Source organism: Patiria miniata, unplaced genomic scaffold (genome assembly GCF_015706575.1).
Source record: "Patiria miniata isolate m_02_andy unplaced genomic scaffold, ASM1570657v1 HiC_scaffold_12, whole genome shotgun sequence".
Lineage (NCBI taxonomy): Eukaryota > Metazoa > Echinodermata > Asteroidea > Valvatida > Asterinidae > Patiria > Patiria miniata.
The window spans coordinates 2,444,395-2,516,483 of record NW_024037050.1 but is presented as its reverse complement, the minus strand read 5'-3'; the positions used below and the strand labels follow the sequence as shown (position 1 = coordinate 2,516,483).

The window sequence follows — 72,089 nt, the reverse complement described above, 5'->3', positions numbered from 1 at the left end:
TTACATTGCAACATCAATTGTGAGATTGACTTGGGTCATGTGGCCGGTCCGTTTTTGTCTGAGCCCTTCCCAATTTCACGTTGTTCACTGGTGGGTCTGGTACAGGTACCTACGCAACTGATTTCGGTTGATTCTTAATTTGTCCCCAATACCACTAGTTCAGTGAACGGCTTCGTTGACCCATCTATCACTGCCGTCATTTACACGAGTTTGATGATGTATAACTCGGATTTCTAGTTTCGTTAAGCTAGGATGCACTTTAATACGATCGGATTTGACATTAGCTTTTCGCCTTTTACCTGTTCATCCGGATGATTTTGATTTGCTGGGGTTTTTATGGCCATTTTTATTACGATAAATGTATGCCCATGGTATGCGCTATTTCATGTGTCATGTTTGAACGGTTTAGTACTTTCCTTGAGTACTCTTGTACTCGCAAGGTTGCTTCTCTCAAAAACATTTTGGAGTTTTTCTGTAATTTCCTTTGCATGGGTGCTAGTCGCTCTAATGAGTGCGCCCGTTACCTTCAATCTTTCAAGTAGTTTGGGTGCGCATTTGCCCCCACGTTTCGGAGAAAAATTCGGGACAACGAACCTTACTTTTTTGGGTTTAGCATTTTCCATGGTTTCGCAGCAGTTACTATTTGCAAAACAGTCAACAATAGCACCAGTACAGTTACAAAGAACCACGTGTTTTTCGAAATTTCTCACGAAAACACCAAATGGTCAACACATGTTAAGGTGAAGTTCCTTTCTATCGCTTGTATGGAGTTGTTTCCATTTGTGCTTGCATGGCAACATTGACCAGGGATTTTTTGACCAAGGTGTTGTAGCTCCATGGTTTGATCATCAATAGACTTTCGTCCAAGCGTCATTAGTTTCCAAAACGCCATTGCCCCGGCCCCTCGCACTAGCCTTTTATATTGGAGGGCTTGACATCTTTTCAGTTCCGTGCACGCCAGGAATTTGATGCCGAACGTTGTCCCTCCATGCTGCAGCTTGTTAAGTTCATTTTATTGTCGGTATCTAGTTATGCCCCTGCTTCGATTACTTCATACCTTCGATTTTTCTTCAAAAGTATAGTAGCTGAGTTTTCCTCATGAAAGTAACAAAGCAGTTTGTAGTAAAACGATGATAGACGACGCTCCATCACTTTGGTATCTTATGCCGCATTGTGTCGGTATATAGAGGCCGTTTGCATGCACGAATCACTTTGATGCTCGCCTTTATATCGAGTTGCCTTTTTTTTTAATTACATTTTACGGGCTTATTTGCATTTTACTGCCCTTGTCCTGCAGTTCGCCTTCCCCGCTATGTCACTCCGTTGTCACTGTTGTGATTGTTACGCCATTTAGGTTTGAGCTGGAGCTGTGTATTTCCAAAAACTGACCAGTTTATGGTTACGTTATTTCCTTCCCAGCCTTGCAAACTCGTCATGCCATGCCATGCTTTGCCATGCAGTGCAGGTGGCTATAACATTGCTGGTTCCACATTACCACTTGCTTCACATATTGTTCGTCTCATTTCAATGGGAGCGCGGTCACACACGTCTTCAGTTTGCAGTCCTTCGTCGTGCCCTTGTGTTTGCCGGCCGGGCCTCACAATGACAGGTTTATCACATTTAGGCTATTTCGTATTTATTTACCGTCGTTACACTCGTATTTCGCCCAGTATTTTCAAACAAGATCTATATCCCCAGTATTAATGGAGTTTTCAACTTTTCCTTTTCTGTTTTCATGAGATTCGCCACCTGACAGGCCGATTGGAGAAGTTGGCGCATGGAGCTATGAAAAGGAGCATGTAGCTGTAAAAAGGATCTCCATGGTTGGAGCATGGAGACGCTTTCCTGAACTGGTTTTGCGCGGGTGGTGGGGTCATCGCCCTTGAGAGAGAGCCTCCATTGCAACAGCTGGCACACAATGCGGATGACCGAGTACATTGAATTTTTATGGATGCACTAGGCATGGTCTGCGGCTTCGTCATTGCCTGCCTTCATGGTGTAGTGTTACAGGTCGGCTCCATTGACTTCGGCTTCGTAAACACAAGCAACTCTGGAAACTCACGGCGGGATAGCGTTTCTATGACAACAGGCAAGACGCACGGTGACACTTTCCTATTTCATTATTTTCTTTTCCGAAATTCTGCAAAGCATCACCTACATAACAGTGTACCGAAATACGCTTGTAGGCAATCCGCCGTTAGACTTTCGCTCATTACGCATATATTTCCCTGTTCTGGAATGCATATAGGGAGTCATTAATTTTTGGCTGCCTCCAATTCGTCGTTGGATGATCAGACAGATTTTAATATTAACAATGTTAATACCAGAGTCTTATATAGCCAGGTATCTACCAACATTAAGGTATACTCAAGGCGCTGGACATTATGTCAGTTATTACAGGAAGGTAATTAAAGTTTATGAGAAATATAAGACCCATTGTGTAGCACCTTTCAGGGTTTACAAGGTGATGCAGCGCATATTGCAGCCACTGACAGAAACACCGGGAAAAACCCCTTCTCTTAGTAACCGAGTCTTAGCGATAGGTGTTACTGGTTTCTTTAATGTGCGTTGCACAACACACGGAACCTACGGCTTACGTCCCTTCCGAAAGGCGAAGCGGTAACGGTAACGTGCCTTGCTTAAGAGCACAAGCACCGTGTTCCCACCGTCAGGATTCGAACCCATGTACCACGGCACACGAGTCGAACACCGTAATATTTGGACCACTCCGCAGCACCTCACAGTTGAGGTTCACCTGACCGATGAAGGTTGCTCGTTTATTTTGGGTTACCGATGCTAAACACAATTTGCGTATTGCTTTACATGATTATGTCTTTTTATCCTCGGTTGCATACGACCTGAGCCTATTTGGCGGCGGTCATGTTGCGAAACTCCGTCCCGCAGCATGTCCGTTTGGCGGGAATTGCATTCCAAGACCGCAAATAGGCCTCAGATATTGGCAACTTTATTCATTATTTATGATGCTTCTGGGATTTGGGGGGCAAAGCCCTTGACCCCTGCCTTTGTTGGTAATTCAGGCACAAGATGTTTAAGGGATTAATCGCAAAAGGCATGCAGTCTGTATTCTCTTACCTATTTTGCTGATTGATATATTCATAAGTTACACTTGAAGTTTATCTGTCATTATTATGTTGCTCATGGCTAATTGCAGAGTTCCGCGTCACCAGCTTTGGACCGGAACTAACAGTGTCAGTACTGTTTTGCTTATAATTGCGGTTTTGCTATCAAGCTTTGGAGGGGAGCAGACTTTGACAAGATTGTTTTAACTATACTTGCTAAGTATAATTGCAGTTCTGCGCTATCAGCTTCGGGCGGGAACAATCTGTGATAATATATTGCTTATCAATCTGTGATATTATTGCTAATTGCTGTTCTGCGCTATCAGCTTCGGGCGGGAACAAACTGTGAGAATAATGCTAAACAATCTGTGGTATTGTTGCTATGTATACATGTATTTGCTGTTCTGCGCTATCAGCTTCGGGCGGGAACAATCTGTGAGAATAATGCTGAACAATCTGTGGTATTGTTGCTATGTATACATGTAATTGCTGTTCTGCGCTATCAGCTTCGGGCGGGAACAATCTGTGAGAATAATGCTGAACAATCTGTGGTATTGTTGCTATGTATACATGTAATTGCAGTTCTGCGCTATCAGCTTCGGGCGGGAACAACCTTCTACGTTATTGCCAAATATATTTGCAGTTCTGCGCTATCAGCTTCGGGCGGGAACATGATGTTTGGCATATTGAATAAACGGCTGCTCAGGCCACAGGTAACAAAGAATGCTGAGTGTGCAGCCTCTGATTCCGGTCTCTTGTGTCTTCGGTAGCATGCGGGGATAATCGATTTGAGGCAAATGGAATTGAAGCTTCAAATAATTTGTCACCGCTGGACTGTTGACAGGGCTGGTTGGAAGGTTAGCCATTCCAGGTCACTACCCTTGTGGCCACAATGATTTAAGTGCATGAACTAGTTCACTGTAATTGGACTGTTACTGAAAGTTCGAGCACACGGTCACTTTTGCTTGAGCAGCCACGCAGTTAGGTCCGGCAAGAAAGTTTTGTCTTGCTGAAAAAAATCCCTCCTCCTCCCCGTTCGTAGCCACCTAATTGCACATATTCCGCATAAACATTGCCATGGTAAAAATTGATGTTTTCGTATTGCACGATATGTTTGAGTGATAATTTGCCGATTCTAGAGTGTTTGACGCAGTGATCATGAACTTGCAGTACTCGGTTGCCATTTATTAGCGGAGCCAGGAAGGAATTTTCCCCCTTTTTTTCCCTCTGTGGTTTTTGAGGGGGTTTTCGCCTTTCTTAGAATCGGCAATATCACCGACGGAGTAAAGTTTGGCGGGAATTGCATTCCAAGACCGCAAATAGGCCTCAGATATTGGCAACTTTATTCATTATTTATGATGCTTCTGGGATTTGGGGGGCAAAGCCCTTGACCCCTGCCTTTGTTGGTAATTCAGGCACAAGATGTTTAAGGGATTAATCGCAAAAGGCATGCAGTCTGTATTCTCTTACCTATTTTGCTGATTGATATATTCATAAGTTACACTTGAAGTTTATCTGTCATTATTATGTTGCTCATGGCTAATTGCAGAGTTCCGCGTCACCAGCTTTGGACCGGAACTAACAGTGTCAGTACTGTTTTGCTTATAATTGCGGTTTTGCTATCAAGCTTTGGAGGGGAGCAGACTTTGACAAGATTGTTTTAACTATACTTGCTAAGTATAATTGCAGTTCTGCGCTATCAGCTTCGGGCGGGAACAATCTGTGATAATATATTGCTTATCAATCTGTGATATTATTGCTAATTGCTGTTCTGCGCTATCAGCTTCGGGCGGGAACAAACTGTGAGAATAATGCTAAACAATCTGTGGTATTGTTGCTATGTATACATGTATTTGCTGTTCTGCGCTATCAGCTTCGGGCGGGAACAATCTGTGAGAATAATGCTGAACAATCTGTGGTATTGTTGCTATGTATACATGTAATTGCTGTTCTGCGCTATCAGCTTCGGGCGGGAACAATCTGTGAGAATAATGCTGAACAATCTGTGGTATTGTTGCTATGTATACATGTAATTGCAGTTCTGCGCTATCAGCTTCGGGCGGGAACAACCTTCTACGTTATTGCCAAATATATTTGCAGTTCTGCGCTATCAGCTTCGGGCGGGAACATGATGTTTGGCATATTGAATAAACGGCTGCTCAGGCCACAGGTAACAAAGAATGCTGAGTGTGCAGCCTCTGATTCCGGTCTCTTGTGTCTTCGGTAGCATGCGGGGATAATATAATGCAAGGTTCACCCCTTACAATTTGAGATTTTTCATAAAAATCTCATTTTGCCCAATTTTGCTTAAAATGCAAGGTTAACACCTTTCAATCTGCAATTTTCCAGAAACATCTGATTTTGCCCTAATTGGGCAAAGGTTAACCTCTTACAATTTTTGATTTTGCATACAAATCTGATTTTTCCCAATTTTGCTAAAAATGCAAGGTGAACCCCTTACAATCTGACATTTTTCATAAACACCTGATTTCGCCCTATTTTGCTAAAAAATGCAAGGTTCACCCCTTACAATTTGAGATTGTTCATAAACATTTAAATTTACCCAATTTTACTAAAAAGCAAGGTTAACCCCTTACAATTGAAATTTTTCATTCACATCTTATTTTGCCAAATATCACTAAAAAAGCAAGGTTAACCCCTTAAAATCTGAAATTTTTCAGAAAGATCTGATTTTGCCCAATTTCGCAAAAAAAATGCAAGGTTCACCCCTTACAATTTGAAATGTTTCATAAACATCTAAATTTTACTAAAAATGCAAGGTTAACCCTTACAAGCTGCAATTTTCCAGAAACATCTGATTTTTCCCAATTTTGCTAAAATGTAAGGTTAACCCCTTGCAAACTGTTAAATCAATACATGAAGTGTCCCATTTGACTTTTTTAAAACAAATTATTTTTTCAGTTTTTAGGGTAAAGGAATTTTCTCTTTTTCCTTTCTCTTTTGTTGTTGCTATATTGTGCGAATTAACTCATTCGTATGGAATGCTCTTAGTCAATCACAGAATATTTCACACATAGGGGCCTAAATTATATTTTTTAAATTTAATAGAGACGCATTGATCGTGCCATCATATACCATTCTATTACTATTGCGAATTACTGTATTGTTTGGAATGCTCACAATTAAAGACACGTTATTTGAAAGATGTATAAATAATATTTATATTACAATGTACATCTTTATTCTTTCCCGGTATAATTTATGGCGTTTCTTACGTCAATTGGCAATCGCGTCATTATATAATGATAGTCAAATTGATCAAACGAAACTCCGTTTTGATAGTATGAAATATTCATTGATTTATGACATACACCTTTGTTTCAATTTTGATACTACCCGTAGACCTGCCAAGCAGCTGTAGATATCAAAATAAACCAAAGTATAAAAGATAGAGGGTAAAAAAAAATCAAAAAGTTATGTGCTAGTCAAGCTTTCAGGGATCGGTCTGAGCCATAACAATGCCCCAGCCGATCCCTTAGTTCTCTTCCGGGGTCTCGGCGTCCCCGACCAAAACACACTTCCTTCCCTATCCATCCATATAACCCCGGAGGGCCAGGCACCATGTAAAAGCAAAGAGCTAAGGGAGGAACAGGGCGGCCCCTAAGCCCTGATCCTCCGAGTGGACCACATGCCCTGAACCTGTACGAAGGCGCCAACCTGGAACTCGCGGACAGTACCAGCAGCAGTGCTTACCGATTAAGCTAAGGTACTGTTGGTACTTTACGACGGGAAATTAAATCTCTTATAGTAAATGATTGAACTCATACGTTAAAAACCAAAAAGACACCAGCGGGATTCGAACCCGGGACCCCGCTAACCGTGGACGACGAATCGTAACCACTCGGCCATTTCGTTACCTTAGAATTGTCCTTAAACTGAGAAAAGTTGTCTTTATAGGTGAGCAAACGCGCCAGGAAGATTACTGGGTCCATTTGCTTTACCTTAATGGGTAAAAACAAGTCGATATAATGAGCCCAGTGTGTTTGGTTTGTTAGGGAAGCTGCATAACACAGCCTAATGTGCAAAACAGTCGTGTGCTAGGCGGATCATTACGCAACAATGAACACCGCAATTGTGTATTTTCAAAAGGCAGACGCGTAGATTTCTACTCTTTGTATCTGGGCACATATAGATTCTCACCTCCCTCTTCAGCTATTTCGACTTTCTTAAAATGAAAAATAGAGACTGTCAGCGAATCTCCGGGAGTTGAAATAAGGATCGTCCCCTCGATAGACCTCAGACTCAGTAAAGTTCAACACTGGGCTCTTTTTCAACAGCTGTTTTTGCGGAAACTTTACATCTGGATTTTTTTAGAAGCATCTGATTTTGCCCAATTTTAGTAAAATATGCTCCAAATTTTGCTAAAAAAGCAAGGTTAACCCCTTACCATTTTAGATTTTTCATACAAATCTGATTTTGCCAAATTTTACTAAATATACAAGGTACACCTCTTACAATTTAACATTTTTCATAAACATTTCTTTTTGCCGAATTTTGCTAGAAATACAAGGTTAAGCCCTAACAATCTGCAATTTTCCAGAATCATCTGATTGTGTCCTATTTTGCTTTAAAAAAAAATGCAAGGTTAACCCCTTACAATTTGAATTTTTTTCATGAACATCTAATATTTCCCAATCTTATTCAAAAAGCAAGGTTAACCCCTTACAATCTGCAATTTTCCAGAAACATTTGATTTTTTCTCATTTTTGCTTTTAAAAAATGCGAGGTTAACCCCTTTCAATTTGAAATTTTTCGTAACATCTAACTTTGCAAAATTTCACTAAAAAAGCAAGGTTAATCCCTTACATCTGAATTTTTTCGGAAACATCTGATTTTGCCCAATTTCGCTAAAATATGCAATGTTCACCCCTTACAATTTGAAATGTTTCATAAACATCTAACCCCATACAATCTGCAATTTTCCAGAAACATCTGATTTTTCCTGATTTTGCTAAAAGAAAATGCAAGGTTAACCCCTTACAATTTGATTTTTTTTCATAAACATCTAATTTTGCCCAATTTTACATCAGCTTATGCTCACAAATTATCAGGTAACTGGATCATTAAACGGGACAGGTGCACATCGGCCTTGGAGCTCAGACCATGTTTCATGCACTCCTCAATGCATAGATGATGCACATAACACTATGGGTAGTACAGGCACAGCTGGGGGTACTGCCCAAACAATGATGAACGCATTGCGTATGCTTAAAGAATTACCCACAATTCCGGTTTTTACCGTTTAGGTCTGGCTCTAATCACTTTACGCGATCCCCTGACGTCTCATACACTGACTTTAGGCAAAATAGTAAGACTTTTGCGGTCTAGTAACCAGACTTTGACTCTTAACGAAACATCGAATGAAAAGGGAAACATCAAATGCATATTGCAAAAGATCGAATGCAAATATACCGATGAAACATCGAATACAAATAGCTCGAAATGTCAAACATATGTGTAAAACATTGCTCACATATTTGAGAATATCGCAAATATATTGTAAAACAACACACACAATTGTATCGAAAAACATCGCACATTTAATGCAAAAAATCGAACATAATATTGAAAACATCGCACATATAATTATATCGTCAAAAACATCGCACATATAAATTGAAAATCGCATATAAATGTAAAACATCGCACACATATATTGAACATCGCACAAATATATTAAACATCGCGCAAATAATGAAAAACATCGCACACTTATATTGAACATCGCACATAAATGTAAAAGATAACAAACACATATTGAACATCCAACATATATATTGCAAAATATTGAATATTGCAACGTTTGACACGCCATAAAGAACAACCTCGTTTCCGATGAACTACTCAAGAAATACAAAATGGATTAAATTGAAATTTCGTGCAATTAGTTTTCACGATGTGTAGCATCAGTAGTTTGAATGGCGTGAGAAACCGTAGAGCTAATAATACAATATGATCGTAACAATCTAGTGTTTTAAACGTTAAAAATCCATGTTGACTTCCATTAGGATTGTATTTGTTGCAATTTAAATCCTGTATTGTTACTTTGATAATAACTTGATAATTTGACGTTTTTATTATGAAATGAAAATATTTAATTTGGTCTAATAGATGATATGTGAACACAACGTTTCGATTTGGAGTACGGTGAAATCTATCGCGATTCTACCGCGATAGGTCAATACAGCGGCGATGTATGGCGATGGCCCTCGTCTCATTGATACAACGCCTACTTGGATTGGTCTGTGTTGCCATCATAGCGCATGACGACATTTCCTATTGGATGAATTTCCATTGTAGAGGGAGATGCATATGTACACATGTGATAATCACTGCCACATATCTTGCAGCATGTACTGGCGCGCGTGACACGCTGCTGCTCTCAGTATAGTCGTGTTCCCTAACGTGGCGCACTTCGAAGCTTACCCAACTTACCTCGTGTAGTGTTGCCAAACCTCTTTGTTGATAAACCTCAAATTCATGCAGTGAAAATACTGGTACTTTTACCTTTTTAATGCTTGCTATTTTAACCTCTGTGAACAATTTCGGTTTCATAAAATTTAATCCGAAATGCAAAAACGGTCGCGTCCGGAAATTGGGCACAAAGTGGCGGAGTGTTCTCTATCGCGTGGCGCGCTTGAATAAATCTCAGAAAATTCCAAATTAACATTTAAGAATTTCTGTAAACTTGATAAATTCTGATAAATCATTATTATCTCTACTTACATACCCAGCCAGATGTTTGTCAGAAAATTATTTTCTTATTTTTCGGGGCATTTTCAAAGGGTTCACTTTGCACTTGAATATAAAATCGGAAAATCACGCCAAAATAATTTTTTCTTTTAACTTTGTAACGGGTAAATAAACTCGCGATTTATGAACGGGAGTGTTTAGAACTTGATGAAATTTCACTTTCTGTGAAATTTCAGTTAAAACTTTTGCTCTAGCTAGGCGCTACAGGATACCCTTAGTGCGCCACGTTAGGGGCCGCGCCACGTTAGGGTACATCAACAATATATACTGCATAGGGACACATTTACCAGGGGGACACTTTCACCGTTGGGCAGGGGGACAATTTTACCAGGAGGGGGACAAATCTACCTAGGTAAAAGTGTCCCCCCCGGACACATTTACCGGGTCACAAGCCGGTAAATGTGTCCGGGGGGACACATTTACCAGGGGGCGAGAATTACCTGTCACACCGGGAAGTGAATACGCGGATACGGGGATACGGGGTGGACTTTAGCGGAGGAAAATATTTTTAAAAACGAGGCATCCATACCCATGTTGGAAAATAACGAAGGCAGAGACAACGTGAGTTGAATGGGGAGCAGGGGAAAATGTATAAGTCCAAAGTAGGTGCCGGGAAGTGGATACGCGGATACGGAGAGACGGGGTGGCGTACGCGTGTGGTTTTGGTTGAGCATCCAAGCGTGACTCCGTATCCGCGTATCCATTGGTTGAGCATCCAAGCGTGACTCCGTATCCGCGTATCCGGATACGAGGTGGGATAGGTGAGTGCCGCGTATCCGGATACGAGGTGGGATAGGTGAGTGGCGGGGTATTCTGCAATTGTGCCCAGCAGAGCTGATTCAATGACTTCAAACTCGAAAATGATGAAAAACGGTGATCTTAAAAACAAAATGGGAAAGTGGTCAGAAATTGCCTCAGATCGCATCACAGAGCATCTAGAATCCATTGTTTCCCAGGGGGCCTAAAGCACATAGGCCTATGTACACACATTATGCAACTTTGTCGTGCGACATTCGTGGCACGTTTTTATGCACAAATCAATGAGTGCTTTTACATTTATGCGACAAAGTTGTGCAACATTTTGTTCACAGAAGTTTTTAAAAATCAAATTCCAAGTGATTTTATTGCGTAACACAAAATGTCACATGTATTCAATTCACCTGAAACCTGTAGCTAAACTGTTTTTCCTTGCGAGCAAATTATCAAAAATGGTGCACCATATCACGTACTTGTGGATACGTGCGTCTGCGACATTGCATGCCGCAGACAAGCGTCTATACATACTTATCCTCCCTTTTATCTAAATTGCAACTTGTTCCTAAACTAAAATACTGAAATCAAGGGTAAAACATACTTTGAATAGAGGTACAATTTGGAACGTTTTTGGTACTACTTTGTCTAGTACAAATTGATGTCAGGTCTAGGTTGAGTTTACCCCGTGGCAACTCAGTTTCACATGCCACTTTCCACTATGAAATGACAATAGAGCCAGAAAGTACTTGTAAAGGGTCATGCGGCAGGCTTCCGGAACTCTTGCGCCTGCCCGCCTATGGGCATTTTACACTATGTTGCCCCTTCTCTTTCTATACTTGTTAGCAGAATGATTTCTAACCGTACCCACCCAAAGAGACACTCATGTTGGGATATTATCTTAGTATTCTTCAAGCAAATTGAGGGGAAAACTCACAGGTGAGTTTTCCCCTCAATTTGCAGGTCTGCAGATGGGTTAAAACGAATTTCATTTAATATGATCTTTCACATCTGGCACTGTCGTTCCTAGGTCTCCTTGCTCTGTGCACGTTTGTTTTCACATCATCGGCTCGCATGAGAAAGAAAATGTACAAAGTTGCCAAGATTTAGCTACCTACAGCATGGGTTCTAGATTTAGTGGGGTTGGCTTGAGCAGATCATGGGTTGGTTGGTTAGTTGCATTTCCACCATGACTGACAGCTCGCAACCTCTGTGATGACATGCCACTGGTTCCGGTCTTGTACAATAGGCCATCAGCCTGGGGGTTTGGTCAGTATCAAATCAGGGCATAAATGATTATAGTGGGCATGCGCAAGGTACACCGCCCCTAGAGTGGTAACAAGCATTTTGATGGACAATTTGAAAAAAAAGGGGTGAAACACCCCAAAAGCTGCCACTGTTGCATTGCTATCACATATTTTCCAACTCTGGAGATGAAAACCTTGCCAAAAATCGCTATGACGATAATTCCCCTCATTTGATACCGGTGGCCAAAATTTTGGACTGAGGCTGATGGTCTACAAGCTTGTACACCTCTGATGGGGGGAGTTCAGTCAAGGCTTGAATTATGTCTATCCATCTTGCTTTTGGACGTCCAGGTTTGCGGGAGCCTTCGATTGTGCCTTGAAGTATGACTTTTTTTCAGGCAATCCTTTTAATGCCTGAGTGCTTGGCAATATGACCGAAGTAGCAGAGTGTTTGGCGGTTGATACAGCCAAGTAGCTGTCTCTTGCAAAACACTGGCATTGGCTCTTTTCTTGATCCAGGCTAAGGGTATCCTTAGCATTCTTTGCCAGCATTTGGTGAGGGACCAGGATTAGCAGGCATAGGCTGCAATTGGGAACACAAGTGCCCGCACTCGTTGTGTCTTATAGTAGCATGGTGACGTCCTTTTCTGCCCAGCTTATTGACAGCTTGGTCAGTACAGATCTTGCCAATGCAGTATGGCGCCTTATTTTGTCCTTGCATCCACCTTCCACAGTAATTAGCGAACCAAGGAAGTTAAATTGGGTGGTTCTCTCAACTCCTTGCCATGGACCCTGAGGGAAGCTGTAGATTCCTCCTCACCAATAATCATGATCTTGGTTTTGGCTACATTCAGACGTAGGCCCCGGGTTTCACTTTCAAGTTTCACTCTCTCCAATAACTCCTCCAATTCTTCCAAACTTGTTGCAAGAAGGGTGGTATCATCTGCATACCGCAAGTTGCTAAGTCGCCAGCCTCCAATTGAAGACCGCCCTCTCATCCATCAAGGGCGAGCCGCATGATATACTCTGCATACAGGTTGAAGAGAGTAGGGGCGAGACTGCAACCTTGTCTTACTCCTTGTACAAAACAAAACCAATCACTGTCTCCTTTGTCGATGCGGACACAGGCGAGTTGACCATCATATAAATTCCTAACCAATTGGATCGGATGACCTGGAACTCCAGGTGCCTTCAGAGCTTTCCATATAAAAGCACCATGTCTGATGCAATCAAAAGCTTTAGTCCATGAAACAAAGATATACCCTCCTCCTGTATTCTTTGCATTTTTCAACGATCTGTCTGTTGTTAGTGATTTGATCCCTGGTGCCACAGCCTCTACGAAATCCCGCTTGTTCTGGGGGAAGCTCTCTTTCTACATGAGACCTCAGCCTTGCATTTAGGATGTGCAGCAAATTTTACTTGATGGGGAATTAGAGCTATCGTTCTGTTGTTTTTACAGTGACTGATGTCGCCTTTTTGGGGGGAGGGCGAGGAAGATGGACTTTTTCCAGTCCACTGCCAAGATAATGGGTACAACCCTATGAACGGTCATTTCAGATTTTATATATTTTTTTCTTTCTTAAATCCTGAATCCTCTAAGTTTATTCACACAACCTGAAAACCTTAAAAGACATCTTGTTACTAGCAGATCTCCACTGGCTTCCAGTATCATACAGAATTAAATACAAACTTGGCCTATTCGTGTTCAAAATCCTCCACAACAATGCGCCGGAGTATCTCATCGACCTCATCCACCCGTACTCAACAGCACGCACCGGACTCCGCTCCAGTGAGCTCATGATGCTTCACGAGCCCAGGACCTCCACTCTATGGGGTGACAGATCCTTTACTGCAGCGTCAACCCGAGTGTGGAACCAACTCCCTCTGGCTATCAAATCATCTCCATTCATCACAACATTTAAGACAAACATAAATCTCACCTGTACAAACAAGCTTACTCTCACAACACACAATCCTAACTTGACTTTCTCCTCGAGCGCCATGAGCGCCTATTTTTGGCGGATACCGGCGCTTTACAAATGTTCTTTTATTATTATTATTCTATTACGCTTCCAGATTTCACTTTTAAGTTTTCACCTAATGACCACCACAAATTCCAGAAATTCTCATTTACGTACACTGACTTACATGTAAGGGTGTGCATCCGTAAGTTGCATTAATAGTCAACATGAATTTTAGATTTTTGGACGTTGAAGGTCAGTTTTTGGCACGGTATTTCTCTTTCGAGTTGGGTGATTTATCATTTTCCATAAATTATATACTAGTAACAATTTTGCAAAGACCTTTTTCTAGGGTGGTTCTCTTAAGAAGTCAATGAACTAAAAGAATTGCAAAATCTAGAAGTTTTACACATTAATTTTCTTATTCAAGGATCCCAGAAGCGCGCTACCAGGGGTCAACTTTCAGGTTCCATATGCCAGATTTTGTAGTTAACACCATATACAGTGTATTTCTATCCAGGCTTTAACAATTCAATATGTTTTGCAAACAATCCTGTGGCCTTAAGTGTGTGAAACTAGTTGAGAAAAAAATCCCAGCTTCAAAAGAATACATATGATATTACAGACATGGTTATTTTTTTTTCACACAAATTGTTTATTCAGAGTAAAAAGTTTAGGCTTTATAAATACAAGTGAGGATCCAATAAAACAATATTGTTGTGAAAAATGTATTTACAATTGAAGTACACTCTATACAGCAACTTGCAAGGTTTTCATTCCAGTTATTCAAACCTTAAAATTTGGACGGATTTTGTTTCTCTTTAATTTTTTTTTCTTTTTACAGAATTTTTCTAGAATTTTTGACATCTACATGAAGGCACTTGTATGTACATTGTATATTTTTCATGGAATAATTTTCTTTCCTGAGTTTCGTTGCATTATAAATATTGTACCGGTACCTAAACCTCTGATTACATAATCTTGTAGAAAGAGTTCTATTCATGGGCATCTTTACTAATTTTCCCTGTAGTGACCTATCAGCCATCAGAATGCGATTCGTCATGAAAAGTCAACTTTTTGGCAGGACAAATATTGAAGCATTTACTGAGCAAACACTTGGGATTTTTCAGACCAGTCTCATAGGGTTGTGCACAGGGTGTCAAGTGATGTACAAGTAAAGAATTCTTTCCAAGCTTGTTCACATAAACAAAATAATGTGTGACTTCTATGCCCTGTCAGATGATACATATCCATTGTTACTTTGTTGGACTTCAAAACCTTTAACAATTCTTTAAAGTTAATAAACACAGAACTGGCATTCGGTTGCAAAGGTAAACTCTGTTAATCTGTTGAGAAATCCTTGTTAAGTTTGATCAAATTATAATTGTTCATTAAATTTCTTTCAAAACACAAAACGGGTTTTTAAGGCAAATTTGTTATATCAGCAACTTTGTTTTGCTCGCTTTTTGGGGCGGGGGAGGAGGCACCATATTCCCATCTAGTCCATTAAATGATTAATTCACGATTTTGTTATTGATCTAAGTTTACATATTCTTTTTCATTTAAAACTTTCGAAATAAAAAAAACAGAAAAATATCTAAAATCCTAAAAAATGTTCAAATGTGTCCCTGAATTTGTCTGAAAATCTGGTCCGCAAAAATAAACTGAAGATATCACAATTCGGGCGATTCACAATGCAGTGCGCCACTAAGAGTTTGCCACGGAGAGTCCATTTTTCAAGTTTACGGTGGACAAAACATGGCCCTTTTGAATGAGTGTCGGTAGACAACTTGAGCTAACATGTCATAGATGGGCATAGTGTTCTGCCGCCTAACAAAAAAACCACCATATTGATAACAAGAAAAGAAATGGGCAAACAGATCCTCGAATCATACGCTTACGAAACCACTGACCGGAAAAACTAACAATTTCAAATGTCCCGCACTGCAAATTTGTCGACCATCTCCCACAATGCACTGGGAAAAATGAACTCTCTGTGGCAAACTCTTGGTGGCGCACTGCATTGTTATTGCCCGAATTCACAATTAGATCGCAAGTCATCCTGTCTCAAGTCACAAGCTATTAAAAAACAAACTGTGACCAAAGTATCTCCTTGTCAGTACTTCTTGTGACCCGACTTGCGATTTGACTTGTGATCTCAGTTAAGTTTGACTGAATTAACAGATCTAAAGTCTCCCCCATCCCATCTCCACAATCTGCTCTAGAGGAAAAAAAAGAAGAAAAGAAACGATGTGCGTGCAAGGCCCCAGCGCCAAATGTATGTACGTATCACCTGAAGTTTTCCTCTCTGACAAAAGACTGTCCCGGGATGAAGTATTTCTGGGCCGACTTGAGCGTCAGCAGGATGGGCTGGTGTAGCTGCTCGTAAGCGTCGATGGGGCTGGGGAATGGGTTCATGTACAGGGTCTTCATGGGAAGGTCGATCTTGGTGGTGAAGTTGTACAGACCATCCACGTCGAAGCGTCTTGCCGAGGCGATGGGCGGAAGACGCAGATCTGAAATGAGGGATGAAAAATGCTTGAAAGTCACCGACTCCTGCTAAGATTGCATCATTTTGTTTGGAAAAACCTCAGAAGTCCAGATGCAGCAAAGGGGAAACTTTAAAGACACATAGCATCAATTGCATTTATCCCAAAAGTAACCTACTGAATTTTATTAAAAAACCTTCCTTGGATTAAAGATTGCATGTACATGTAGGTGTTTTTCAACCAACGATCAGTCAATTGACTGATTTTTGCAATAAAGAGTGCAACTGACGAAATTGTGTTTCGTGATCAAACGATTGTACATGGTTTCTCACTGTTTACTTGAAAAGTGTAACATCCTCTAAGCAAAAATTTCAATGGGTTTGGTTGGAACATTCTTCTTTGAATTTTGTGTGATGTTATTATTGGAAACCCAACTTGATTACCTTTGTACAATATTTGTGAACAGACCCGTTTCTCCACAGGAGCTATGTTATTTGTGCCTTATTTTGTTGTGTTGAGTCACATTTACCATGTTTAGGATGCACCCGAATCAGCTGTCTATAGAGCTAGGTCTAGGTCTGCGCCCACTGCAAATACGCGGGAACACGCTCGCAACAGACGTAGCCGTAGCTCTGGAAGCCCCTTTCGGACACGGCCTATCTTCAGTCTGATTCCCTAATGAGGCCTGCTATGGGCCATATTTTTCAGTGAGTGAGGGCATTAAATGATGCCGTTTGCTGGTTTTAGACAGTAGAAATATTGCATCAACTGAACTTCTAAACTTTACCTCAATCTAAAAAAAAGTAATTGAGGAGTCTAGTTGCATCCATCACAAGCCCCTACAAGTCCATCACAAGTCCTCCAGCCCCAACTCAACTCACAAGCTATTCAAATCAGCTTTGACAAAGGCATTTCTTTGTTACTGTTCATCTAGTGTTTCTTGTCACTGGACTTATGATTTACTTGTGACTGGACTTGTGATTTACTTGTGATTGGACTTGTGAAGAACTCCACTATGTCCCTGGTGTCATTTTTCAACTTTAAATACAGCAACATGAAAACTGTACCCCGAATCACTATGACACTCTCGTTTGCTTAAAAAATATGGCCCATTGCAACAACTCATCAGCGAAGGGGACATTGTACTAGGAATGAACCTACCAGCCTCATACGTTGTCTCCCTGTGTGGCCGGCAATGACTGGTGTGGGTCTCTCCCAGACGAACAAGGCTTGGCTTACTGCAAGGACAAAATTCAGAACAAACAGGCAAAATTATTGCAGGGATGTTTATGTATGTATGCTGTTTGGTTTAAGATGGTTATGTTGAAGTTGCTTTCCACATGCTCTTCAACAAATTCAATTTTTTTTTCTGTTAATACGTTTTCAACTTGTATGTTTTCTTCCAACCCAAAGGCCTCCTTTGTTTTGTTGGACAGCTGCATCTCTCTGAAAAAAATGTTTTTGGTTTAGGCACAAACACAGTAGACTGGTTCCGGGTCCGTACATTATTGACACCGATTGTGAGGCAGGAACCAGCGTACCCCCGAGAATGAAATTATCGTCCGGAAGCAAATAATTTGAAGTTGTAAAGTGAAAATTAAATAACATGGGCCAATTTTGTTTCACTTGATGTCTCATTCAACTGCTAGAAAAATAGCAATTAAGAAAAGGAATCCATATTTTGGAATGAAACTAAAAAAAAAAAAAAACATGGAGAATGCAATTTTAATCCAAGGAAAGTGTTTTCCGGCTACATTCAGGTATCCAGCCAAGTTGCGCAGATCAGTGGAAAGTTGAAAATATACCAATTTTAACCAGTGGCCAAAAACTGACCCATGCATGCCCAAAGAAAGGGCAACAACTGACCATGTAAGCCAATTGTGACTTTGCAGGTAAAAATTCCTGAAACAGTCATGTTTCAAAATGGCAACGGGGAAAAATTGAGGATAAAAGTGACAATGGATTTTGGCCACACAGCTGATGATAGATGATACAGTTGAGCCAAGTTGAAAATCTATCACACATATGAAGGCCTGTTCTTGAGGCCTGTTAAAACGTTTCTCTGAAAGAGAAACATTTTTATGAGCATTCTACATTCAGAAGATAGCAGGTCTTTCCCTCCGTGCCTATGAAAAACACATACTAATTACACAGTTTTTTTAATAATAATTATAACAATGATGGGTACTCGTATAGTGCTTTTAACTAAGATCAAAGCGCTTTACATTATTATTACCCCTGATCATTGGGCCAATTAAACATTCCAAATACCATCTCAGCTCCTTGGGGAGTATACAGCTCGATGCTGCCTATTAGGTGCAAGGAAGCTAATTCAATTACATTAACCATCTCTGCCCTCACGGGTACCCATTTACTCCTGGGTGGAGAGAAGCAATGAGTGACAAAGTGCCTTGCCTAAGGGCACACACACCATAGCCCCAGGATGGACCCCAACCCACAACCTGCAGAATTACCCACAGGCCACAGGTTTAATGCTCCAGACCATGAGGCCATGACACTTTTTTCTGCAACAAAAGGGACTTTATGAACGCGGAAGGGGTTATTTTCAATTCAATCACATACGAGTGAATTTACCTTTTTCTGACTCTGGAACAGAATGCATGGCAAAATGAAAAGGGATAAAAAAAAATATAACAGACGGAAGTTAATAACGGTTAGCAATAATTCTCTCTTCTTGTATGCAATTACAGTAAGAGGAAAACATTACCAGTATTGAGTTTTTCAAAGAGCAAATCACAACCTCCATCCCTTCTCAAGATTTTTTTGTGAGAATCTGGACAGAGTAATGCCCAAAAGAAGTTGAAGGCAAATTTATACTCTTCCTGGCCAGTGTAGGCCTACATGTAAAAAACTATTGTCAGATGCGAAACAAGACACAAATGCGAAATAAACAAAACAACAAATGCTTGATGATTATTAAAACTGGCAGAAACACCCCTCCCCCTTCCAATTTTTACTTGCTTTAAAGGGAATGTACATCATTGGTTTTTGCTGTAAATTTCAGAAATGAACTATTTGAGGGGTTAGTATAATAGGTCAAATATTGTTACACTGACATGTTTGAAGTTTTGTGTTCTAAAATGCTGGAATAACCAAGCAAAACAAAATTGTTCAAGAAGTCTGGTTCCCTGACTCCACTAAAGATAAAATGGATCAATTTATAGATGCCGGAAAATTGTAAGGTAAGGGAACCAGTTTAGCTGGCCTGCACCCATTCACGAACATGTAACTAATAGCAACCACAAATTTGGACTGAAAAAAAGAGGTAAATTTGGAGCAGTAGTTGAAAAATAGTTAGGTTTTTCCAACGGTGGTCGGCCGACCACCGTTGGAAATGTATACAAAAATACAATTTTCTTGAAAGTGACTTCATACCAGGTGCCATAACTTTACAGGATGCTTAAAGCTATAGTCCATCATTTGCAGCCATCCGAAAAGTAACTGGCGTAATTATTGTTGAAAAACAAACTTGGTTGAAAGATATTCAGGGGACTAAACTCCCTGTGAAATTATTCTTTCTGGGAACTGTCACTTTGAAGTAATCAACGAAAGAAGGCATTTCCAACGGTGATTCTTAAGAAGCACCGTAGGAAAATTTAAATTAGTAGTTCGTTTTGTTATTCAGCGCAGCGCGCACAAGTATTGGAACGACGCACACGCGCGCGCGGTTGTTATAATTCGTCGGATCAGTGCGCGACGTCGCATATAGCTGCAATTCAAAACAATTCAAAACATGATTCAGTAACTTTTGATTTGAAATTGAGATCTTAGAATGCTGTTTTTCTCGGAATATACAGCTGAAGCTGAGCTGAAACTTCATCAGGTTAGTTGTTCAGTATCTTTCATTAGATTTTGAACACGTTTGTTGCTTCAAACGAACAAAATGCACTAATTACAAATGATGGACTATAGCTTTAAGACTGTCATTTACCAACATCCTAGTAAGGTATTTCGTAACAACCTTGTAGTTTTATTTTTCGATGTTTGCAAATGTTGTATATTCCCTTTAAAGCGCCATTTTTATATATAAAAAAAGAAAAAGATTTCTGAAGTAACATTTTCCCTAAGTTTCAGATTACCTCTCTGGTGTTCGTCTTTTCTTCTTCATCCTAAGTCAGCAGATATTTAATCAATAAATCAATAAATAATTAATTTAAAAAGTATCAAAATTACAAAATCTGTATATCAGTAACTGTTACATATTGTTAAACAATGATAATAAAGTATATTGTGAAACGATAACTTTCACAGTATGCAAAAGCTGTTTGACATATAACTATACAAATCTGGAAAGAAAAATTACCAGTCTCTTTCTACAATAGACTGATTTTGTTTTACAATAAAATTGGTTTCCAGTGATAAAACTTCTACAAGACTCTTATATTAATTTCAAAATAACATTTTTGTCTTCCAGATGTCGGGTTTTGTTTGTTTATAGCTTGTTACAAATGCTAAATAAATTACTTTAGATGAAATTTTTAACTTCTGAAATTAGCTGACTTTAAAATGAGTGAGAAATATGGCTGTATTAATTCTATACCTCTGCAATTCATCCCAAAGCTCGCTGAAATTGAAAGCAAGATAAGAAAGGAAATTTGAAACAAAAATAAAATAAAATAGATGTGGGTCAATGTTGGGAAAATGATTACCACCAATTTTTTTTTAGATAATAAGTTAAATTAAAATGGGCACAAATGCTACATGAAAAAAAGGATGGCTTATAATGTGATGATTATCTGAAAACTTAACGGACTGCATAAGTCTATGGAAGATAATTGCCTACATCAAAATACAAAAATGTAATTTGTGATTAATTTGATATTCAAGATAAGTGACATGTAATGTGAATTCTCGTTCAGATCATTGAGATGTAAATTACCTTGGTGTCTTGTGCTCCCCTGACAAGCTTGTTTGGGGAAAACAGTAAAATATTCGTAATCAAACATTTGCATATCTGTGCAAATAAACACGGTGAGTGCCAAGGCAGCTTTAGACAACACGTAGTAAGCACACGTGCATAGCAGACAAGACCAGATTCGAAACGAAGAGTTGAAAAAAGTAGTCTTAAAGTCCACAACATTTTAGAACTCTTAAGGATCTAATTCAGAAGGCTCAAATCAAGTTCTGACTTGAGTCCTGGGGCCGATTTCACGAAACTGGTCTTTTATGACTCATCTTAGGACTTGAGTCCGGCTCTAAGATCGATCTTAGCTAAGATGCGTCCCAAGATCAATTTCACTAAACCCATCCTACGCAAGATGCATCAAAACTATTGATTTGATGGCTGTTTCAGGATTGTTTTTATTTATTTATTTATTTATTGATTTCTTCTTTATACTGGGTGACCCATTCAGTCCTTTTGTCAGAAACTGATCTCCCGTGGGTCCCAGTAGGAGTAATAAAACAATAAAACATTATTTTAACATTAAAATGAAATAGATAAAATCATATACATGCGTGTCACCTACTTGACGAAACAGTTGTTGAAAAGAAACGCCCAAACCAACTTCCAGCGCGCCTGCATAGAACACAAACTTTCACCTGAAGAATTGCTCTACTCAATAAATTTTGCAATCAAGGTAGGTGTCTTCACAAGATATGTTGAAGTCATTCTTTCATCACTCTATTTCAAAAAGTCGACTAGGTGTTGGCGTATTTATAATTAAATTTTGTAAATAAGCTATTTTTATTGCAACTTTCCCATGTATTAGGAACCTTTTCAAATCTGTTTGTAAGGCAGTGTTCTTCCTCGAAACTATAACTCTAGGCTGACACTCGTCTTTGACGAGAAGACATTGCAATGATTTCCAGACGATATATAAATTAATGCACGCATTAATGAGATGACCCTCAGAGTCAGACCGATCTTATGACGAGTTCAGCTGCGTTGCTAAGGAAGTTAGGATGTGTTGAACGCTTCTTAAGTTTAGTGAAATCGATCCTAGGACGAGTTAATTAGAATCTTGAGTAACCCTTTTAAGTTGTGTTTCGTGAAATCTGCCCCAGCTGGCTTTCATGTAGACTTGATTCTGGATTCCTGAGTACCTTTTTTTTAATGCATGCTTTTCTTTAATGGTCTTGACCTTCAGCCTACAATTTGCAGGTCTGAAACATGAGTCTGAATGTGAGCCTCAGACCGTTTCTATGACTTGAAAAAAGTAGGCTGGAGTCAAGTCTGATATTTAGACTAAATTCTGTTCTTGGCTCGTGTACTTCAAGTGTACTGTTTTTGCTTTATTGCTAAGGATCAGATCGGACCTTGACCTTGACTGAAACAAGTCAGCTGAGTATTTTGTTGCCTGTTGGATGTCGACAGACTATCGCACATCAAATAAAACAGAACAAATCCATGTTAACCAAACAAACAATTCATACATATCAGTATGTTATCACAATCGACTGTTTCTTGCACATATTCTACATATTTGCAGACACAGGCAAGTGAAAGACTAGTCTTAGCCAAAGACGTCGGCGATTGATAGCAATGGCTGCATTGTTGTAGAGCGCCCTTGCACAACTGTTTTTTTTTTTAACTTTCTTGCACTAACGTCTTGGGAATCTTGCAGTAAGGGGGGGGGGGCCTAGCCATTTTATGTAAGTTTGACCATTGGTGTATTAATATTAATATCTTCGAACAAAACAGCGGCTTTTTGACACAGGAAGTCACTTGCGTGGGGCTACCACTGCGTTGCACATCTAATTAGCGATGCTTGCTCATGTCACTACACGTAGCGCGTATGTTTACAACCATCGCGCAAGCGCGTGCTAGTTTACAACTGTCACGCAAGCGCGTGCTAGTTTACAACTGTCGCGCAAGCGCGTGCGATGGACTATTAACCATTCCGCGATCGCGGATTGGTTCCCTAGGAAAGCCTAGGGAGAAAATCAAGAAAATGTTAAACAGCTACTACAGGATTCCCAAGACTTTAGTGTGAGCAGGTGCGCTGGTCTAATCATGCCGTTAGATATGCACGATCCACTGTCGATCACTAGCGTCTTGGGCCGAGACTAGTGAAAGACATGATCATACATGTATCTGAGCAAGTCGTTCAACAACAGGTGAGGCAAAAGCACAGCATAAAGCAGAAGTAGTTTTCTAAATCCAAAACTGGGTTAGTGACTTCAACATCTTTGATGTATAGTCAAATACTTTCAGGTGCACTTTCTGACATCACGGCACAGCCAAGAATCTCTCCAAGGTGTTTCAGACAAACTCAAGCACAGTGACCATGTATCAGCACTGAAAATGGTGCCCTTAAAACTTGAATGGTTTTAAATAATGTTGAATACCTTATCTTGGAATCCAAGAAAAAGCTGAAGGCATGACAAAGAATGAAAAAAAAAATAATTGTCAGCATTGAATATTCTTAAATCTGAAGATGTATTGAAAGGAAAGGCTTTGCTTGTTTGAAGTTGCCACAACAACAAATGTTTACAATTACAGGTTTCCAAAGTTTACACCCTAGCGTCAACATTTGAACTGATGATATAATTTGTATTGAGTTGTTTTTAAGTTCTCTGCAAGTTTGAGCTTATATATCTTCCTTTTTTATTTCAATTTGAATGCTTCAGTGTTTAAAAATAATTTCTTTTACAAACATTTGAATTGGAAGATAAGCAATTGCATTAGTATTGCCTAGCTTCAGATCAGGTTTTGAAAGAATTGCTCTGTACCTCACGAAAGTAATATGATTTTTGCCTCGTTTGACCCCAACCAGAGTTGTAATGACTCGAATCAATGACTCGACTGAGTCCGACTCGAGTCAAAATTTTCGGTGACTCGACTCGACTCAAGTCCCTATGGGTAAATGACTTGACTCGACTCGAGTCCTTCATCAAAAGACTCGACTCAACTCGAGCCAATGTTAATAAGACTCGAGTCCCAAAAATAAAAGCAAAATTTTGCGAAAAGTATTTGCAATGACTTACGGTGAGAGTTTTATGTTCATTTACAAACATACAACGTGTCAGACTCCCACGTCATGGTTCTGGAACGCACAAAATACTATTCAGGAACCGGATTTTAAACACATTTTCCAATTCGTTCTTTCATCATTGGCTTTGGGCGATTTCTTATAAAGCCTCTTGGATTCGAACGCCGGCTAAATTTATGCCCTCCTTTTATACATTTTGGTAAATAGTGTTAAAAAATTTGTGACTCGAATTGACACGAGCTTAATATTTGACTCGACTCGACCTTCTTGACCTAATGACTCGACTCAAGTCACTTCTTTAAAATGACTCGACTCGAGTCACTTCTTTAAAATGACTCGACTCGACTCGAGTCACAAAAATCAGTGACTCGTTACAACTCTGACCCCAACACACTGATATCAATGTCACTTTCTTGTCAGTTTTTATGTGACAGATGTACCTATAAGTTCTCCAAAACAAATGACTCAACCCTTCAGTCTTATAACAGAATCAAAATATCAAAATAGAACACTTGGATGCAAAAGCGATAATTTCCTTTTGATCTCTACAAAAAAAAGATGAAAAACTGATCAACTCTTAAATTGTAACATCTTGTTAGAAAGTATCCATAAATGTAAAGATTAGAAGCTTTGCACAATGACTTAATCAGCAACAGTGTCTTGAAATCAGAGGTCATTACAAAACCTATTTCACTTTCATCAGAAAAAAAAAACAGAAAGAAAATTTGACTGTTCACCTGCTGTCCAGGTCTCCTTCATCAGAGCTTTCTCTGAGCGATGAAAAAATGAAACTCAATTGATCAATTATTGAAATCACATTACAGTACAGTTAAATAGTCTACAAAGCACTAGCTTTTACACTTTTTTAATCTTAAAACACAATCAAAACAGATCACGTTTCAAAGTCACTTGAAAACTTAGCTCTGCAAATGAAACCACGACTCAAGATAAGTACACAGCAAATGGCCCAGCTACTGATTGGCAAGACAAAAAACTGAAACCTTTGTGCATACACTAAAATGTGCAATTATAAAACAGTGCAACAATTTCACTCACAAAAAAAGTTTAGCCAAGCACTTATTATGCACTGCAAAGCTACAAGTGTCTCTTCCTCTATTACAAAGCGGCCTCAGGTTGACCTTCGATATGTTTGCACTGCAACGGAACCATCGGCATCAAGCACAAACTGAAATCATGTGATTATCGTGGAACAAGCATCTCGACACAGAAAAATCGCAACCATGCTCATGTCACCCATGACACGTCGACGATTCCGTGGGGAGTCAGGTTGGCGTAGCGGTACTTTCCTCGCCTTCCACCACTGTGACCCGGGTTCGAATCCCCCCTGGGCCAATATGTGGATTGAGTTTTCAGTCCCTGCCTGATTCCGTGGGTTTTCCCCAGAATATTCTTCTGGGCTTTTCCTCCCACCTCTAAAACCGTAACTTCTTCTCGTTTTCTTCTCTCCACAGGTTTCTTCAGGCTTGCGAGCTACAGTGCCTAGGACGCTTTTGAGGAATCCTTGGTTTCATTACCAGAAATGATTAATAATAATGATAATAATAATGTGACTTCTTTAAAATTGCAGTCCGCGTGTTGATAACAATCAAACAATCTTCCACGGCCACGTCTGTTCATTCGGCCATTTTTGCCGCACGCTGATCGGCTACCCAATGACTTAAGATGATCTGGATGCGCGCACGATGTCTTAACTTCACACAGGTCGACTGCGATTGATTCTTGCCTGTAGAAACACGTTTTGTCACGGTGCAGAAGTTGAAATCTTTCTACTCCTATTCTACTTATAATTTTTTTTAGCGCTGAAAGATGCTGATCATCTTAATATCATCGCAGTTGCTCTCAGGTCACAAAAAACGGCAAATGATGTGTTCCCGATAGTTGTATCTCGTGAAAGTCATCTTGAAAAGTCAGTCGATCTGTGTCGTCGCAAGGTCAACCTGAGGGTGGCTTTAAGGCACAGTACAAAGCAATTGCAGATGTGGGAATTATCTCAGAATCATCTTTTTTTCATTTACATATCATGACAGCCATAAACACTGAATTATGCAGAAAGAGGACGACCTTCTTGAGGCTTTGGGACGGAGTTGTTGTCAAGTACATCATAAGGCACATCACAAGTCCAATGACTTTGTCACAGATCATTTGAACAGCTTATGCCTTTACTTGAGACTGGCAAACTTGTGATTGGCTTGTGATTGACTTGTGATTGACTTGTGATTGGCTTGCTATTGGCTTGCGATTGACTTGTGATTGGCTTGTGATTGGCTTGATATTGACTTGCGATTGACTTGCGATTGACTTGCGATTGACTTGCGATTGACTTGTGATTGACTAGTGATTGACTTGTGATTGACTTGTAATTGACTTGCGATTGGCTTGTGATTGACTTGTGATTGACTTGTAATTGACTTGTGATTGACTTGTGATTGACTTGTGATTGGCTTGTGATTGACTAGTGATTGACTTGTGATTGGCTTGTGATTGGCTTGCCATTGACTTGCCATTGAGTTGCGATTGAGTTGCGATTGACTTGCGATTGAGTTGAGCTTGACTTGGGATTGACTTGCGATTGACTTGCCATTGACTTGCCACTGACTTGCCATTGACTTGCCATTGACTTGCGATTGACTTGTGATTGACTTGTGATCGACTTGTGATTTACCTGTGACTGACTTGTGATTGACTTGTGATTGACTTATCTGCAACACTACTGTGAGTGCTTGACTATGGATGATCACGTTTTTTGGGGGTCAAGGTTCATGAACAGACACTAAGAATTATGACAATAACCGAGTATCCTGTTGCATGTAGAACTTGAGAGAAAAACCAATGAGTTATTTCTACCAAACGCTAGTATTCACAAAAACTGACAGACACAGCTCTTTGGAAGACTCTGAAACAAATCACAATTCATGTTCAGTGAATTAAATTAGGGAGTGTATCAAAACTCAAAATGCTGATATCAATTTTATTTATCAACTTTATTTTAGCATGGCAAGTTCCAAATGGGAAACAGCAGTGTTCCCAGGATACAGCCCAACTTGGAATCAGCACAGAGCAATTCAGTGTTCACATGCTATGGCAAACAAATGTGTGAGCTGTGTTCCGAACTCGACCAGCTAGTATTCTCGGTGGAAAGTTAAAAGCATTGTAAGTTTCGAGACACTTCCTAAGACCAAAAACTGCAATTGAACGTTAGTAATTGGTGCGGAACTCTTAGCACTACAGAAATACCTTCCGACTAACGACTGTGCAGATCCACTAAAGGAGGCAAGACATGAAACAAATAGCAGCTTTTACAACTACGAATGAACTACTGCGAAGTACTTAAGCACAGGGAATCGGCATCTTCAAGACAGCTTTGTAGTCAAGAAATATGATGTATTCCTTGACTTTTGATGGAAGCCTCATGGATGCCCCGACTAGATCTCTCCCCTGCTTCACCACTTTCTGCATCCTCTCCATGTACCCCACACAACCTCCCTCCTCAAGATACACATCCCTCCTCCTCCCTTCTGGACATACCCCTCCCACCACTTTGAACCCACCTTCTATCTAAGGTAGTATCAGTATCCTATTTCCTATCTTCTGGCACCTCTTTCTTGCTTGTTCCCTGGCTGCGGCAAGCCACATCTTCGACGCGCAATCCATCCAACATCCGTCCCCTCACATAACCCCATGCCTGGCCCTTGTACATGCCCCTCCAATCATCTTAAACCCACCTTCTCATCTTAGGCGGTACCAGCACCGTATTGTTCTTATCTTCCGGCACCTCTTTGCTCACTACTTCCCAGGCTTCAGCAAGCCTCGTCTTCTCCATGTAACCCACCCAACATCCCTCCCCACTCACACACCCCTCCCACCATCTTAAACCAACCTTGTTATCTTGGGCAGAACCAGTACCATATTCTTCCTATCTTCCGGCACCTCTTTGCTCACTACTTCCCAGGCTTCAGCAAGCCTCGTCTTCTCCATAACCCACCCAACATCCCTCCCCCATCACACGCCCCTCCCGCCATCTTAAACCCAAGTTCTTATCTTAGGCAGTACCAGCACTGTATTCTTCCTGTCGTCTGGCACCTCTTTGCCCGCTTGTTCCTCGGCTATGGCAAGCCTCATCTTCTCCACATAATCCATCCAACATCCCTCCCCCCTCACACGCCCCTCCCGCCATTTTAAACTCACCTTCTTATCTTAGGCAGTACCAGCACCGTGTTCTTCCTGTCTTCCGACACCTCTTTGCTCGCCTGTTCCCGGGCCGCGGCAAGCCTCATCTTCTCCATGTATCTCTCCAGCTCCATCTCCACAAAGTAGTTGATGCCCTCCATGGGCTGGGCATTCTCGATGGTGCTCAGGTCAGGGGGCATGTCAAAGGTCACTGCACAAATCAGACATTATAGGAACTGTTTGTCAGTATAATGGAATAGATGCCTATACAGCAAGCGTCTGTGATATGCATGCAGGTTACGCAAAACACTGCATCTCGACCATCTAGACCAGATTCGGACCATCAGTGGGCGCCTTCGGTAACCAAATGTCATATGACAAAAACATAACAGCTATTGACCAATCAACAACTTTGGGTGAATCTCTGCTCTAAACGATGTCACAACTTCTAAAGGTGGCTCTGATTGGCTGGTGGTGTGCGGTGTCGCATAAAATTTACATGCATGGATATATCAGACGTACATAGTGTGGCTCTGCACACGTGAACGTCTGATCCTTACACTAACTGTTTGAGTTGTTGGTGGCACAAAAAAAAAGGGGGTTTTTTTGGGCAAGAACCAAAGAGCCAGTGTGCTGCCCTCTGACTGACTGAGTCACTGACTGACTGACGGAGTATAAATCATGTCCTGAACTGAAACTTTTGGTCAAGCTCAACATTAGAGCATGTGCGGTCTAATGGTGGAGCATAGGATTCATGATCATGAGATTGTGGGTTCCAGCCCCGCCATAGCCATGCGTGTTGTGCCCTTGAGTAAGACGCTTTACCTGAATTACTCCTCTCAACCCAGGTGTTAAATGGGTACCGGCATTATTCAATGCTGGGAAGGTAACAGACTCGCTGTGGAGGAGGTGTGGCGATCCTCCCACAGCAGCATTTCATGGACTCGAGTCTGGCCCAATCGCTTCGAAAGAGAGTGGGCTCTCCGTTCCTGTGAACACAGGTTTGTCCCCTTTACCTTTTCTTTTTTGCCCAACACGGAGCAAGTTCAGGCACAAACTAAAGTTAACCAAAGTTTGACTAACTTCACTCGAATGGGGGACGGTTGGACTACTCTAGTCAACCAAGGCCAAAAAAAAATTAAAATAGTTCTGCTTCTGGTTTCCCTACCTACCCTATTCTGACAGCCACTACCCTAATTTTTTTTATGGGAAAAATGAGAAAAAAACACCCAAACCATCAATTTCTACCTTTTACCCTTGACAACACGCAGACGCCTCCATATGATTGTACACAAAAAATTGGCAAGAAAAAAATATTTCCTTACCTACCTACCCTATTTTCAAATGCCATGTAATCGGAAGCAGAAATATTTTTTTCTTTGGCCTAATTGGTACCGGACCACAGGGCACGGGCTTGTCTGGTTGACAATAGCCACGCACATCACAGTACACTACAGGGAGCCAGGACATTGTGTGAAAACGTTCTGACCAGCGTTTGACTAGAGGCTCTCGCACGTTGCTATTAGTGCGCAGGCGTAAGTTACCTCACAAATCAACCACTAGTCGACTAATGGTACTCGCCCGAACTTGTTCTTGGTAAGCCAAGTCTTGTTGTTTTTATTATTGGAAACCGTGAGTGTGATACCTGTTAACTGCTGGGACTGCATGAAGCTCTCGGTGACCGGTGAACCAGTGCTGACGTGGGAGAACTCCGATCGAGTCTCGGACTTTGAGGAAGTTGGCTTTGAGCCATCCCCCTAAAGAAAACAAAGATAGTGCAACAACAATTATAACATTAAAGCCACAGTCCATCATTTGCAGCTATCCCAAAAGTAACTGACGTAACTTATTGTAGAAAAATCTACTTGGTTGAAAGATAGTAAGGGAACTAAACTCCCTGTGAGATTATTCTTTCTGGCAAGCTGTCATTTTGAAGAAATCAACGAAAGAAGGCCTTTCCAGACGCATCATTGGAAATTTCCGTTAGTAATTTGTTTTTTTATTTGGCGAAGCCTGCACGAGCGTTGACACGACACACACCCATGGGGTTGCTATAATTCGTCGGCTCAGTGCGCAACATCGCGTAGCTGCATTCCGCTCAGTGAAAACGTGTCTCGGATGCTGAATTCAGGCCCAGTTCAAAACATGATTCAGCAACTTTTGATTTGAAATCGAGATCCTAGAATGTTGTTTTTGTTGAAATATACAGCTGAAGCTGAGCTGAAGCTTCATCAGGTTAGTTGTTCAGCACCCTTCTTCAGAATTTGAGCACTTTTGTTCCTTCAAACAAGCAAGATGCACAAACTACAAATGATTGACTTTACCTTTAAAAGCTGTTTTAGCAGTCTTAGAGAAAACTTGTTGTTTGTTTTATCTTTTAAAAAAAAGTACTATTTTTTTCCCTATTTTGCCATCCGGTTGAAGACAAAAGATTTAACGGATGGTGTTGGTGGTGGGGGGGGGGGGGGGTGGGGGGTGGGGGGGGGGAGGGGGTGTTTATGACCGTACCTGCTCACTCTTGGTCTTCAGTATCCCTTTCCCCTTGCTTGGTGACTCAGATGGAGGAGTAGCTCTGGTTGCTTGGCGACGCTGGATGTTGCCGGCTACTTTACCCTTCTTCAGCTGCTCAATCGTCTTGCGGAGGTGACTCTGAGGGAAGGATGCCAACAATGATTGATTACAATTTTGGCCCAGTTTGGCAACAAATTATCGAAAACCCATTGCTATTTATTTGACTGTTTTTATTTAATACATGTAAAGTGATAATGCGGGTACGTAGAATTTGTGAGTAAAATTCTAAAACCCGTTTTATTTGATTTGACAAATTTCGCTTGTACCAAGTTCCAATACGTAGAGTTTTTGGCCTTAAATTTGGAACCTTTTGGGAGCGATTCTTCAGAAATTGACCCTTAGGAAAATTTTTTTCGGGAAAAAAAACCACCTTTTTTATGTCATGTAATACAAATGACGATTATTCAATAAAGTGTTGCTATTAAGTAAAGATGCAAATTTCTTAGCATAAATTAGCATAATTTTAATTTAAAAATGTCACACAGGAGATCAATCAAAATGTCACACACGTGACCACAGAACAATTCCCATTTAGTCAAACTAAAGCAGAGGGTGTACATTGTTTATGCATTCTGTAAATCACAAAGGACTAGTCTTACTCCAAAATAAGTAAGGGTGTGTGTGTCCTTAGAACTTTGGAGAAAAGCGTGAATTTCCGATATGGGCCGGATAACATTTTTACCTCTGATGTCACACACATGACAATGAACCTTCCTAATATTTTGACACAAATTGTGAAAGTAGAAACTATACTCTGAGTTAGGGAGTAAAAAGTACTAACCTGATGAGTCAGTGAAAGTAAAATGTCAGATGTAAAGGGGTAAAGCTTCAAATATCAGACGAGCCCAATTTTATGTCACACCGCGACCAAAGGATGGCCCCTGGGTTTCTTGCTAACCTTGAATAGCGTGAGCCATTTGTCCAGCCAGCGCCTGGCCATGGCGTTCAGTTCCTTCTTACGATTCTCCTCATCTACGCTCCAGACATCCCAGCTGTCTAACTCCTTGAAGAAGTAATTGTGCATGTCCTGCAGGCCCAGGACCAGGAAGATATCGTGCACCAACTCCCTGTCACAACAAGACATTGTTCTCTGATATTAAAGAGGTTGTGGAATGCTCGAAGACATTTCCGTAATTTTTTGGGTATATGTAGCCTAAGGTGTGATGAAATAAAAACGATTATTGTTTCTGTCATAAAATGAGTACAAAAGGTACTTTTGAGAGCTGTTTTTCAAGTCCTGTCATGCCTGTTTCGACCCGAACGTGCAATTTGTGTAAAAGTCGTCGTTGCGGGCAGCAAACAAAACACAGTAAATCGTGACGTAATAAACAGGACTCCCGATGCAGAGTAGCATAAACGAGTCCTGTTTATTACGTCACGATTTACTGTGTTTTGTTTGCTGCCCGCAACGACGACTTTTACACAAATTGTACGTTCGGGTCGAAACAGGACCTGAAAAATAGCTCTCAAAAGTAACCTTTGTACTCATTTCATGACAGAAACAATAGTCGTTTTTATTTCATCACACCTTAGGCTACATATACCCCAAAAATGACGGAAATGTCTTCGAGCATTCCACAACCTCTTTAAAGATGGACTCCCCGTGCTGTGTTTTGAGTTTCATCATGAAAAACAGATTCTTCTTCTGAAACTGCTATTTTTCTAGCAATAAAAAAGTTATTCAATTTTGTACTGGAAAGCACTCAGAGAGCGCAAACCTCTGCCATGACTGAACAATTCCCTGCCATATTGTCAGTGCACCCAAATAGAAATACTCGCATATCCACTGGGCTTTCATACTTTATTGCACATTTAAACTGTTAAAGGGAAAATACAACATTTGCAAACATCAAAAATACGAAATGATCAAATTATCATGAAATATCCTACTTGATTGCTAGGGAATGACATTCTAAAGAACCCTGTAAATTCGAGGCTCCTGGTGTGCCGAAATTTTTAAGAACAATGGTATTTTTCCAACGCTGGTCGGCCAACCAGCGTTGGAGAAAACTGGCTTTGTCCAAAAACTGCTCGTAATTTTTCATAATTAGTTTTTCAGCATTTTCTTTGAAATTGATCGCCCACCTGTGAAGGGGTACAAGCCTGCTAGACTGATTCTCTGACTTTACAATTCCTCAAAGTTGACAAACTGCTCCGTTTTATCTGAAGTGGGTCGGGGAACCAGACTTCAAGAACATGATATTTTTCTTGGTTTTTCCAGCATCTTCAAGCCCAAAACGTGAAACAAGTCAGTTTAATAATATTTGCTAAAGCATTTTAATCCCCCAAGTCCATTTGCTACTGAAACTTGCAGCAAAATCAAATGTTGTACATTCCCTTAAACTGGATTGCTGTTATTCTGACATGACTGAAAAAAAAAAAAAACCAATGTTGGCCGCTTTATATCGTTAGTTATTCAGTAAAAACAAATCCTTTAAATCAAACATTTTGTAGTCTACACGTATGTGCCTGTGTTGGTCTACCTCTCCACTCCCCTATTGTATAACATGGTCTAGTCCATTGACCTGTGTGGTTAGATTAGGCATACAGGGTCACCGGGTCGATCAGCGCACGCACACAAAGCTGCTCAGTTGTACACATAGGTTCATGGTCTCTACACATACCATATTTGTACACAATGGTGAAGAATCCTTAAAAAATAATCTTTGATCCAAACCCAGATCCAGATCACTTCCAAAATCTTATCAATTTGTACGTCTACCAAGGACCCCCCTTCAAATTTTTTTCATGGAAATCTGTCTATAACTTCTTGAGTTATCTTTTTAACAAACCAACCAACAAAAACAAACCAACGCCAATGAAAACATAACCTCCTTGGGGGTAGCCTTGGTCAATGCTCTCGTCGTTATTCGTCCCGTACGCGGTCAATCGTCGGCATACATGTATATCCTCACGCGCTATGCACATGCATGTAAAAATACAGCGCGAACTGCGACCTCATGCGGCCACTATTTTTTTATGCAAATCAGTTGGGGACGATCGAGAGCCTTGGTTCAATCGTCGGCAAAAGCTTATGTTTTTCTTTATTTTGCGCTGGACCTCGTATGCGAATACAGATAAGTGTAGGCGGGGCTAATATGTGGAGTGTCCAATCACACCTTGGTAAATCCGGACGTCATCAAATTATTTGCAGCTATTCGCCTTTTGCGGACGTGACAGGAACCACAGTTTTTGTGCATTGGTGCCGTGTGCAGAGACACACAACGTGTACGTGTATGGATTATGTACGGTGCCACGTTTCACTATGCAAGTTTCCACGCAACAATCGACCAATAAGAAAACGACATTTTAAGGTCAGCTAAGGCTATTAACATAATGAGCAACACCCCAAAACCTCACATGGACGATTGAACCAAGGCTCTCGATCGTCCCCAACTGATTTGCATATAAAAATAGTGGCCGCGTGAGGTCGCTGATCGCGCTGTATTTTTACATGCATGTGCATAGCGCGTGAGGATATATGCCGACGATTGACCGCGTACGGGACGAACGACGAGAGCATTGACCAAGGCTACCTTGGGGGAGGTAATGAGATATTACTGAAATGAGGAAAATGAAAAAAGGATTACAACAGTGTTACGGACAACTCATCCACTGACACGGGAACCGACCTGACTTCTTTGTCGCCGTCCAAGAACTGGACGATGAGTTCCACTACCATCTCCGTGTCGGGGTTAGTCATGGCCTGCAGTGCCTTGAGGGACATCAGGATGAAGCCCTGGTGTGGACATGAAAGCATGGGAAATTAGAATTTTGTGGGGCTGCAAATCCCAAAACTCCGCTGGGGGGACAATTCCATCGTTACGGACGTTACATCCAGAGCCTTTTGACCAATTTGAAACAACAAAGTAAAACACTCGCAGTGAAAGCAAATTTCAAATATCCTGTACAACTCTAGCTTAGGTCTTTTGTACAACATGACATGTTTAATGTAGTGTTAGCTGAATTAATGAATTTGATATAAACATTGTAAGCGACCATTAGGGAGGTTCCCCATTCTGACATAGGTTTGACATGGGAGTGTGTGGCCTAATGGTTAGGGTTCGTGACTCATGATCAGAGGATCCGGGGTTCGAATCCAGCCGCTGGCCATATATTGTGTCCTTGGGCAAGGCACTTCACCCCCACTTGCCCCTCTCCACCCAGGAGTATTAATGGGTACCGGCATTAGTTGGGGAGTAATCCTGCGATGGACTGGCATCCCATCCAGGGGGAGTAGAAATATTCTCAGTCGTTTCATGCTACTGAAACCGGAGATAAACACCGGCCTGATGAGCCACATTGGATCGCGACAGACTTTACTTACAACTCTAGCTTAGGTCTTATGTACAACATGACATGTTTAATGTAGTGTTAGCTGAATTAATGAATTAAATATAAACACTGTAAGCGACCATTAGGGAGGTTCCCCATTCTGACATAGGTTTTGATATTCAGTACGCATTGACAAAAGTTTCTTGCAAGAATTTAATGAAATAACTCTGTTGTGGGTAAATTCTATAAAAACACCAATGATGTTTTACAAAAAGCTACTTTGACCTTACGGAAACATCATATTTTTGTTGTTAAGGACATTACATTATACCGTTACGGATGTTACATGTCTGAAATCAACTTACCACGCGATGAAAAATATACTGCATCATCGTATTCTAACTTCTGCGTATTATTTTTTTGTTACAAAATACGATCCTTTCTCTCTTCTTTTAAAACAAAACTCACATAACAATTTGGCATGTGAAAACAAGATGCCAAAAGGAGTACTTAATATCCATCAGTTTAACCCCCAAACCATTTTTTTTTTCTGGAAAAAAATACACTTAACTACATTCCATCTCACTGGCACACCACTCAAATAACGGTCTTGTTGTCTTTTATTTGATACCACATTTGAGGTTGTGATGCTTGTAGTTTTGAAGATTTCATAAATTTTCCATTTTTCAGCCCTGTCCACATTCTCATGGACTTGCACCTGTGGAGTGCTGTGGCCTCCTGGTTAAGGGCACTGATTTGTGGTAAAGCTGCAGGTTGTGGGTTCAAGTCCTGGCGGGGTCATGGTGCGTGTACCCTTGGGCAAGGCACTTTGTCACTCATTGCTTCTCTCCACCCAGGAGTAAATGGGTACCTATGAGGGCAGTGATGGTTATTGTGATTGAATTAGCTTCCTTGCGCCTAACAGGCTGCATCGAACTGTATACTCCCCAGGGAGCTGAGATGGTATATGGAATGTTTAATTGGCCCAATGATTAGGGGTAATAATAATGTCAAGCGCTTTGATCTTAGTTAAAAGCGCTATATAAGAACCTGTTATTATTATTATTATTATTATGGTAAACTCTTGGTGATGTACTGTATCATGAATCACTTGTAAAACCAAATGCGGCTGCATTCCAATTACTTTGCTACGGCTTCCAAATACACACGCGCCTATGGAAGCTGCTGAAGCCACTTCCCATTGACTCATGCGTTACCGCCGGTCCTAGCCAAATCATTCAGATGCGGCTTAGCACTGACCTTCTGATCCTCATCCTGGCAAGTCGGGGGGCTGCTCTTGTTCAGCACACCCATGACCGTGTCTATGACCACCTTGGTGTTGGCCAGGGAGTCCTGTTGATACAGCATGATGATGGCTTCTAAGATGGGCGTCTTCATGGCGTAGTCGGCGATCTTGAGGAGACGGAGCAGCATGGTCACGAAGGCTGTGACTGTCCAGGGTTTGGGGAATGTCTGGAAGCGAGGAAAATTTGCAATAATTAATGCGATGATTTGTTACATCAAGTTAGAGATATGAAGCTGTTTTTTAACCACTTCCCGCCAGAATTACTTTTGCCGAAAATTTTTGATTTTCACAAAAGGCAATATTTTCCGGCCAACTTCTGACATACAGCCAAAGGCCACAAATACTGATTCGCAAGAGTAATTTCAACAGTATTTGTACGATATTTCTTGCCGAAAACTCATATGTTTCAATACTCCGGGGTGTGCACTGGAGCGTAAATTGTACAATAGGCCGTACACAATGGCCAATTCAAGATCAACACACAGTCCACCTTCACAGACTTTGGGTGCATGTACAAAAGAAAATTTGTGCTGATCTTAAGCACTACGCCAAGGTGTGGCTGTGCATATGGTTGTGGGTCCACTTATTTGGAGGGAGAGAAAATCTTTTGCCCCTATCCAGAAAGTAACTGAAGAAAATATTGTTGAAAAGCTTACTTGGTTTATAGAGAGTTACAAATGGCACTAAATTATTCTTTCTGGTGTGCTGTCATTTTGAAGAAAACAATAAAAGAAGGCCATTTCCAAAGATGCGTCAAGTGACGCATTTGTGGAAATTTCTGTTAGTAGTTGGTTTGTAATTCGGCGAAATCCGAGAATGGGTGCGCGCAAGCGTTGACATGACACACACGTGCGCACGGTTGCTATTAGTCGTCAATTCAGTGCGTGACATTGCGTAGCTGCAATCCGCTGAATGAGAATGTGTCCTGGACGCTGATATCAGGTGCAATGTAAAACATAACTCTGCAACTTTTGAGTTGAAACCGAGATCCTAGAATTTTGTTTTCTCAAAATATACATCATTCACTGAGCTATGTAAAACTTTGTTAAGTTCCTGTCTTTAGATTTTGAGCACTTTTGTGGCTCCAAACGAAAAAAAATGCACAAATGACAAATGATCTACCCTACCTTTAAGCAAATGTTTCCTCCAAGGTTAATATATAACTTTTGCAAAAGTAAAATAAACGGATGTTGTTTATGTATTCTGAGAATATGATAAACTTGTCATTACGAGAATTTAGGAAAACATGAGCAATATAAGGTCATTTACCTTGTTGGTTGCATTAGGGAAGTACTCCTCAAACCATTCTGCTCCTTTGAACTGGGAGATAAACGACGGCAGGGGCGTGGGGGGCCTAGGGGGCGAGGGGGTAGGAGGTGGGGGAGGGCTAGGCGTGGCCGGTTTGGGTGTGACCACCTTCACCACTGGTTTAGGCAACTTCTGCACTTTGGGTCTTGGGGGTGGTTTGGGGGTCTCTTTGGGTGTCTCTGGCTTGGGTTCCGGGGTAGGGGTGTGGGGCGGGCTGGGAGTGGGTTCCTGATCGGGGATGTCCTTGGGCATTGGGGCGATGTCGATGTTGAATTTGTCCAGGAGGGATGCCTTAGGGGTGCCCGTGTCCTCTGGCTCCGGGGTCAGAATCGGTGTCTTTTCTTTATCCTGAATAAAAGGGGTTTTTTTTGGAGAAAAAGATGCAATGAAAGAGAGATATTACGATTCAGATGTTAATTCAGTTCGTCCTGCCTAATCATAAACACTGCTTTGAAATTTCAACCACACAACACTTGGTGTGACTGGTTTTGCACTCAAGCGTTTGTGATGTTGAAATAACAATGGCGATACCTGACAGGGTAGCATTTTGGCAGCTGATGTTTAAGGTTGAAGCCAGTAAATAGGCCTGAAATTTCCCACACCGGCCAAATCACGATTTGCATGTCCTTTTGCTATTAGAGCAGTGTTGGCCATGAACTTGATGGTTTGTAAAAAAGAAAGGTGGAAGTCGTGCACAGGACCGCGAGCTATTCTTGTCAAATGGAAATGAAATTGGGCCCTACAATTGCTCTATTTTGCAATGGAACACACATAGGCATCATTTTTCAAAATGGCGACGGGCTACATGACTACTTTTAGGGGTGATCACCTCTGGATGATATTTCTCCCAAAAGTCATAATTACCCCCCCCCCCCAAAAAAAAAAATTGAAAAGGAAATTAAAGATGATGAGATAGCTTTACTTTGATGTGTTTCTCAAACACCTTGGAAAGTCCTGAGTATTTTCCCTGATTTTTAGAAGTGGGAGCATTTAGCACTGGGGTCTATGGCAATTTATTTACTAGTCTGCAACCTTAAATAAATAAAAATGCCTTGATGAAAAAAAATGAAAAATGAAAACATGGCCGCATCGGAATATCTTTTCTAAATCTAATGTCTAGTTCTTTGCCCATTACAACTATAGGCACATGTGGACGATACACGTAGCTGTAAGCCTGTTTCGGACATGGCCCAAGCTGACAGCAATATGACTTGAAAAAACTGATGGAAGAGCAAAAGGAAAAAAAAAAACCACTATTTTTGAGCATGCTGTAAAATACAGTGTCATTTTTTGTATGGGTTTGACATTTCTAATACAGCGTGCCACGAAAACTGATACATGCATGCCGACTATTGATTTTTATTACGCTTCTTACTGTCTGCTAACTATTGGCTTCTTGCACAAGTACCCCCTCAACGGTAAGGTAGGGAGAGTTAGGGAGACTACTTGTCGTGAACGCATTGCTGATGACGCCCGACGCTCGCGCAAAGACCCTGTGGCTGTATGCACATTCAGAATATGTACTTCGCGTTATATCGCGCAAACCAGTGTGCACACCGTGTGCGCGTGGCACACGGTGTGCCCCGTCCACTGGGCTCTCAAAAGTGGTAAAAAAGCGCCCTCTCTTGTTTACGCACGGAGCCAATAGTAGAAAAATCTGTGCTAAAGATATATGAAGTTTACAGCTTAGCAAGAATCTCTGGCTTATGCTTTGAAGTATATGTTGCTAAAAAGGATTCTGTGCTAAGCACAATAATTTGTAAAAACAAAACAGCTGTCAGATCCAACTGACCCCAACAAAGTTCCTCAACCACTTTGGTATTTTTGGAAACGCTTGGCAACAATAGTAGCAAATGGAGATTTTGGTAATGCAAGTACATTTACCGGTGTTGGTTCTGGACTTGGTATAGGAAGCTCCTGTAGCATCATGTAAGCGTTTAAAGCAAGGTAACAACAAGGCAAAGAATTTGTGTAAAATGAACAGGCATTCTTTAAAACGTCTGCAACAGGTATATGTGACCCGGCATGGCAAAACCCGCACAAAACACCCGAGATTAACAGTGAGTTTTTGGTTTCATATGGAAGTGTCAATGTTCAGATTTGCATTGTGAAAAATCATGCTCAGGCAATGCAACTGGGAAGGGACTACTTAGATGAAGGATTTTCAAGGTTCACAAGATTTTATAGTTTTGTTCCCACAATTTTTAATGGCATAAGTGTAAAGTGAAAAAAAAATGGAAATCAACTGATCCAAGGAAAAGTTGCATGCCTGCATACTGTATAGTACAACTTTCCACACTTCAAAAAAAAAAATTTCAAAGTGGAAGAAACAATGACGTGTGTCGGAAATGTGAAATTGTTGAACAAAATTTTGAGACCGCACATCATTGTACTATGCACGCTTCAAATTATCTCTTTCTTTCAGGTAAATCTATATGTTTGACCTTCAATTTGTCAAATACACATGTAGGCTTAATACTACTGAAGCTCACTAAAAATCTTGTTTCTCAAAAGTGTGCAGAAATGTTGCTGTTATACAACTGCAAAAATAATATTTAACAACTTAACAAATTATGTTTCTAAACTTTTAAATCATTTTCATTGAAAGTATCTCAGTGACAATGAGAAATAATCCTGAATTTTTTTAGTTGACTTTTTTAAAAACCAAAGGGGGGGGGGGGGTGCCAACCCTTGGGTTCAAGGTCTAAAAGTTTTTGCAGGTTTGTTATGCCAGATCACATGATTCTAAATGTAGGCAAAGTACATTGCACTTGGTATTAGTAGCATCCTTCTGGAAAGCCTTGTTAATTAAACCTAATAATTGTTAATTAAAACGTGCATCAGAACTTTTTAAAATGCTAACAAGTGGTGCAAAAATTTTTTTAGTGAAATAGTATTCATCAGGAAACAGACAAGCAACAGTTTGGAGAAAATCTTGGGAAAGCAAGCGATTCTCTGACAAAGTTCTGCACAACAATTAATAAAAACAGGGAAAAAATGCACTTTTTGTCAGACAATTCAAAGTAATAAGTGAAAACGTTGATTCGTAAATCAACACTATAATGATCAATTCATCAAAATTGACAGCATAACTCAAAAAGTCACATCCCCAAAAAACCCCAAATAAATTGAGATCAAACAGTTATGGTGTAAGCAAAAAAAACCTGTTAAAAACTGTTTACAGACTCAAAACAATCTATAATTGTGAAACATTTTGGGATCTTTGGTGTAAAGCGCTATATAAGCACCAAACTATCATTATTATTATTCTAGATTTCAGAATTTCTGGATGACTTTCATATGGTGAAGTATGGCACAACAACATGCAAAACACATTCAACGTGAAGCAAGCAACATGCATTCAAAAATAAAATTAAAATCTGAATTCCGCTGAAATATACCTCCTCCTCATCGCTCCACACTATGACCCGCTGCAAGTAAAAAGGTCAAAGGTTAGGGGTCAGATTGGAATACCGCCGATGGAAAATTCACTGGAATAGTCATGACGTCACTCAGAAGTCAACTAGGCCATGCAAGTATTTCCGTTTTTCTTTTGGGTAATTTGTTGATTGGTCTTCATTTTGTTTTTGAGAAAATACTTTGTATAATGGGTTGTCACAACAGACTTTAGAGATGTTGTGGTTTTAACTCAGGGAATACATGCAATCATTTTTATGGGACTGTTCTTTCAAATTCAAAGTTTTGTATTCACTGTATACTCAGTGTGTTACCTCCCGAGTGAACGTTGGAAAAAAATCACTCGGGTGGGACTCGAACCCACGACCTCCTGCTTTCTAGTGCAGATGTCTTACCACTCAACCGCCTAGCTAACGGGATCGGTTGGCTGGTTCGAATCGGACTGTTGGCTGGTTCGAATCGGACTGTTCTTTATGGGACTGGGACTGAAAATTGCCTTTTTAATGTCAAATTAAAGTGAAGTTTATTGTAAGCATAAAAGAAAAAAAAAAAAAGCACAATTATAAAAAAAGGGTTATTCACCTCTGGGCTCTCCAAAGACTTCGGCTGAGGCATGTTAAAAAAACATTATAGGCGCCGGCGATAAAAGAAGAGAGAAAAAAAGGAGAGACAAAAATTGGGTTATTTTTTGCAATTAGTCAACCGCTGCTTATGCTGCCACCATTCTTACAAATATAAAGTACAAAGAAAAGTCACCAATTGTTATTATCCCTTATGTTAATAGTTCCTCCCTCCTTGGTCCATAGTGTATAAAGCAGGTGTGAGTTTGAAAAGCATCCACAACCTTGGTGGTGGTTGTGGCAAGTTTTGTGGTACAAGTCGACCTCCAAAGCAGGCGCAATAAATACCACTGCAATTTTGCTCTGTGTATTTGCTTTCCTCTTGGCAAGCACTGTATGCACTTCTGTACCTTTTTTTTTCTTTAAAGGGAATGTACAACATCTGCTTTTGCTGCAATTTTCAGAAATAGATGGATTTGGAGGATTAGAATGTTATAGCAAATATTGTTAAACTGACTTGTTTCATGTTTTGGGCTTGTACATGCTTGAAAAGCCAAGAAAACCTATCATGTTCTGGCAGTCTGGATTCCTGAGCCCACTTAAGATGAAACAGAGCAATTTGTGGACTTTGGGGAATTGTAAGGTCAGAGAATCAGTCTAGTAGGCTTGTACCCCTTCACAGGTGTGTAATCAATTGCACAGAAAATGCGGAGTAACTAAATATGAAAAATTAGGATCAGTTTTGAAAATAAGCCAATTTTCTCCAACGCGTTGGAAATATACAATTTTTCTTGAAAATGTCAGCACACCAGGAGCCATGATTTTACAGGATGCTTTAGACTGTCATTCCAAAACAATCCAGTAAGGTATTTCGTGATAATTTGATTATTTCATTTTTTGACGTTTGCAAATGTTGTATTTTCCCTTTAAGCCTTGAAGGACATTCTTACACAGCAAAAACCAACAGACCTGAATGACATCACGCTTCGTTTACATTGTGCGCTTTCTTGCGGGAGCTTGGTGGTTCTCTTCCCGAACTGGTTCCCAAAGGAAAGCGCACATGTAAACAAAGCTGATGTCATTAGGGTTCAGGTCTATTAGGCAAACAGTTGTCTGTAGATGCAGTGTTTTTTAATGGCTTGAATTGCAGGCCCACCTAAGCACTCTGGAAGGCCGGAAGTATAATAACCGCATATGAAAATGTTAAAGTTGGCTGCCCATAATTGTTACAAAGGTTTGGTCAATACCAACAACGCTGTGTCGTGTTTCTTTGAAAGATGTTACTGAATCCAGTCAATCCACACAAACAACTTGTCTTACCCATATTTTTGTTTTCTTAATTCAGAGAAAAACTGCAAGGCATACACGATGGACACAAAACGTAACTAGGAAAAAAACCTACTTAGTAATGGGCAAATCCAGGAGTAATAAGGAAAAGCGGTGAAGGGATTCAGAGGGTTAGGCTGTGTCCGAAATGGGCTTCCAGAGCTACGGCTACGTCTATTGTCAGCACGTCCCCGTGTATTTTCAACGGGCGCAGACCTAGACCTAGCTCTAGACAGCCGATTCGGATGCAGCCTTATCTTCATTTAGCAAAAAACGAACCCATCTGAAGGATACAAGATACAAGCTTTCTTTGTAATACTGACCCTCCTCCTGACAGCAATCTGGGCCAGCTGGTCATCGCTCAGCGACGGTGGTTTGTACTTCTCCTTCATCTTTTCTGTCTCCTCTGGGGGCCACAGCAGACGGATCAGGACCGAGTTGGGGATGAACCCTGACGGATTGATGGGTAATGCCAGCGGGGGCTGGGGTGCTGGCTTCCGCACTTCCACCCTCTCCACCGTCGCTCGGATTCCATCCTCGTAATCTTCCTCCCGAAGTTGCGTCTCAAAGATCCCCGGTAGATCTTGGGGTTTGGGTGGCCGGCGGACGGTCGAGGGGTGGGGGAAGAAGCCGGAGGGCTCCCTCTCTGGTTTCCACGAGGCCTCGGATTCTTCATCCTCGTCTCCGGCGTCGGGATTGAAGTTGTCCTCGTCCGGGATCTTCTCGTGTTCTGTCTCCAGGTGGACCAGATTCCAGTACCTGCGGAAGGCAGCTTTCTTGATCTTGGCAGCTGAGACGGCGGCCTTTTTCTTGGGCTGTTCGTCGAAGGTGCCGTCGCGGAGCTTGCGGAGCTCAGTTTCTCTTGCGTCCAGTACTGTGAAAGCCTGAAAGGAATGCAAATTATGTGCAATGGGGGAAAATGAGTGAAAGGATTTTTTTTTAAACAAAGTATGGCCTTCTGATATAAAAGTGATTGATAGTGAAAAGGACATCTCCTTTTTTCCTGTTTAACATTATTCACTTCACGCTTCACAAGATACTATTTGAATTCAAATTAATCAAGTGTTAAGAAAGCCACAAGTGCACAATATTTTAAGCTCTGGCAGTAGCTTCTACATTTCACTTGGTGGTCGGTCTGTCCGTCTGTCCCCAGAAAATTGACCAAAAGTATGATGTTCCATATGTGCCATCGGCGTCGCATTTCTCGGCGTCACATTTTTCAGCTCTGGCATGGATCCTTTTGATCGATTTCATGCAAAATTTCTTGCAACATGGCCAGAGCTTATTGTGCACTTGCACTTGTTCTATCTGACGGACACGTAGTTTTACAAAATTTCAAATTTCTTCTCAAGACGAACTTTAAAGGAATATAATAGCCTGTAACAAATAAATCTACTTGTTGGCATTTGCAGGACTTTATACATTAAAAAAAAGATTTTAAATAGCATGCCACAGTTCAGAAAGTTTTAAGCAAAATGCTATAAATTTTCATATCTAGTGACATAGCCAGGGAATAGCATGTCAATTTTGGAATTGGGCGTTTGGTGGGCCTGGCCCGATCCTAGCTACGCGAAGATCGCGCCCAGGCCGACACACTGCTCCGTGATCATGGTAGGCCTACGTGCACCCAGGCCGGCCTGGCTGCACCACAGATCCTACTTTCTATCAGGATCTCTGCTATCGTTGCGTCTTTTCCTCTCAGAGGATTGCCAAACCCATGCTTTTCCAAGTCTTGTTTTACATGGTCCCAATACAGTATGACCATACCGTGTATACACACATGTACATATATGGAGATTGGCACAGAATTTGTCTCAATATTTTCTTGACTTACAGCTTCCTTGAGTTTCTTCTCCCTCGTCAATTCCTCCGTTTCCTCCTCAGTGAGAACGTCTTTGAAATGCTCAAACCTGAGACAAAGATAAGACCAATTGACAAATACTATTTCAAGTATCAAAATCACTGTTTTCGCTGTGAGTTGCTCTGATTTTCTAAGGACCCTTCAATCCAGACAGGGCTCTGGAGTGCTCTGAAAGGTGCAAAACTAAATCAGGCCCACTTTACTCACAGCTTAACCAGCAAATTTCTCCAAAAATTCCACTGGGGCAAAGAAAATGTCCTCAGTATTTCACCAACCAAGTTTGCAGACTGAATTCAATTTTTAAAAGAGATTTTTCTTCAATATTTTGCACATGAGAGGGAAGTCAAGCGATTTCAAAATGGGGCTAAATACTAGACTGGAACATGTCCAACCATGGTCCAACTATTTGAAAAGACTGACCCCTTCATTTAGTGTCAATAGTCTGGTGGCTTGACTATGGAGAAATGTGAAGTAAATTGAGACTAGTTCCCGCTTCATGCCACATGTTTCTTAAATTCTTTTGGCATGGTTGACCGATGCAGTTCTGAAGCTGTGTTGGACAGGTTGTGTTAGGTGCCAGTCTATTTTCTTGTTTTGCATGTTTTCAATACCATAAGTTTTGGGACTCTCAAACACAGTATTGAGAGTCCCAAATTTTCGGACTACCTTCAATCCCTTAATTTTTTCCCTTCACTTGTACATTTCAATTTTGCAATCTCACTTTTGGGATACTCTTAGAATGAATTTTAAGAAACACTATGATACTATGGATTTCCATTTCGTAGTTAACCCTTTCCTGACCATGTCGACATTTGTCGACAAGGATAGATATGATGGGCATCTCTGGATGACTTCTTACTTGAAAACGGAAGAGTGCGCTGCCTTCAATCTCTTGTTGCTCAGCGGGGACATCGCTCGGACTTTGTCCTCATCTAGCGGGATGGGGGTCTCCGTGGGAACATCGGGAAACACCATGGAAACCATCTTCCTCAGGTACATTCTTGGCATATCTATGACAGGAAAGAGAATTTGGAGAAATTTTAGCAAACATGTTTACATGTTGAATATTTTTAGCATGAGGTGATAGCAAGAATGTGTTTAGAATTGTGTTTACTCGCTTAAACCCATTTTTTTGTAGGCCAGGCAAATATACACTCAGAGGCAATTAGGCTACCTCTGTCCCAATGCCTAAAATTGAAAACTTGGTCCCATGGTCAATTTGAACTCTCTTGAAAAATTACTCATAACTCTGTCAAAAATTATCAGATTTGGACGTTTGATGTCTCATTTTAAAGTGGAAAGGCGTATCTTTCAAACCATACCTATATTATCTGTGTTGGCTACACATTCTACGTCTAGCATTCCGTTAAATTTTGTTTGCATTTTTTTTTGATACACACTGTATGGGCTCCGTGCGCTGAGAAAAGAGGGCGCCCTTTTACCTAGCAACGACGTCCCATGGGCGGGACATTTCGCTGGTTGACGCACACCGTTCCTTGTGTGTGACCCACGTACACTAGTGGATTTGTACTATGCACACGCAGTGGTCGCGCTTTGCGGCAAATGAATTGCAGTCAGGCAAGATGGCGTCGGTCGGTCACCCCCAACTATACTTTCTTTGCCGGTGAGGGGGTACTTGTGAACGGAGCGTGGATAGGGCAGATCAATACTTACAACTAGCATGGTCTATCCGGTGAATGTGGTTCCCAATGCCCACCAGCAGGTCTCCCTTCTGACTGTAGAAGTTCAGGCTGAGTGCTTCGGCGTTCAGCTTGATGGATCTGGTTTACAGTGGTTCAGATGATATTGGTTATGTGTCTTATATCAATTAATCCCGGCAAGCACAATTTAGGTTTAATGAGCACACTCAATGCTTTAAAGATATAGTCCATCATTTGTAATTTGTGCATTTTGTTCATTTGAAGCAACAAACATACTAAAAATCTGAAGAAAGGTACTGAGCAACTAACCTGATGAACTTTCAGCTCAGCTTCAGCTGTATATTCCGAGAAAAACAGCATTCTAGGATCCGATTTCATATCAAAAGTTGCTGAATCATGTTTTGAATTGGGCCTGAATTCAGCGTCCGAGACACGTTCTCACTGAGCCGAATGCAGTTACGGGATGTCACGCACCGATCCGACGAATTATAGCGCGCGCGTGTGCGTCGTGTCAATGCTTGTGCGCGCTGCTTCACCGAATAAAAAAAACAAACTACTAACGGAAATTTCCTACGGTGCGTCTTAAGAAGCACCGTTGGAAAGGCCTTCTTTCGTTGATTACTTCAAAATAACAGCTTGCCAGAAAGAATGATTTCACAGGGAGTTTAGTCCCCTTACTATCTTTCAACCAGGTATGTTTTTCAACAATAATTACGCCAGTTACTTTTCGGATAGCTGCAAATGATGGACTATAGCTTTAAGGTAATAGACAACATAAAATGCAAACATCAGAAAAAGAAAACTACCAAAGTATTATGCAGTACCTTACTTGACTGTAAGTGAATAATTAACCCATCGTGGAAGAAGCGCATCAACGTAGCTTGTGAAATATTGTCCAATTACAAGATATACAAATGGACGCGGAACGCGCAAAATCTGAGACAAACAAAAGTTAACATACAAAATTTCATAGGGTTGTCTATGAGGCGTGGCTTACTTGCGATAACGGCGATAGGTCAATGGTCTCAAGCATCCTGTGAAATCATGGCACCTGGGGCCAATTTCACGGCGCTGCTAAGCACAAAAATTTGCTTAGCACAAAAAATAATCTGGCCTATAAAAGCAGGTTACCAGCCAAAACTCCATGTCATGTATATTGCTCGGGATTAGTATTCAGCTGTTGTTTGCTTAGCATGAAAATCACATAGAGTTTTGGCTGGTAACTTGCTTTTATAAGCCAGATTTTTTTTGTGCTAAGCAAAGTTTTGTGCTTAGCAGCGCTGTGAAATTGGGCCCAGGTGTGCTGTCATTTTTGAAAAGTTTAAGTGGAATTTTTGTATCAAATGCTGCCCCCAATTTACCAAATTAAACTAGTCCACATGTAATTTGCAATCGGTTACATCTGTGAACGAGTGCAAACCAGCTAGTCTAGTTCCCTGCCCTGACAATTCCCGATGTCTATAAATTGATCCGATTCATCTGAAGTAGGGTCAGGGAACCAGACTACAATAACAACATTTTTTTCTTCTTTTTTTCCAGCATCTATGAACACGAAACTTTGAACACGTTAGTGTAATGTATTTGCTATAAAATACTAACCCCAAATCAATCCATTTCTGAAAATTACAATAAAAAGCGAATGTTGCATAATGTTACTTTTAACTGGATTTGAAAAAGGAATGCAGTGCCATGAAATTAGCCCTGATTGTCCTATTGTCCAAACAACATTTTGATCGTATTCTTGCTAACCTGATCAACGTGTTATCCTCGTCCCATATCTTGATGGTTCCGTCGGTGCTGGAGGAGGCAAAGACGCCCATGCGTGGATTGCACGCGATGCCCGTGATGCTGTCAATGTGGTCCTGATCAGGACTATGATCATTCCTCTCTGGCAATACGAGAAAAAAAACCAACACAGCGATCAATGGCGTCCAAGAGTGAAAAGTAGATGTTGCTTCACGAACACTCATATGAGCTCTGTAGGACATGCACTTACTCCATTACTCTCGAGGACAACAGTGGTGTAGCTGGGGGTGGGGGTTTCCCCAAAATGATGCCTTGTGATCTGGAGACCCAGATATTATACGGAACAAAAGATTGTAAAGGTCTCCACAAGGCAATTTCTAAAGGTGAATTGGTCTCCACAAGGATTTCACGAAATAGATTTTACTCAAAAACTAGGAATTTCCAGGGTAACTTATCTGTCACAAATAAAAATATTTTATGTAGGGATATTTGATCAGAATTTCAACCCAGGAAAGTAATTCTGGTTGAAAATAGGAGCACCCTCCCACGATTTTGTACACGAGAACAAAGCGATGTCTCCACAAGGATACAAATTTGAGTAAATGGGGGTTGGGGTGGTAAGGGGTATTTAACCCCCCAATATTTGTAACCAGCGCCTTTTTTTCATGAGGGCCTTTTTTTAACGTTGCACAAAACCCAGCACTTTTGGTCCCATGCAAAGTGCCACCTAGTTGTCCGATGGTGCCCCTGATCGTCCATTTTGAACAGCGCCCCCATAGGAAGATGGTATTCAGCCCCCACCCCCTTTTGATTGTCGGTGAAAAAACCTAGTCTGCCTTTCAGCACAGATGAGGCAAGTGCCTTTTTTTCACATCTACCCTCCCCAATCAAAATGACCTTGCTACCCACTGGACAAGGCTGTGTGCTTCCCTTTGTTCCTATAATATAACACTCTCCCATTGACTTTTAATGCACACCCTTAAACGTTCGAGGACCGCTCTCAACAAAAGATGAACTCCCATGGATAAGAAAGAGTCTGTTGTTCTCTCTTTGTGTGGCTGTCCCCTAGATGTTCGAAATACATGTAAAGACTAAAGGATTTCCCATTTTGTTGAACGTCACATTGCAAACTTGACCTCGATAATGCAAGTCTGTCTGCCTCCCTTCAGGGCCATAAAACTGACACAGGGCCTCAAGTAGACTTGATGACAAGTCGTTAGATAGTCGTATTCTGTCTGTGAACTTCAGTCAAACTCCATCGGCGCGGCTGGAATAAGACTAGTACTAATTGGCCGGGTTGCGACATATCTAACGACTTGAAGGTTACGTTCTCCACCGTTATTCATATATGCGTGCAGCCCACTACATATGCAGTGCATTTTTGCGGTGAGATCCAATGGCGCACCGCAATGCAAATGAGGACTCATTCATTCCGTTACATGGGGAGTTCTTCTCAATACGTCGGGACATGTTTGCAGATCGGGCGACGTTTTAACGGCCAAATCACTCAGCTTGGTCAATTGTGTATAGAAATAAGATGTATCATTGTGATATACTTGATTTATTTGAGTCGTGTGCCCCATAATGAATTTTGGAATGTTACACCACACAAACCACAAACCCTCGAAGTAATGAGAATGACCTTCCGTTGCGGCCTAGAATACACGCTGGAATCTGGAACAATCAGATTGCTCGCATAGAATTTGCTAGCGATTCAAAATACTCCCATATTTTATGTACAAAATAGAAAACGTTTTCGCCAAGTCGGTTATTGAACATCAATAGTCAGCATCATTTGGTCTGTGAACCAGGATGCGCGCATTGCAGTGATGTTTTGCGTGCATGGAACCAGTAACCGGTACCGTACATACGTGAACAATAACTGACTTGGCACCAAGTCTAGGTCTCAGGCAGGAGCTGGCTAAGTGAGTTATAGGGCACAGGTGCGCATTCCAACGTTACTAAGTAACCTACGGACTTATGGAGAGACATGAGTACTTGTGGATCTACTTTCCGCAGCTAAAAATAAGTGAAAGAGGGGAACAAGTTTATGGTACTGTTACAAAATGCATGTGTATTTGGAGGTTTGATGACTTACCTTTGTTCTTGAGATTGTAGTGTACTATGCTGTAAGTGGCAGAGGACTCATCTTGGAAGGCTACACACAGGGTGGCCCTCATGACAGACATGTGCAGAGGGGTGTGGGCGCAGTAGAAGGACATCAGTGGGGCCAGGGACTCCTCAGCGAAAGGGAAGACACGCCAGACTTTGATCACGTTGTCTGTCGAGAAGAGGGGAGACAAGTACTGTTATGAGATATGAACCCTAAACCTTCAAGGATATTCTGTCTAGAACCCCTCTCAACGCAACAACATGCAACACTTGTCACAGTGAGAAGCCTGCCTAATGTTATAATATCCAGCAGGTTCAAATTTTCTACGGTCAACCTGTCCGAGAATTCACAGATGCCAATGGCGAAAATACAGGGTAGGGGTCAATCGGGTATACACCCCCACTTTTAACATCGGGGGTTGGGACATTGTACCATCCCCCCCCCCACCCCAGTTTGTTTGCGGTGAGAAACAAAAAAAGGCAAAGTTAAGGTTAATGTATGAAAATGGTGTGTGCTGACAAACTGGAAGCATGGCATCCTGGTTTAAAACAAAATCTTCATGAAATTTACAGGTTCCATATTTAAGCGTTAATGTATGAAAATGGTGTGTGCCGACAAACTGGAAGCATAGCCTCCTGGTTTAAATACAATATTTTGATGAAATTTACAGTTTCCACATTTGCGGTGGAGTTGAATGAGGTTATAGGTCAATCTGACTATATGCATACTTATGGAGGCCCCCCTTCAGTGGCAAAAGCATTATGCTAGCTATTGTTCAGATAATGTTCAAGGGGCAGTTGCCTTGTGCAATATCAGGCACAATGCCTCCACCATTGAAGGGGGCCTCTGCAGAGTTGTAATGACTCGAGTCCACTATGACTCGACTCGAGACCTACTTGAGTTACAATTTTATCTATTTTATCAAAGGCCGATGAATGTACAGACTTAGTATTTAACTTCACCACAGTCAAGTCATATACTGCACAGCCACTGCCACACATGCAAGAAACATGCAATAGCCGTACAGGCCAATCCCATGACGTCACACACACATCAGCTCGCCGTAGCGAAATTCATGTCCGCCATTTTGTTTTCGCGCTAACGTTAGCGACAAAATAGGATAGTTTACGGTAGATTTTTGGACCTACCGGTAAGCACAACATGCATTTCAATAGAGCCAAAGTTAGATGTTATACGAATGGTTGATTAATTGAACGGAGAAAAATAAACCTGCCGATGGAGCAAAAGAGACCCGCGAGAGCATGCCATGAGTGTGATGATTTTCACCCGTGCGCTGACCGACAGCTACGGCATGCGTCGGGACTGTCACTCCCATGACTACGCGTACTACGGTAATGATCTCATAATATTTATTGCTCTGATCTGGAATTTTTTTGTCCCCCCAAAAATCATGATATAAACACCGCTCATTTCTTATATGGCTCGTCTGTTCAATCAATCATCAACAATTCGTTTTGGACTCAATAAATTTAACAAAATTATGTTTTTTTATCAATAAAATTGCAGAAGTTATTTTCTTCAGATTCAAATTCCGTTTTCTGTTTCAAGGAGCAGATGCCGCGAATTCCGTCCGTTTTCCGCGATCGCGGAAAACCATTGGCCCTACATGTAGCAATTTGGTTTTGACGTTGTCAGACTTGTTCCAGACATGAAGCCAAGCCAGAGATAAAACTGACATTTAATTATTGTTCATATTATTAAACAAGACGAATCAAGTAGGGTGGGAAAAGTGCAAGCACTGTAAGTTGCTTCTCAGCAACCCCAACACACATAATGGGGCTTCGGTACTCTTGAGAACACAGTGCTTTTTATTTTTACCACTGAGAGCATACTTATGCATAATTCCCTTCAAATACATTGGTATAACTACACAGCACGTGCTGAACTTGCTTCTTCAGATAAGCAAGAGTTTATGCAAACACACACACACTCACAGTGACAAACGTAGGAGGGAACGCAAGACACACTGGGAAGGAACGTGCAGGGTAAAAGTCGGCTAACAAACTTACCATTGAACAGCATGCCGTAGTCTATTAGCACAAGGCGTCAAGCAACAGGCACAGTGAACAAGGATCAGCAATGGTAATTTTCAAACAGGGAACATTTTTATTTAGCCAGTCTAATGCCTTCTGTGTTGTTAAAGGTAGCGTAGATCATTTGCAGCTATCCAAAAAGTAACTAATCAAATTATTGTTAAAAAAGCTTACTTGGTTTAAAGATAGTAATGGCACTAAACTCCCTGAGAAATTATTCCTTCAGGCATGATGTCATTTTGAAGAAATCAATAAAAGAAGGTAATTTCCAAAGATATGTCAAGTGACATGACCCACACGCGCATGTGGTTGCTAGTATTCGTTGATGCAGTGCCTGACATCGCAGAGCTGCCATTGTTGAATGAAAACGTGTCCTGGATGCTGATTTTGGGATTGTCATGAGAGGGCGCAATTCAAAATATGGCATGGCAACTTTTGAATTGAAATCGAGATCCTAGAATATTGTTTTCTTGGAATATACAGCATTCACTGAACTGAAATTTCATTAGGTTAGTTGTTATACACTCGTCTTTAGATTTTGAGCATTTTTGTTGACAAATGATCTACTCTACCTTATAACCGTTTGGTTCAGATGTGTATTATCATACTGTTTTTAAAGCTACAGTCCATCATTTGTAATTTGTGCATTTTGTTCGTTTGAAGCAACAAAAGAGTTCAAAATCTAATGAAGGATACTGAGCAACTAACCTGATGAAGTTTCAGCTAAACTTCAGCTGTACATTCCGAGAAAAACAGCATTCTAAGATCTCAATTTCAAATCAAAAGTTACTGAATCATGTTTTGAATTGTTTTGAATTGCAGCTATATGCGACGTCGCGCACTGATCCGACGAATTATAGGAACCTTGCGCGCGGGTGTGTCGTTCCAACACTTGTGCGCGCTGCGCTGAATAACAAAACGAACTACTAATTTAAATTTTCCTACGGTGCTTCTTAAGAATCACCATTGGAAATGCCTTCTTTCGTTGATTACTTCAAAATGACAGCTTCCCAGAAAGAATAATTTCACAGGGAGTTTAGTTCCCTTACTATCTTTCAACCAAGTTTGTTTTTCAACAATAATTGGATGGACTCTAGCTTTAAAGTTGGTTGAAATGTTGAGAATAACATTTAGACAGATACAGATAAGGAATTGTTCAGAGGAGCCAATGCGTTTCTTACACGAGACAAACTGACAAAGTAAGGAATAAAGGACACGATGCGAGAATATTACACTATGTGACCACCTCTAACTGGAGTCAAATGACCCCCCAAAAAAGTTATGAGATTTTCACATCATCAAACGGAGCAGAGAAAACCTTCATTTCATGCAACACCACTGACTTCTAACGAATGTCGGTCATTGTAGATGTTGGAGAAAGGATTGATGACTCATTGTCATGTCCGGCTCGGTATCCTGGCCAAGACATTATTAAGCCATTTAAGAAAGGAATACTGACCTAGTCCCGTCGATATCAGGAGGTCATTCTTCGGGCTGGCCTTGAGTCCAAGCACTCCTTTGAAGCCATGAGCCTTCAATATGATAGAGGGCGACAGACAAAAATGTTATACCACGGTAATAGATTGTGAATTTATATTGGTCCATCATTGATCCTGTGTCATGCCACAAACACAATTGTACAGCGATATACATGAGTGATGTACCCAACGGGGTACATTACCTTTTTCTTTCCAGCTGTTGAAAATGTTGTTTCTACTGCATGGTATTATATTTGTGTGACATTAGGTACGACGTTGTAGCTTTGCTGGTACTACGTAAATCGATACATGTTTTAACAAGATGTGCCATGGGGGACAGAGTGAAGCACTAATTCTGTTGTGACTGCCATTGTCGTTTACATCGTTCATCACTGTTTGTCTGCTTTTTTTAACTGCAAACTTCGCCGTAATTTCACAGTAATAATGTCGGCAGATGACAACAGGTCCAATTTAAGAAGAGGTTTCTCTCTTGTTCCAAAGACGAGATCAGAAATTTGATTTTAAACAGGAATGCATCAGCATGAAGAAACATATGGAAAATTATGTGCGAGAAGTTTGCCAATTCTGTACCGCAACAGGAAGAGACCCACAGTTTCAGACGTTAGTAATCTATTACTGTGGCATGACAAAACAATTGTTGCCTGCAGTGACGGGGTCCATGGGTTTTGTACACCCTCTGGGGCAAATGGCAAAGCCTTGGGTGCCATTTACCCCCTTGGGTGTACAAAATACCATGGACCCTGCCACAGTAGGCAACAATTGTATAATGTTACAAAACATATTTTAATAATGGTGAAGTTTTGGGCACTAGCTTCTAGGGGTTCAAAAGTCTTTCCACACTCACGTCAGCTTTGAAGACCACCTCCATTGTGTTCCAGTGCAACACAGCAACGTTGCCGTCCCTCCGGCCACCGATCAGTAAGGTGCGATTCCGGGACTTGCTCTTGCTCCAGCGGGACTCAGGCGTCTGCGTGGGCTCAATGACGTACTCGTACAGGGCGATGGTGTTCAGGTAATCTTTCTCGTTGTGGCTCTCGTGCTTCCAGACTCGGAGCACCTTGGCCGGGTTCTTTGACGTGTCGGCTTTGATGATGTCGCCGGTCTTGCAGACAACGAACAAGATATCTGGACAGTGATAAGAAAAAAATAAACAGAATGTTCAGAGTGACCATGCGAGAACATGAGTCTGGTATTGCCAGAGGTATTTTTAAGTTAGGAGTTATGTCATTACAAATCTGGGATAAGTTGGGCAGTGGTGTAACTATGGTTAAAATTCTGAGGGGTACCTGGTGTGCACACATTTTGCAAGAGGGGCACCTGAAGGCAAGCGATATACCCTTTTGTTCAATACAAGATTCCAAATGGGGGGGGGGGGGGGGGGAGGCGGGGAAAAGTGGGGGAGGAGTTGGGGAAGGGGCATGGACATCTGCTGTGGCCGCGCCCCCCTCCCCCCCTCCCTCCCCAGCAACATACAGGACTATTGTAGTAGGCATTGCGGTACCCGCTACTACATCAGATAAGAACCAGCCAACAGATCTCAGCAAGCTCGGTGGTTGAGTGGTAAGAAGTCTGCACTAGAAAGCAGGAGGTTGTGGGTTGGAGTCCCACCCGAGTGATTTTACTCACTTTCACTCTGGGGGTAGCACACTGACTATACAGTGTTTATACCTCAGTGAAGTTCAAAACCTAATATAGAATTTACATCACACCAATGCAAATTCCATCCGAAGAGTAGTAGGTACTTGTTACAACATTCTGAACGACATCCCAAAGAAATTAAAACAACAAATCCATGTTTTGGGGTGTGAAACTGAAAAATACAGAGAGGGGAGCAATTGTAAAAGCCCATTCTTGAGGGGAGATAATGGTCGGCCTTACTGTCTGCCGCCGCGTAGGCTGCGTCCAGGATTCCTTGCTTGGTGGAAGCGAGGAACGATGTCAGTACATCACCGGATCCTGGCGTGATAATCCGGACACTGCTGTCTCTACACAGACATACGGCTCTTGTTGGCATCTGGGGCCAAAAAAAAAAATTAAAGATTTTTCAAACACAGCTCAATTTGGGGAGTTTATAAAACCACTTTTAAGAATCTGGTGCATGGAACGTGACAATTTTTTTTCCAAAACTGCTGAATTAAGGGAATTTATAAAAACTGTTTTGTTTTGAGCAATATGCTCTTATCGGGTCCTTTAAGGGAATTTATAAATAAAGCATGTACATGTATTAAAAACAAAGCATGTTTCAATCAGAAACACAATTTTGGCCAAAAAAAACCCCCACAACCAAAAACGAGCATCCCTAATGAAATGATAACACTGGCAGTTTTAAAACAAAATATACGGTGGGCTGAAAAAAAAGGCACACTTACATTTGGATGATCAGTCGTCGTTATTTTTGTCACTTTACTCCTGAAAGCGCAATTGAGACAAAAATAAATTAGAGTTGATCCCTTATGACTTGTAAAAAACAGTCAGATCACAATCGTGTAAACACTGTGACTAGTCAAATTCCATCAAGAGAGGTATTAACTGGTAGGTATAGCTGGTATATCAATCACCTCCAGTCAAAGCATGGCTATATCAAATTAACAAGGGAATTCTTAACTGTTAAAACAGTCACTTGATTGATTTTGACTTCTGTGATGGTTTAGCTGAAATTGTAATACAAATTTTAATACAAGCTTATTGACACAGGCAAGACATCAAATACAACAATTAAGGAATAGATCATTTCCCAACGTTTTATCGAATGGAATATACCAAACAAGTGAAACCTGGAGATTACCTCAACAAATTATTGTGGTACTGAAAGGAATAGGTTTCTGTTACTAGGCGTTGTGATCCTCGGCGAGACCAACCAAATTGGGGCTTTCACTTGCTGTAAGGCCCATGAACAAGACGTCAATGGGCTTTACTTGTTGCAAGTACCCCGTCCAACTATTGAACTTTCTGTGTCAGGAATGCTTCCAAAACTTGTGTTGTGTTTTGTCCAAAGCTGCAAGCTGTTAATAAACATATATTGACTAGCAATGAGATCACTTTAGTTCACTTTTACTGATCCTGGGAGACAGTGACTGACCACGAATCGGTCCTATTTCCTAAGGCCGGGTTTTTTTTATCAACTTTCACTTAAAGTTTCAAAGCTAAAGAAAAAAAAAAAGGAGAAAAATCTGAATTTTTTTAAGGTAAAAACTGATCAAAGTCGCAGTTTCAATCCAAGAGAGAGTACAAGAATTTGTTGTTGTTGTTGTTGTTAATGTAAACTTTGTGAAATTTAGGGCCCATCTCAATTTATATCAGGGAGGAGTTCCAACAAGTTGCAGGTAGAATCATTCACTTTGTCCAGAAGAAGCTCCTGCAAGTTACACCCGATACAATGTCTGGAACTTGTCCGGAACTGGTTCCGGACATGAATTGAGACAGGCCCTTAGAAGCAGTATACAATGCTTACCCCACTGCTGTGAAGAGATTGTGGATATGCCTGAGACGCCACAGATCTACAGTCGTTTTGGAATGAGAGAAGATATTGTCTTTCCGTAGCACTGTGCCTAGCCCCTCCACAGGCTCATCAGTTTCAATCCTGAAGAAAGCAGACAAAAACCCACATTTTCCACATGCTTTTTAATTTGTTGGGAGAAAAATGAAGATAATTGCATTGAAGTGGTAGTAACTGTACTGCAATTCAAGGACCGATGCACCGGTAATGGAATTTTCCTAAATGCAATTCTTGAAATGTACCTTTATGTTCCATTTAACTTTATTTTTAATCTTCAAATTGCCATTTTACATGTAAAGAAGTTTTGGTGCTTTTTAAAATATGTTTATGCTAATGAAAATTAGTGAGCAATTAATGAGCAAAACTGTGATGTCATTCAAGGCAGAAACTTCAGTGTCACATCTGCTTCAGCCAAAAAAGTCACCAAAATGTTAGGGGTTCGCTGTGGTTTGTTTTATGCCTCCAGTGATTCACTGTTGTTTCAGTACCTGACATGTAGACAATGAGAGAACTTTCAATCCAAAGAATGTGTTCCTAAAGTGACATCACATCAACAGCGTCCTCAGTTGTCAGAAAAACGTGAAACATTACACAAGTATAAATGTAGCTGCGATAGCAGCTCAACAAATCATCATGTCTCTCCGTTAGTCCGTTAGTTAGTTAGTAACAAACGTTGACATTATCTACTGCTCCTCCATATTTTGACCGATTTCAACCAAACTTTGTCAAAAGTATCAGTAGCCCAGCCCCAACATGTCGCATGACCAAGCTGGGGTTAAAGGTCATCATGGGATCACTGGGGTCAAAAACCTGATTTTTTTAAACTCAAAACACTACTCTTTCCAGAAATTACATGGCACAATCACGTGACACATGCATGAACACAAATTCGTTGGCCCGCAGCTTTAGAGATCCGATCGAGCTGTTTTTTTTTTACCAAAAAGGGATGTTTTATAGTTTTTGTACATTAAAGAGGAATGGTGTCATTATGGTAGAGTTCGCTTCTTACATGTCAACTTCATCGCAGGTTTCCAAGCTCCATACCCGCAGTGAGCAGTCCTGGGATGCCGACACGATGTAAGGGCCGTAGGGGTACACGCCGAGGGCGGTCACGGCCGCGCTGTGGCCCACAAACACCAGCAAGAGGTGCCAGGTGTCGTCCCAGACCTTGATGGAGCCGTCGCGGGCACCCGTGATGAGTTGCTTCAAAGGGTTGAAGAAGAGCATACTGCAAGACATAATGACACTGATGGTGTGAGTTATAATCAAAATTACAAATGTAATGCGATCAAGCTACATGAGTTGTTTGTCAGGAATTTTCATTTGGAGATTCAGGCCAAAATAGGGCCACTTCATCACATCACTTCATCACATCTCTTGGTGTTCCGACTTCCATAATTTTGAACTAAAGATGGTATCAGCATGCGGTTTTCACAGCAGTAATGCTAAGATTGTGCTCTTTTCAAATCTGTAATAAAACAATTTTTGACCAGGGCTGACAAACAACTCATTTAGCTTGATCCCATCACAAATACTGAAAGTGTATTCCAGACTTCGGACACTCAGCTGTAAAAAATAAAGTAGCCAGAAGCTACAAGCCCATTTTGATGATGTTCAAGGTGCGGATCTACAAATCAAGTGACTGCTTTGTACCATACTTCTACATGCGCACAGTGAATGGGTAACATATATTTTGATTTACGATTTGCTTGTGAATTAAAAAAAAATGTATGCCTGTTGTCTGACGGCGTATATATATGTATTTTATAATTTAACAAAGGAGGTGAGAGGCACATTTTTCACACAGATCTTCTCCCTGGCCAAATCACTGAAATATTTGGAAGCTTGAGAACTGAACGACACATTGTGTATCTTTAATGCTGTGGAAAACTAATATAGGCCACTCAGCTTTGGTGGATGATTGGGTTTTTTTGGGGGGTGGGGGTGGAGTGGGGAGAGAGGGGGAAGAGACATACCATGATGTAAGCAAACATTTAAGTTGCCTCATTGACGCATTTTCCCGTTCTGAGCCCTCTTGCTTTCATTGCTTCAGAGCACCCTGGTTCAATGAAACAATGATATAAACATGTGAATTCAGATTCGATTAACTTTACCTTGTAATGCTCCTAACATGAAGGTTCTTCTTGTACGACAACAGCGTTCCCTCATACAGGTTGAAGACGGCCACCCCAGCATCATGGACAGCGAAGCATCGCTGGGCTCGGCTGGCTGTTGTCTCTAAGGCAATCATGGTGAACACGTCGTCTGGTGTCAGTCCGGTAGGATCGATGGACTTCTTGGGGATGAGGTGCTTCGCCCCGTAGCGGAAACACCAAGACTGAGAATAGAAACCGATCCAAGAAGAAAATTAAGCCTTTTTTTTCACATCAGACTCAACAAAATGTACAGAAGTCCTGATCCTCTTGATATAGCAATTTAAGGTTTCAAAGATTCTGTTGTAATTATATTATGATATATGTGAGCAATGCAACTTTTATGAGAGCCAATCGGAGTCGGCTTTAGAAATATTGTGATGTCATTTTGATCAGAAATGTGGACTAAGCTGTTGATTGGTCAATTTGGCTGCTATGTTTTTGTAATACTACAACGGGTTACGGAAGACCTGAAAAGGCGCCCGCTGCATGGTCAGACTCTCAAGGGTCAAGACGCAGTCTTGTTTTGCATAATTAATCGCCGAATCTGCTCGCATATCATAGACTTTTGCTGTGCAAGAGGATATTCCATAGACTAGCAATCCCCCCCTCTAAAACAAATTCAGCCTAGAACCTTGCCTGGCAAACATTTAACAATTGTTGACTGCTGTGATGTGGGATATGACGTTTTGAACAGCTGAGGAGCGCATATAGCACCAGAGTCAACAATTGTTTTGTTATACCTCTGTCTTGGATTCTTTGGATTTTGATGTAAAAATCACGAAAACAAACAGCAGCAAACACAATGATAATGACAATTGAACGTCAACTCACATGCATGTCGCGTGCTCAAAACAGCTGATCGTCTGCTAGTTCGCTGTTCCCACTCATGCGTGAAAACATGGTGAAAATAGCGTGGGTACCAACGATACAAGTGTTTCACACCGTGCCATACGTACCGTATGTACAAAGTCATAGCAACACTCCCTGTTGGACATCACGTACGTGATATCCCACAGGGAGTGTGCCATGACTTTTTATATACTTAACACGTGATCGTTCTAGGCCAATGAAAATACAGTATTCAAGACAGAGGTATAACAATCACTAATTGCAAACCGGTGCTTCATGCACATGCAGTGGCTCCAAATTGGGAACCTACAATGAACCAGTTTACACTTGTAACAAACGCAATCGAAAATGGAAATTGATCGCATCATGTCAAGTTATTGCACTGTGCCTTCGCACTTTTGCACTTTGCACACTTTTGACCCTTAGAATTTGTAATGTCGATTTGGCTTTGTTTCTGCTTTGGTGGAAAGAAGATTGAGCACAGTCTAGATCTTGTCACTTTCTACATACCATGATTGACGCCTGCCCGGCAGTCACTACCTCATTCTGCTGGTCGTTGTACAATGCGCAGCAGATCTTGTGGGGCGCCTTGGCTTCCGAAATCAAGTCAAAGTCTTCGGTGAACATCTAGGACGGCCAAAAAAAGTAGTTATTGTACGAAAGTTTGGCATTATTTATGATGGTTTTGGCATGTTCACTAACATGTACTGGCCGTCTTCTAAACCAACTAAAGGCTTTGTGAACGAATTTTAAGGACACACATAGCAGGGTTCCACCTTAACTTTTTTTTCACTAGCCAGCCGGGCTACTCAGTACTGAAACAGACTCTGAACTAGCCCGTGGGCATTTTCACTAGCCCACATGTTTTTCTTGTATAGAGTGTCTCATAAACAACAATGTGCGTACAAATGTACATGTAAAACGTGTATCCCGAGGCAATCTTGTCAGTGGTTTTTAATAAACAGATCTAATAATTTCACCCTACAAAGTTAATATAATTAGTCCAATAATTTTTAGGCTCGCCAGCCGGGCTTCTTAAGGGATAGTTCGACTAGCCTAGCTGCCGCTGTTTTGACTAGCATTTGGATAGCGGGCTAAAGCTAAAGTCGAACCCTGCACGTAGGGACAAAAGCAACTTTTATTTCATTTAAAACTTTTCTGTGGAGAATGCAGGTACTGGGAGGGTTAGGGAAGACAAAACAATACCTTGAGGTATTCCTCGCCAGTCGACCAGCCCACATATCGCTTGACCTCTGGCGCAAAGACAAGCTTCTCAATCGGTTCCTCGGGCTCAAGTTGATCTTTGGCTCGGCCATCCTTGTGGAATAGGTTGATACCGTGGCAGTCTATGGTCAAATATTCCTTCATTGAAACCAAAAGAAAAAATTATTTCATTACCTAAATACTCAGTGATGAACTGGCCCCGAAGCCATCCTCGGGTCCACCTGCGATTTACTTGCACTGTGATGGAATTGTCGACACCACGCACAAACGACATGCTCATAAATGACAGCTGGCAATGACACCTTCTTGAATATCAGCAGGTTAAATTTTGTGGAAAGAGGGAAGGGCTTTGATTTTTGAGGGAAATTGTGGGGTAAAAGACGATGAAAACTAGAAAACACGTTCGAAAACCAAGACAGTGCCGAACACAATGAAAGCTCGATGCTGATTGGCTCACACACACTAAATGTTTTTAAAAAAAATTCTATCAGCCAATCAGCATCGGGCTTTCATTGTCATTGACACGGACAAGCACGGAACGTACATGTACGCGTGTGCTACTGCCAAAACTGGTAAGAATCTTACATTTATCCCAATGTTCGTTACAAAATGATTAAAAAATCCAGTGTCAAAGTAAAATATAAAGAATCCCGATGATGAAAACCCTAATTTTGAAATAATACACATTCTGTGAGAAGTTTCAAATGAGTCCGTTGTAACATTATAGGAACGGGGTCCCAAGTAATGATTACGATAAAATAATATTCTGTTTCTACACTGTATAGACAATGTGTACAAGCACCCTCTCAACAGTTGCGGAGATAGAGCAGAAGCCGGGAGGAGGGGTCAGCCTAGCTGGAAAGTTAACCAATTTTCATGTATGGAGCAATGTTCCACATGCATACCAATGTAAAAGGAAATGGACGTCTGCCGGGCACACTGTGGTGGGTATGGTCAGGAGGGCCATGAGAAAGGGGCCCCAAAATTGAGCTAGATCAGCTGGTGAGTTAACCCAATGAAACCTACTGGAAAATGTTGGGCCTAGTCCCAGGTATCATGAATGGCCACTGCCAGACATTTTCAGTGGTGGAAGGTGCCCGCCAGACATGAAAAAACCTGTATAGGAGGGGGCGTGGCCATAACCCCCTCCCAAGATAGAGAGAGTTTGGGGAGACCACTAGGAGGGACTCCAAAGCATTGCTGCCGTATGCCTGGGGTTCATGCAGAGATGATACAGATTTGTACGCATTAGGAATAAAAATAAAGACTTTCAAACCACAATGAGAAACTGACTAGGTAAATTATAAAAAAAAGTGATATAACTGAAAAGTTGATCAAAGAATTGACCGGAGCGGGATTTGAACCTGCGACCTTCAGATTGCCGTTCCGGTGCTCTACCAACTGAGCTATCCAGCCCTATGTTGGCGTTACCCCAATTTGTCAATATCTTTGTTTAAGGGGCACTAGTCAGAAGCCATAAACCCGTATTATGCCATGCAGCTAAAAATCACGCCCAGGTTTGTATCGTGATTTTTGGGCGTGATTCCTGAACGGTTATAATACGGAGGTTGCAGGTTCAAACCCCGCTCCAGTCAATTTCTTTGTTCAACTTTTCAACAACAAAAAAAGTTGTGTATACTTTGTACAATGACAGCAACCAAAGCATGTATGTGCCACTATACGGTGTGTGTCCTTCTGGCTGGGACTCCCAAACGTGGTCACACAGCATCATGTACAGGGTGAGGCAAAACAGCAAAACCCAAATGTCGGGACAATTGTTTTAGTGAAGTTCTGCATGTAGCACTTTGAAAATCTAGGATATGAAAGCCCAATTCATAAGCCTATTTTAGAACAAGAATCATTCACATCACTCGTGTACTTTTCAAGTTACGGAATTTTAAACACAACCACCGTTTTAAAGTTCTGTCCACGGATCACAAACAAGGGGTGCGTTCTTTCAGCAAAGTGAAAACAATTCACACACATCCCTATGTGATTTGTTTTTGTTTTGCTAAAAGAACACTTACCTTCTTGTGATCCGTGGACAGAACTTTAAAACGGTGGTTGTGTTTAAAATTCCGTAACTTGAAAAGTACATGAGTGATTTGAATGATTCTTGTACCAAAAGAAAGCCTATGAATTGGGCTTTCATATCCTACATTTTGAAAGGGCTACATGTAGAACTTCACTTAAACAATGGTCCCGACATTTGAGTTTTGCTTTTTTTTTACTCACCCTGTATTGTGAATGCATGGTGTCCATTGGAGTGTTAATTACCTCTGTTTCTTTGTTGTACATCACATCCAGTACAGGCTCAGTGTGGTTGATCTTGCGCAGGTGGTGCACCCCATGCCCGATGTGTATCTCGGCCGCGTCGGCCCGCGCCACTTCCCTCGTTGTCTTGCGGATGGACTCCCGCAGAGCTCGCCACAGGAACTGTCCCGTCGATTCCCCATCACGCTGACCGGCCCGGCGCTGTCTGTCCCTCAGAATCTTGGCGACCGATTCACTCATCGTTTGAGCTCAGACATGCTCCTGGAAATAACTAAAACTGGTACCTTGTTTGATCGGAGCGGCATGCCTGGCAAGGATTGTACGATATGCCACTTTCTTCAGATATCCACGACTGGTACAACAGGTTCTTCATACATCCAATTCAGATACGTTTATCTAGCAGTTGTTTCCGTTCTCTATGTTGCATGGAGTCCTGGAACGCTTTACATGTAGATGAGTAGCCAATTGTTCACGTTCCTCCTCAGGAAGTATCACGCTTCTATTCTGCATGAATAAAAATGGATGACATTTATACAGGTTCATTTCAGGGGCGGATCCAGGAATTCTTGCAGAAGAGGGGGAAGGGGGGGGGGAGAGTTCATCACCAAAAAAATCTGAAATGAAGATAGTTTTTCTTCTCTGGATACTTGGCCTCCTAATCAATAAGGGGGGGGGGGGGCTTGTACATGTACTTTCAATGGGGGCACTGTTCAAATCCGATGATCATCAATACTATATTACAGAATATACCCACTTATCCAAGCTGGCTCAGACAAAATTCTGTGCACACGCGGATATTATTATCATAATTTTTCAGGGTGTCAGAGCAGGGGTTTTAAATTTGTTTTCACCTAATTTTTTATGTATTTCTAATCTATGAAAAAAAAAACCCAAAACATTTTGTCTTGAGACAGAGCTTGGAGGGGTTTGACCCCCCCCCCTCCACTGGATCCGCACCTGCATTTTTTGATAGGTATTGTAAACAACGCCACGGGCCGGCCACAAGCCGGCCACGGGCTGTCCATGGGAGTAAATACACTAAAAATCATTTTATTTTTTGATCCGTGACATATAACCATGTAGGCCTATAATTTTGCCTTTCAGCATAGAGCAAGGAACAGGGCCCAATTTCATAGCGCTGCTTAACAGCCGACTTTGTGCTTACCGAGCCTCCATCTATTTCATAGGGACCGTTAAGCAGTAAGCACAGCAAGAGCACGCTTAACCCCAGAAGAAAACTTTGCTTAAATCAGTGACGTAACAATAGAAATCTCCATGTGCGCGCATCTGTTAGCATGAAATAGTGCTTAAGCAGCAGCATGATTTTCTGCTATGGTAAGCATAGACCCGTGAACGTGGCTTGTAAACTACGCCACGCTCTTGTACATGTTCGAACCAAGCGAAATCGTCCTTCCGTGACAAAGACTGAACATTGCCTTACCATGTGATAAATATTAACATATCAAGCTTTCTTGAACATGTTGAAATCTGCTTTTACGCCAAATCTGGCATTCAAACGAAATTCGAGGTAAAATCTGGCAAGATCTCGACGTCGAGGTAGAAGTCCTGCAACCTCCTCCTGATGCATGTGATTTACTACCTGGTAAATGCTGCGGATAATTTGGTATCGCACTGACGCTCCGGGCATTCCTTTTGTCTCCGGATCGTAAGTGCTATCCCAAATTATTAGCTGCGTTTATCACGTGGCCTCGTTATTGGCCAATCAGACGCCGCCTATCATATGCGCCACATGAAGCAGACGGGTAGCTCGGAGGGCTCCGATAATTTTGCACGCAAATGACCCTGGGTACTCGTCCAGGGTCATTTGTCAGGGTCACTTGTCAGGTTAAAATCTAATTTCTACACGTTCGTATGGGTCTTCATTGATGGCAAATTTCGTCAAAATGACACATCCTGAACACGCGGGAAGGCAAATTTAGATTTCTTGGTGAGTACTCAACATCCATACGAAATTATGTATGGCGGATCGATTTTGCTAGGTTCCAAAATACACAACAGCGTGGCGTTGTATACAACGCCACGTTCACGGGTCTATGTAAGCACAACCTTTTTTTGCTTACTGTTATAAGCAGTGCTATGAAATTGGGGCCAGGTTTTAGCTCCATGGATTCAGGATCTTTAAAAAAAAATAAAGCTTTTTCAAACCAAATGTGCTAGGCCTATATTTCTCTAATCTTTTTCTTGGAAAAAATGTTGCAACCCGACGCCATCACTTCCGCGATTGTGTATGAGTCTAGTAATAGTATGGAGAGTCAAGTATTTCCTGACAGTAACAACATTTGAAATGTTTCTCTTCTCAGTCCCAGATTCATGTCTCTTGAATGACCTTCAGTGTGCATGTTGAGATGATATCCTTGAGTCACCATAATTTACGCAGGTATTAACAGCTTGCAACGCGTATATCATATCCTCGTCTTTTTTTTAGGGGGTCTGACGATCATGACGATATAATTATGTGATGTAGGCCTATGTGTATATCGAATCGTGGCTATGGTAACAGGTCATCTCGTACCTTGGGCAACTCGTACCTTGGACAACTCGTACCTTCAACTCGACGTCATTATACCGAGTCGTACCTTGGACAACTCGTACCTTCGGTAAGTCGTACCTTCAGTTAAGACGACTCGTACCATCACGCGTAAGTCAAGTCGTACCGTCAATCAGGATAATGATCCGAGGCTGAATAAAGTGGACCGTAACTCATTGAAAGTGGACTGCTTATTAAAAAAAAGGTGAATCTCTTTTTGGTATGGGCTCTCTTTCCCCCCAAAAAGAGGAATTTATTTAGCGCGGAGCCGGCCGCGGCAGCTTACTGTGTGCGCGGCATGTACAGGCCCACGCGGCATCCGTGCAAAGTGACACGGTTCTTGCGCCGCGCTGACCGGTCAATATGGACGTCTGTGCACGGTGACATTGATGCAGTCTGCCGTTACGTTTAGAGACTTAGGCTTAGACTTTGAAAATATTATGGAACTGATGTTTTTATCCAAGATTCACGTCTTACCATCATTTTTGCAATGAATGACCATCATTGAGATGATATATATATATATATGAAGAACAAAGTGGCGTCACGTTGCAACATTTTTCCTATTATTGATCCCTATAATCATCTGAACTACTTTTTTTTTTCCCCGCAAAAATGATAAGACGTGAATCTTGGACTGACAAATATTTCCAATTTTGTTAGGAAATACTAATTTTCATCCCAAAACTATGTGCTAACCGCTAATTTTTTTTTTCAGATGATCTTGCGGGTTTCTGATGAACCATTGCGCTGCTCAAGAGACGATTGCTTGTCTGCTGTTCATCATTTCATTTCAACAAGTCGGACTATGACGAAACATCTGGCCAAACCCCCGCCCAATTTGTAAATGTTTCGAATAAACCAGTTGATGAATAAACCAACTGTGATTTTTTTTTTTACATTTTCGACTTTCAGACTTATAGCTAGGAAAGGACTGAATCATTTAAAAGTACTGACTGCTCTTGTATACTTTGGTTATTAGACTTCACAAGAAAACGCAGAAATTACTTTATTTAGACAAATTAAATGTTTAAATTTGCTTTCTAATATTTTGTCGGTTGGTTTGTCTAATATTTTGTCGGTTGGAAACAGGATGTTACGGTGGTTAGGCTGTATTGCATAATTAAACCACACCAAATCCGCATCTGAAGTTTCTCCACTGTAAAATTCAATCTATCTTAACTTATCCATTAAAAACAGAATGGCACTGCCGCGCGCGCCGCGCAGCTCGCAGGCCGGCCGCTTCCGAGTCACCGGCATCGGTACCGCGCACGACCGACCGCTGCTCACGCCCTCGGAGGCCGGCCCACCAGGCCCAATGCGGAAAATCATGCTGCCTGGCAAAGCCATTAGATCTTGAATGTGGTTCTGTGAGATAGAAATTAACTTTGACTTGAAAAGAATCATATCGTTTCGGAGTCAAGGAACCACACTCTAAGTCACGCACGTATCTACAGTGTACTCTACTTTTTATTCTGATGGTACGAGTCGTCTTAATTGAAGGTACGAGTTGTCCAAGGTACGAGTTATCCAAGGTACGAGATGTCCAAGGTACGAGTTGTCCAAGGTACGAGTTGTCCAAGGTACGAGTCGCCCAAGGTACGAGTTGACTCGAAAGCGTGGCTATATAACCACGTTCACGGGTGTAGTACAACTTAAAGACTAACATTTTGAATTACTGGCAAACAAAAACACTGCACTAACCCGTAGACCAGTCATGCCAGTTTTCTTTTGGACGTTTGCGCCGCCATGTTCCGTCGCCAGGGAACTGTGATGGCTTTATTCAAACAACAGAGGGCGCTATTTGTGAGGTATTCTGCAAAATGAGACGGTGTCATATGAAAATCGGACTCGTATGAAAATCGGACTCTTTTTCCCTTTTATTGGTTAAACCCTCCACGTGACCGATCCCTCTCCTAATTATCTATGCATGAGCATGCGCAATACCACCAATGAGTCCGTATTTCATAAAACCTAAATTCATGCTACACCTGAACTGGGCACAGGCCAAACTGGAGAAAATGCAACAAAACGAATATGATGGATTTTTTTTCAATTTCCAGATTCACTGATATTTGTAATCTTTGATATGTCAACAACACGTATTTTCAAAATAGTAAATAATGAAAGGTTTGCGGAAACACCATGTGCGAATAATTTCTCAACTGAGAATGGTGGTTCAACTCGATGATCCGGTCAGTGTGCTGTGACCGAAAGCCTCAAATCTTACTTAAAGAAATAGTACAAAAATTGTGGAATAAAAGCGTTTTTAAGGAGAAACAATTGACATCTTTCATTTTCACAACTACAAAGCTCGAAACTTTTAAGGCCTCTTTTGCAGTATTAACTTTTTTGACATGTCGATAAATGTGAACTTTAAACAGACATAAAATTGTCAACAGAAAGTCCGATTGAAGTGCAACAAAAAGTATTGCAAGGAGAATTTTATTTTCTTTCCTAATACCTGAAAACCCTCATTTCGACCTCTGCCCAGCTCTGTCTCATTTTGCCAGAATGCCTCACATTTGAGAGTGTACTCTACGTCACGGTTTTTCCACAAGCATAAATTTCCCCCACCCAACCTGGTCCCCCAAGGTTGCAGACCAGTAAATAAATTTCCGTAGACCCCAATGATTAATGCCCCACTTCAGAAATCATGATACTCACAACTCTCTGTGGTGTTCAAGACGAACATCAAATTAAAGCTTATTTCATCATCTTTCACAGTCTGTTCAATTTTCCGGGGGGGGGGTTAACCATTGCATTGGCTTTTGGGAGAAAATGCCATTCAAAGATGATCACCCCTAAAAGCAGTCCTGAAGCCCATCGCCAATTTGAAAATAGACGCACCTACGCTCCATTGCAAAATAGTGCGAATGTAGGGTCTCATCATCATCCACACTTCACCAGAACACTAGCCTTTAGTCAAGTCCCCCGCGACTATACCGGACCATCCGGACACGTAACGCACCCCGGATGCTGGCACGTAAAAAGACTAGCACGAGCGGCGGAGCCGCTGCCCGCGGAACTAATCACTTATTCATTTATTCACGTAATATAAATCAAGCAATATAAACCAATTATCTAACGGTGGTTTGCGGTTACCAGCAACAGCACAGCACGCGCGCCATCTGTCTTGCGCACAACGACGGTTCTGCATTTTCATTGGTCAATTCACAACGGGTAATGCATAATGCATGTCTACCAAATCGGTAGACAAAATGTAACGAAAAACATAAGCGTTCTCCGCTCGTGCTAGTCTTTTTACGAGTCAGCATCCGGGTGCGTCACGTGTCCGGGTAGGCACGTGGGACTTGACTAAAGGCTACCAGAACACAAGCTCACAGTCCTCTCCACGGCTTATTCCAACCTTTTTTCCAAATCATCAAGTTTATGGCCTTAAAAATGCTGTATTGAAGAATTTGGCCGGCGTAGGCAATTTCGGACCGATTTACTGGCCTGCACATATAATACTAGTGTTCGAGCAGTGTTGTGTAACGATGAGTATGTTTAGCAAACGTATAGGCTTAATGATGAATACAAACGCCCCGCCGAAAGCGTGGAATACAACACGCGATAGGGGCGGATCCAGGCCTTTTTTGGGGGAGGTTCATCAGCAAAACTTCCTGAATTGTAGACACGTTTCTTTTTCGATTTCTCCGCATTCCCCCAAGCCAATCATTTCTAACTGAAAGTATCGATAAAATAAGGCCTATAGGTATAGTTCAAGCCTTACCTTTTCTTTTTTTCGAGTAGGGGGGCCTACTTCTATTGGAGTAAGAGTACTTTGATGATCGAGTATAATTTCGACATGTCGAGTACGAGTACTTTGACATTCGAGTACGAGTACTACAACAATGTTACAACTATGCTCAGACATTTTTATAAATTAAATGCTCTTTCTAAATTTGAAGATTCACAATTACTTATCATTACCCCCTTGTACTTGTAAACACTGTTTCTGAGGTTTTCATCCCGATGTGAACCTGAAGAATAGTCAAACATAATGCATGCCCACCATGAACGTTAATGTTATTTTTATCTGGTATTAACATTATACATCATTTATTCATGGCTACAGCTATCCATTGATTTAGAAAATATAAGAAAATTACGTAATTCTACTAAGAGTAATAGGTGTATATCTACACTATTTCTACGAGGGTCGTCCATAAAACCATCACCTCATTCTTTTATTACTTTCTAAATTCCAAAGAGTGAAAATTCACTCCATTAATTCGAGTAAAGATTTACCCCCACAGTCGGAAACTAGGGACTAGACGTTTTAGAGTGAAATTCCTTCAATCGAAACGATCGAGGTTTTACTCGAGCTTCGACTGAAGTGGTTCTGTTTTCAGACTTTTTTCAATCTAAAATGAGAGTGATTTTCATTCTTAAACGTCAAGTCCCTAATTTCACTCTTTGGAATTTAGAGAGTATACTCATCATATATTTGCGAATATTAATGACTATCAAATAAAAGCTACAACCTGCTATTTTTAATTCTGCTGCTCTGATAACTTCTATTTCTATAATTATACGAGAAACGAGGTTAACATTTTTAAATACCACATTATACGATTACTTCTTTATCAACAGCGATTTCAAAAATTACAGCTCTATCACTTCAATGTTTATTGTAATGTTTTCCTGGCTATGGTAATTTTATGAACGTTTCTCATGCAACTTCACCGATTCTGGTATTCGAATTCGTGCGGCATAATCGATTTAGTGCACTTTCAATATTTAATTTCGTCCTTTATCATACAATTTCAATTTTAGTTGACACACATATTCGTCAAGGAGTAGTCGATTTCGTCTCGTCTATGCTGAACCGTGTAATTCAGTAAATAAAAAAACACAGGTGAGAGACTATTGCACTGGCCGTTTTGCAAAAAGTCTTGCATGAAAGTCTTGCATGAAGTTAGGGGGTTCGTTTGTGGTCAATTTATTGAGGGGGAGGGGGCCACTGACCGACAGACACCCAAGTGACTTGTAGCAGCTCTGTTGCCAGAGCTAAGAATTCATATTCTGCCATACAAGTGTGTTTGATAACACCAACGAACGAATGCGCAAGATTGTGCTGGAGGACACAAGGGAAATGCTTAAGCACTACCAGACTAATATACTTGACATTAGTTTATAAGTGATTGATATAAGACGCATTCGATCTCTGAATGCTGGAATTCGGTGAAAGCTGCGAGGAAGTCAATCTTTGTTGACGAATTCTTGACCAAGCGCTTAATTCGGGCGATTCACAATTCAGTGCGCCACCAATTAAGATCTTGCCATGGAGAGTTCATTTTTCCCAGTGCATTGTGGGAGATGGTCGACAAATTCGCAGCGCGGAACATTTGGAATTGTTCGTTTTTCCAGTCAGTAGTTCTCGTAAGCGTACGAT

The 72,089-nt window shown here is 41.2% G+C and overlaps 1 protein-coding gene across 8 annotated transcripts; it reads right to left on the bottom strand.

The window, feature by feature from the left end:
* Positions 1-14,446: 14,446 nt before the first annotated feature.
* On the bottom strand, positions 14,447-68,497 carry LOC119745245 (WD repeat-containing protein 97-like). 8 transcript variants are annotated; one of them, XM_038221471.1, is made up of 37 exons: positions 68,393-68,497; positions 64,144-64,644; positions 61,849-62,004; positions 61,153-61,269; positions 59,752-59,975; positions 58,647-58,865; positions 57,593-57,721; positions 56,511-56,550; positions 56,020-56,155; positions 54,986-55,266; positions 54,102-54,174; positions 52,619-52,639; positions 50,574-50,756; positions 48,479-48,617; positions 46,743-46,849; positions 45,928-46,078; positions 45,042-45,117; positions 43,531-44,091; positions 41,904-41,927; positions 41,306-41,335; positions 39,789-39,821; positions 37,866-38,252; positions 36,551-36,763; positions 34,648-34,754; positions 31,914-32,082; positions 30,953-31,093; positions 30,090-30,201; positions 28,463-28,655; positions 27,512-27,538; positions 24,994-25,026; positions 23,613-23,636; positions 21,202-21,228; positions 20,863-20,886; positions 20,402-20,431; positions 18,897-18,908; positions 17,463-17,539; positions 14,447-16,328 (listed from the first exon to the last, which is right to left on the bottom strand). In XM_038221471.1, exons 2-37 carry the CDS (start codon positions 64,378-64,380, stop codon positions 16,102-16,104), a joined length of 4,740 nt encoding a protein of 1,579 aa, XP_038077399.1. In that variant the 5' UTR covers positions 64,381-64,644; positions 68,393-68,497; the 3' UTR covers positions 14,447-16,101. The 8 variants fall into 8 exon arrangements, with proteins under 8 accessions (XP_038077399.1, XP_038077408.1, XP_038077433.1 ...); XM_038221480.1 differs by lacking the exon at positions 68,393-68,497 and adding an exon at positions 66,488-66,506; XM_038221505.1 differs by lacking the exon at positions 39,789-39,821.
* Positions 68,498-72,089: the final 3,592 nt, after the last annotated feature.

Excerpts from the sequence above, each read along its gene's own strand:
- LOC119745245 (XM_038221471.1), bottom strand. The coding sequence starts at position 64,380 with ATGAGTGAATCGGTCGCCAAGATTCTGAGGGACAGACAGCGCCGGGCC. Across the intron at positions 44,092-45,041 it reads AGAAGAAACTCAAGGAAGCT|GCTTTCACAGTACTGGACGC; the intron begins GTAAGTCAAGAA and ends CATTCCTTTCAG. Across the intron at positions 20,887-21,201 it reads GGGGAGCACAAGACACCAAG|CGAGCTTTGGGATGAATTGC; the intron begins GTAATTTACATC and ends TTTCAATTTCAG.